The sequence below is a fragment of the Melanerpes formicivorus genome, unplaced genomic scaffold (assembly GCF_026170545.1).
Source record: "Melanerpes formicivorus ecotype bairdi unplaced genomic scaffold, bMelFor1.0.p_v2 SCAF_77, whole genome shotgun sequence".
NCBI classification, from domain to species: Eukaryota; Metazoa; Chordata; class Aves; order Piciformes; family Picidae; genus Melanerpes; species Melanerpes formicivorus.
In genome coordinates, this window is record NW_027142429.1 from 153,195 (window position 1) to 221,848 (window position 68,654).

At 53.1% G+C, this 68,654-nt stretch overlaps 3 protein-coding genes across 4 annotated transcripts; 1 reads left to right on the forward strand and 2 right to left on the reverse strand.

The window, feature by feature from the left end:
* Positions 1-3,586: 3,586 nt before the first annotated feature.
* Positions 3,587-25,059, forward strand: DPP7 (dipeptidyl peptidase 7). The gene is made up of 13 exons (XM_068164257.1): positions 3,587-3,756; positions 3,986-4,099; positions 7,781-7,920; positions 8,611-8,774; positions 10,565-10,700; positions 11,833-11,914; positions 13,263-13,429; positions 15,077-15,137; positions 22,728-22,846; positions 22,927-23,083; positions 23,359-23,423; positions 24,122-24,192; positions 24,677-25,059. The coding sequence occupies exons 1-13, from the start codon at positions 3,627-3,629 to the stop codon at positions 24,849-24,851; spliced, it is 1,581 nt and encodes a 526-aa protein (XP_068020358.1). The 5' UTR covers positions 3,587-3,626; the 3' UTR covers positions 24,852-25,059.
* On the reverse strand, positions 15,393-22,124 carry LOC137454241 (kelch-like protein 13). Of its 2 annotated transcripts, none has more exons than XM_068164255.1 (4): positions 20,812-22,124; positions 19,387-19,639; positions 17,337-17,497; positions 15,393-16,283 (listed from the first exon to the last, which is right to left on the reverse strand). In XM_068164255.1, the coding sequence occupies exons 1-4, from the start codon at positions 21,868-21,870 to the stop codon at positions 15,894-15,896; spliced, it is 1,863 nt and encodes a 620-aa protein (XP_068020356.1). In that variant the 5' UTR covers positions 21,871-22,124; the 3' UTR covers positions 15,393-15,893. The 2 variants fall into 2 exon arrangements, with proteins under 2 accessions (XP_068020356.1, XP_068020357.1); XM_068164256.1 differs by having other exon boundaries at positions 16,218-16,799.
* A 647-nt stretch (positions 25,060-25,706) lies between the features above and the next one.
* On the reverse strand, positions 25,707-55,327 carry MAN1B1 (mannosidase alpha class 1B member 1). The gene is made up of 13 exons (XM_068164254.1): positions 55,184-55,327; positions 52,501-52,609; positions 51,789-51,925; positions 50,333-50,493; positions 47,119-47,228; positions 43,323-43,508; positions 39,971-40,119; positions 39,209-39,397; positions 37,393-37,583; positions 35,910-36,030; positions 33,315-33,512; positions 32,462-32,593; positions 25,707-31,008 (listed from the first exon to the last, which is right to left on the reverse strand). The coding sequence occupies exons 1-13, from the start codon at positions 55,310-55,312 to the stop codon at positions 30,805-30,807; spliced, it is 2,016 nt and encodes a 671-aa protein (XP_068020355.1). The 5' UTR covers positions 55,313-55,327; the 3' UTR covers positions 25,707-30,804.
* Positions 55,328-68,654: the final 13,327 nt, after the last annotated feature.

Below are 68,654 nucleotides of genomic sequence, written 5' to 3' on the forward strand. Positions count from 1 at the left end.
TCATATGGACTCATCTGTTATCTCACCAGTTTGCTATCATTTTACACACCTAGAGGGAAAATCAACATTCATCATAACACAACATGCATTTTCATTTCCGGCTGAAACAACAACAAACAAATAAAAAGAATAAAGGGGGGGGGGGGGGAGGGGGGGGGGAGGGGGGGGGGGGAAGAGAGAATCCCTTATAGCCAAAAAGAAGTTTTTTTTAATGGTACCAATAAGAGATCAAAATCACTAGGATGAGCAAAACCACATTATTCTATGTAATTTTATATTGGACAAAGCAATGAAGCTCTTTTTGCTCTTGCTGTTTGCCTGCAAGTTTTCTGTCTGTGAAGCTAGAGCCTGGCCAGATCTACTTTTACAGATTAAAGAAACCTTGCTACCATTAAACAATTCATGATTTTTTACCATCCTAGAGAAAATAAAGATGCAACATAACCCTAAACCAGATTGTAAAAGACAGTGCTAAGGATTGCATTCGTGCCTCAATCTCTGTGTGCAATGCGTTCAGGCATAATCAAGTCTTCTCTGTCAATAAGAGGAGTGAAATGTAAAGATCAGAACTATGAAGAGCTAAGTTCTTCTTTACAATGTTTGGTATCTTTGACCATGTATTATGCCAGCTCTGTTAGAACATTCTAACTAGTTCAACTTAAGCGCCGTGCCTTGTATGGGTAACATGGCCCAACACGACAGGCAATAGTGAGTTTTGTTTGAGCTTACAGACTGTGGGTGAACCTTTTCAGATGTGTTTAATAAGGATACCCACATTTGATGTAAATATGTTTGTTAATTATAGTAGTAATAATTGTAGTAACGAGAGAGAAGTAGCAAACTGTAGTGCATTAAGGGACTGACTCAGCAGTTACCGTATGATCCTGAAGAACTGCGGCTGTTGAGCTCACAACAAGTTGGTAATGCATCAGCTAACCATAGTCACACATGTATGATATTCAGAGCAAAGTTTCAAGGACAGCAGGGCTTTTGAGCAAGTGTTGGCACAATGGGGTACAATACCGTTTGAGATTACAAATAATTCTGAAGGATGTTACCACCCAGGTGTTGGAAGAGCTATGGGTAGATCAAAACCCATTGAAACATGCATTACTGCAAAATCGTGCTGCAATTGATTTTTGTTGTTAGCTCAAGGGCATGGATGTGAAGATTCTGATGAAATGTGTTGTTTTAACCTGTCAGATCATAGAGTGTCGATGCATGCTGAGATTAGGTGGCTAAAGAATCATATGCACGCTGATACAATTGTAAAAAGTCCCTTGGATGATTGGTTAAGATCAATACTTGGGGATGTGCCAGAGTGAGTCATACAAATGATAAAAGAAGCTTTAAGATTTTTAGGTATTATTGTACTAATTTTGAATATTATTAAACTTGTCTATAATTGTATCATGAAAAGTGTTCAAAGGATAACCTCCAAGGCCTTACTTGCACAAAAGTAAAAGGGGGGAATTGTTGAGGATTGGCTTAGGGAGAAGGGGACATGGGTCCCAGGAACACCTGTGCAATTCGGGCCATGAAGGACTTTCTGTTGAAAATATAGCCATGGAGTAGGAGCTGTGGAAAAGTGCTGATTGCTTGGTATGCTGAGGTCAAGCTGCCCCTGAGAAGAGGCAAACAAGGAGGAGGCGAGATCTGGGGAAAAGAGCAATTAGACTGAGCAGAAAAAAACACAGAGTAGTGAAAATAATGATGTAACCTTTTAGAGAGAAACCAATAGTATGTGTTAAATTAGAATAGCATTAACTATGCATAAGACTATAACTAATGAAGCATGGAACAATAAAGCTGGATGATTTCTATCACTCATATTGAGTGCTGTCGTCCCTGTCTCCGTTCTTGTCACTTCTCTGCAAGGCTGCTTTCCATCACTTCCTCTCCCAGCCTGTATTAATAGTGAGGGTTGTTCTGGCCCAGGCCATAGGTATTGCTGAGCTTTGCTGAGCTTATTTACAGCCATACTAACAAGTACAGCCCTGCCCAGTTTGTAATGTGCCTTTGTCCACCCCCCTTTCCTTCAGGGCCACATCTACAGGGGCCTCTCTCTGGAACCAAAACCCTGGAGATCAATGATTAAACCCCTTCAGTGTTTGCATGCTGCTCCTGTTGTGCTCTCTGAGCAGCATAGGCTGTCTCCCCAGTATGCCAAATCAGAGGGACACTAATGTATTATCACCATGGGGACATGTCTGCCCTTGCCACACATTTACATTCTCCTGCCAAGAGCAAGTGGCATCCTCCAGACTTCCTCTCTGCTGCTCCTTCACCTGAGAGGTGCACACAGGCAATAAACCAATAAACCCCACCATGGATTCTCACCCCGATTCCCACCTCCACTGGATACTGAGCTGACCTGCCATGGCCCCTGGGTGCTGGCTGGACTGGGCTTTCACTCCTACCCAGCTCTTCCTTCTCACCCGAACACATCATGGAGGGTGCCACCACTTGCTCTTGCAGCACCAGTTCAGCACCAGGAGACAAATGCTGCAGAGGTTTGAAGAGCAGAAGCCATCTGCGAGACCCAAAGCCCTGCCCAGCAGCTGCCCCAGATCTGCAGGGGCGGTGCAGTAGCCTGAAGTCTGGCTAGATTCCACCCTGCTCACCTGGGTGCTTGAGACCAGAGCTGTTGTGTCACTTACTCTGCATGCAACAGGCAGTGCAAAGAGCAGAGGGACTATGATTTGTCTGACATTTGTGCCTAGCCATGAGCTGGCATGCAACAGAGCCAGCTCAGCCTGATTCCAGAGGGTGATGGGCTTATGCAAGCCTGGTTTACTGAGCCCTCCTAACTACACCTACTTGTTGTCTACTTTTTGATTGGTTTACCTCCGCTTAAGCAACAGGATCTACAACACTAGTAGCACACTAGGAGATGGGGGGTCTCGGAGGCAAGGGGGGGGTCTCGGAGGCAAGGGGGGGTCTTGGAGGCAAGGGGGGGTCTTGGAGGCAAGAGGCTTCTCGGCTCAAGGGTGTTTTAGTATCATAAGATGCTAAGGAATGAAGCTCAGTCATTTGAAATGTAAGTTGTGACAGTTTCACATCTTGGGGGTTTGCCACCTTCTGTTGACAACAGGTTCTTGTTTCATTAGGTCTTGATGTCGTTTTGCTTCTAGGAGCCAGGCACCACCAGTATTCTGGCTCCTCTTCAAGGCTGCAGGCCCCAGCGAGGAAGTAACTAACCTTACACCATCCAGCCCCTGACTGAGGAGCCTCCTTGAGGCCCAGTGCAGCGTGTTTAGCCCTAACTTAAAGTCTCACTGTACCCTGGGCGTTCGCTCCGACGCCTTCCCTTAGCTAACGCCGTGAAGGCAGCACAGCAAACCTGCGGCCTGCGAGAGCCGAGAGGAGGAACCGAAACCAGGAGCTGAAACGAGGAGCTGCGAGGCACTGCCGAGCCCCGCCCCCAGCCCCCGCCCCCAGCCCCCGCCCCCAGCCCCCGCCCCCAGCCCCGCGCGCCCCCAGCCCCCGCCCCCAGCCCCCGCCCCCAGCCCCCGCCCCAGCCCCCGCCCCCTGCCGGCAGCAGCGCCACAGCCGGCGCGCGGCCTGCGCGGTCACGCGGGGCAGGCCGCCAGCTGGGGGTCACGTGGCCGCTGCCCGGCGGTGCCATGCGGACAATGCTGCCCCTGCCGCCGCTCCTGCCCCTGCCGCCGCTCCTGCCCCTGCTCCTGCCCCTGCCGCCGCTCCTGCTGCCGCTCCTGCTGTTGTGTTCGCCGACGACGACTCCAGCCGCTCCCGGTGGGTGCCCTGGGTTGGAGCCCTGTCTGCTTACTGGTCCGTAGAACCGATCATCCCCGGGTGGACCCCTCCCCACTGCCAACCGTTTACCCTGCCCCCCCGCGCCGGCACGGGGTGCGCAGGACAAGTGTCCTGAGTTCCTCTGGGCCCGTGACCAGGACTGACCTGGGCTGTACCGGGTGGCAAGGCCAGCTGCGGGTTTCCCTGGCGCTGACGGTTGCCCCTCCAGCTGTCCGCGCAGCGGGACCTGGCCTGGAGGAGCGGCTTTTCCAGCAGGTGCGGGACCACTTCAGCTTCGAGCCCTGCGGGAATGAAACCTTTCCGCAGCGGTACCTGATCTCGGGTAAGTCCTAGAAGCATGCTGTGGCCGAGCTGCCCCCAGCCCTGGCAGAGCCTTGCAATGGCTCAGCGTTGGATTTTTATCTGCTTTAATTGCTCCCGTGCCTCACTGGTTGGTGCTTGGAGAGCTGCGCTGAGCAGACAGGGATCAGAAAGGAAACTGGTGACATGGTCACCTGTGATGAGGAAAAGGCTGAGGTACTTAATAACTTCTTTACTTCAGTCTTCACTGCAAGGGCCTCCAGCCACACTCCTGATGTTATGGAAGTCAAAGCCAGGGACGGGGAGGAAGAACTGCCCATTGTAAGTGCAGATCAGGTTGGTGATCATCTGAAGAACCTGGAAGTGTTCAAGTCCATGGGACCCGACGGGTTACACCCAGGGGTGCTGAGAGAACTGGCAGAGGAGGTTGCTAAACCCCTCTCTATTATATTTCAAAAGTCCTGGCAGTCTGGGGCAGTCCCCACAGACTGGAAAAGGGGAAACATTGCCCCCATCTTCAAAAAGGGTAAGAAGGAGGAACCAGGGAACTGCAGGCCAGTCAGTCTCACCTCTGTGCCTGGAAAGATCATGGAGCAGATCTTCCTGGAGGCACTACTGGCTCAAAAGAATAGTGAAGAGGTGATTGGGAACAGTCAGCATGGCTTCAGCAAGGGCAAATCCTGCCTGACCAACCTGGTGGCCTTCTATGAGCAGGTGACAACATCAATAGCTGAGGGGAGAGCAGCTGATGTCGTTTGCCTGGAGCTGAGCAAAGCCTTTGACACTGTCCCACACCACATCCTGGTCTCCAAACTGGTGACACATGGGTGTGATGGGTGACCACCAGATGGATAAGGAACTGGCTTGATGGCTGCACCCAAAGAGTGGCTGTCCATGGCTCCAGGGCCCAGGGGAGGCCAGGGACAAGCAGAGTCCCTCAGGGATCAGTCCTGGGACCTGTCTTATTCAACATCTTTGTGGGGGACATGGACAGTGGCATTGAGTGCACCCTCAGCAAGTTTGCTGATGACACCAAGCTGTGTGGTGCAGCAGACAGCTGGAGGGAAGGGAGGCCATCCAGAGGGACCTGGACAGGCTGGAGAAGTGGGCACAAGCCAACCTCATGAAGTTCAATAAGAGCAAGGGCAGGGTCCTGCATCTGGGTCGAGGCAATCCCAGGCACAAATACAGGCTGGGCAGGGAGTGGCTGGAAAGTAGCCCTGAAGAGAGAGACTTGGGGGTGCTGGTGGACAAAAAGCTCAACATGAGCTCTCAATGTGCACTTGCAGCCCGCAAAGCCAATCAGGTCCTGGGCTGCATCAGGAGAAGTGTGGCCAGCAGGTCGAGGGAGGTGATCCTCCCCCTCTACTCAGCCCTGGTCAGACCCCACCTGGAGTACTGTGTCCAGTTCTGGAGCCCCTATTACAAGAGGGATGTGGAGGTGCTGGAAGGTGTCCAGAGAAGGGCCACAAGGATGATCAGAGGGCTGGAGCACCTCTCTTATGAGGACAGACTGAAGGAGTTGGGGCTGTTCAGTCTGGAGAAGAGAAGGCTCCGAGGTGACCTAATTGTGGCCTTCCAGTATCTGAAGGGGGCCTACAGGAAGGCTGGGGAAGGACTTCTCAGGATATCAGGTAGTGATAGGACTAGGGGGAATGGAATGAAGCTGGAGGTGGGGAGATTCAGGCTGGATGTGAGGAGGAGGTTCTTCACCATGAGAGTGGTGAAACCCTGGAATGGGTTGTCCAGGGAGGTGGTCGAGGCCCCGTCCCTGGGGGTGTTTAAGAGCAGGCTGGATGAGGCTCTGTCCAGCCTGATCTAGTGTGGGGTGTCCCTGCCCATGGCAGGGGGGTTGGAACTAGATGATCCTTGTGGTCCCTTCCAACCCTGAATGAAACTATGAAACTATGAAACTATCAGTGTGAGCTGAGAGCCTGCCCTGCATATGCCAGACCTTCCCCTGCCTTTGTCTGCACCCTCCACACCTCCCCTTTGATTTGTGGTCTGGCTGTGGGGTGCAGGTGTGGGGATTGGCCTTGATGCAGCAAGAGCAGCCTAGAAGCTGCAGCTGCATTAGGCTTGCCCCAGGGCTATCTCTGTACACGGTGTCTTCAGCTGGCCAAAGCATCTCTTAAAAGTGCAGCTCAGTGTACTGAACCTATCAGGAAAAACAAGCAGTGACCTAAACCTTGCACTCTGTACCTGTTGCTGTTAGGATGAAAGTGACTCCTCTTGGGTCAGTGTTTTCACAGGATCACAGAATGGCAGGGGCTGGAAGAGACCTCGAAAGATCATCCAGCCCAAGCCCCTGCCAGAGCAGGGCACCCAGGGCAGCTCACCCAGGCACACAGCCAGGCAGGCTCTGAATGTCTCCAGAGCAGACTCCACAGCCTCTCTGGGCAGCCTGCTCCAGGCTCCAGCAGCCTCACAGGGACAAAGTTTCCCCTCCTGTTCCCCTGGCAGCTGCTCTGCTCCAGCTGGTCCCCAGTGCCCCTTGTGCTGTGCTTGGCAAGCCCTGAGCAGAGCCTGGCTCCAGCCCTGCACATCTTTATCCCCAGCACTGAGGGCAGCCCTCAGGCTGCTCTGCTCCAAGCCCCAGGTGCCTCAGGCTGTGCTCACAGGGAGATGTTCCACTGCCTGCAGCAGCTCTGTGCCTCTGGCCTGGACTCTCTCAAGCAGTTCCCTGAGGTCCTTCTTCACCTGAGGGGCCCAGAACTGACCACAATATTCCAGATATGACTTTGCCAGAGCGGGAAGAAAACCTCTCTTGACCTACCACCACAGCCCTTGTTTATAGACCCCAGGATGCCATTGGCCTTCTGTGTTATTTATAACCCTGCAACTTTAGCTGGTTGCTATGCTGGGCAATTAGGGCTCACAGCAAGCAGTCAGTAATGTCTTCTTTTCTAGCCACATCAAGAGCTGTGCAACAGACAGTACGAGAAGAGGCTGTTCTGAACAGTGTGACTGTAAACACATCAATCTGAGTAACCAGGGGCATCCATCCTGCCTGCTTGGAGGATTTGCCAGGAGGTGGGGCTGTGACTAGCAGCACTCCGAGTGCTGCCCAGTCTGGTGCCTGCCTGTGTGTGCGGCTTTGTATGCAGCCCTCAGCTGCTGCTCTGCAGGCTGTTCAGCATTTGCACTCAGTCCCATTCATGAGCTCAGGGATCAGATCAGCCCAAAGACAGGGGAACAGGAGTGAGTGTTGATAGCACACCCAAGGCTGACATTTGACTCTAAGTGGCCCTGTTTGACCAGAACCTATGCCCCAATTCAGGTCTTAGGGATAAGTCTGTTCATAGAATCAATAAGGTTGGAAAAGACCTCAGAGATCATCAAATCCAACCTATTACCTAACACCTCCTGCCAACTAATCCATGGCTCCAAGTGCCACATCCAGTCCCCTCTTGAACACCTCCAGGGATGGGGACTCCACCACCTCCCTGGGCAGCACATTCCCATGGCCAATCTCTCTTGCTGGGGAGAACTTTCTCCTCACCTCCAGCCTCAACTTCCCCTGGCACAGCTTGAACAATTCTTCCTTGTTGAGCTCCTGCTTAACACCAAAAGCAGGGCAAGTCTATGCTCATGTGTTGCTCTTTGGGTTTGTGTATTTGTTTATTTGGGGGGGGGGGGGGGGGGGGGCTGGTTTGTTTGGGGATTTTCTGTTTAACTTGCTTCTGTCAATTGCCTCATTCAGCAAAGTTCTGGAAGAAAGGATCTGGACCCATCTTTTTCTATACTGGCAATGAAGGTGACATCTGGACTTTTGCTCAGAACTCTGACTTTATATTTGAATTAGCAGAGGAACAGCAAGCACTTGTCATTTTTGCTGAGCATGTGAGTAGTTTAGGCAGCATGCACACTGCAGAGCCAGCTTTGTTCAGTATCACCCAATTCAGCTGTCCACAGGTCCAGAGCAATAGTCACATCTCTTATGAAGCTGAGGCATTCCTGATGCCAGCTTTCTCCTCCTGGTAGCAGCTCTGTTTACTTAGCCATGGCTTCTGGTTCTGTTTGCTATGATGCCTACCAGCAGCCCAGGATGCAGGCTACTGATCCAGTAAAACCTGTGCTGTGGTGTCATTTGCTTCCTAGCAGTGCTCCTGTAAGCAGTTCCCATGGGCCTTCAATTCCACACTAAATTAGAGAATTCCTTTGTTTGGATATTATTTAATCTCTAGTTTGGGAAGTCCCCAGCCAGCCTCTCCCTCACCACTCTATACTAACCCATGAGGTCTACATCCAGAGATGCCTCTGGTCCCTTTTCTACTTGGGGATTTCAGGGCAGACACATGCTAGGGTGTCCACTGAAGCAGCTTCTCATGGACCGCATCCTCTGCAGCCCACGTCCTGAAGGTCTGTGTTTACCAGATGCAGGAGCCAAGGTCCTTCCTCAGCTAGTACCAAAGTAGAGGACACTGCTCTGCTCCTGCTGCCCTTTGTGCACACTTAGCCCAGTTCTGTGGTGAGAAGAGAGAAGCCCCAGAGCTTGACATCAGCATTTCCACAGCTTCTCTTTCCTTGCAGAGGTACTATGGGAAGTCTCTTCCATTTGGACTTGAGTCAAGACAGCTGAGGAAGACTCACCTGCTTACTGTGGAGCAAGCCCTGGCTGACTATGCAGTGCTGATTACTGAGCTTAAGCAGCAGTATGGTGCTGCAGCCTGCCCTGTCATAGCCTTTGGAGGCAGGTAAAGGTTGTGTGTGCTCCCCTGTGTCCACGCCCAGCCCCACTCCTGATGTTCTCTTACACCTGTTTGGCTCTTCAGCACATTCTAAAGGCAGAGCTTTAACCTATCTGACAAAGAGCAGATGTGCCTGTGCCTGAGCTCCCAAGAGCTCATCACCCATCCCAGTCAGCTCTCCCAGCAAGAATTAGTCCCAGTTTGTGATTGCTGTGGAGAAGCACCACTGCCAGGATGGCTCTAGGCATCTTTACTGTGCAAGTCAGCCAGACCTGCAGAACACAGGGAATTGTTCCTGCAGGACAGGAGCATTTCACACTGGAAATACAGAAAACTAAGAACTGGTAGAAGATTCTTTCCAGGGACCACTCAGCTTTTTCCTGACCACAGCCTGTCTGACAACATCCAGCCCTTCTCTTCTAGGTTCCTTTAAAACTCTGCTCTGCAACCTGGGGCTTGCTGACTCCTGGCTTCCCAGCAGCAGTTATTCCCCACAGTGTGAGCTGCTGCTGCAGCAGCTCAGAGCTGGGTTGAGGCAATGTTCTTGTCTCCTGACTGGGTCCCCAGGCTTATGGTGGAGGGAAGCTTCCCTTTAAAAGGCTTCCACCAAGGCCTTCCAATGCAGTCACAGTGAGCCAAGAGTTGTTGATTGTTACCATTAAACTTCCAGCTTACTGTGGTGGTTACTGGACTGTTGATGTTAGGGAGGTTTGTAAAGTGACTGTCAGGCCAGCAGCTGGTGTAAAAGGGGCCAGGAGCTGTGCTGAAGTGGGAGAGGGATTCAACACAATCTGCTGGCTGGGTTGCACACTGGACCACAGCTCCATTTGTGTAAGTCAAAGTTGAGTCTGCAGCAGCCCTGAGCAGCACTGCACCCATGTGAGGAGCACTGAAACAGGGCAGTGCTGGAGCAGCTCAGCATTTCCCATTGTAGAATAAAACCCTCTTCTATTACTTAGAACTTTGCCAAACTTCAAGCTGAAATTGCTTGTGGGCAGATCTCAGCTGATTCCTGTTCCCAAAGCCAGGGCTAGGGAGCTGCCCCTGGCCTAACACAGGTGATGTGGGAAAGGTTATCTGCTGCAACCACCTGAGGGGATGGGGAGGGAGCCCTCAGAACCTGCAAGCCTGGGGTCAGACCTGGTGTTATTTGTATTTAGGGGGTTGTCATTTTCCACCCCCAGGAGTGGCCTCAGAGTAACTCCACAAGATACTTCTGTCACCCTGGTTTTATCTAGCACCTATTGATCCAGTTGCAGATTGTGGCCCTGGCACTGAAGCTACCAAAGTGGGTTTGAGTTTTATTGTGGCATTTGTTAATGCTTCCCCTTGCCCGTGTCTGTGCTGACATCCATGCTCAGGAAGAACACTCTCCACTTGCAGCACTAGAGAGGCTGTCCCTGAGCACTGTCCTTGCAGCGTTCAGGGACACCCTTTGCTAAGAGCCCAGCCAGTCTTTAACATCCCACATGCAAAATGTGTCTCCTTCCCCCCACTGAACAGTGACAGCCTCACTTGGGCCCCCTCTTAGCTCTGCTTCAGCTGTCAGGACACACTCAGGATGTTACAGAATTAAATCTGAGGCAGGGTTTACATTTGGCTGCAGAAGCAAAGGAGGCTGATGTGTTCCCACTGGGGTCAGTGTGAGGCCAGTAGGAGCACATTGTGTGCTGTCCTGGACTCATGAGGATAGCATCTAGCAGGTATCCATCAGCTTCTTGTAGCCTTGGGTGAGGTGAGCCTGTGAATGCTGCCCTGACCTCTTGAGTTAAACTCTCCTGTCTCTGCCATGGCAGCTATGGGGGAATGCTGAGTGCCTACATGAGGATGAAATATCCAAACATTGTGGATGGAGCATTGGCTGCCAGTGCTCCTCTGCTGTCTGTGGCTGGCCTCGGAGACCCCACCCAGTTCTTCAGAGATGTAACAGCAGTAAGTAGCATCTCTTTTCAGGAGCACTCTTTTCTCCCTCTAGGAACACTGGGGGGTTTCTTTTTACATCTGTTTAACCAGACATCTGTCTCCACAGCATCAGTTCTGGGCAAGGATTGCAATTAAATGGGAGCCTGCAAGGAGAAGCAGCAGCTGCCCATGTGATGGCTGAGCACTGCCTCAGCTGGGGTAGCTCAGGGCCCAAAGGTGCTGCTGTGAGGAGCACCTTCAGTTCCTTTAGTACCATTAAGGATTTAGCACCATTAAGGTGCAGTCTGAAGTTTTCCTTTGTGCCTGGCTGAACCTCCTTTAACTAACTGATTCTTCAGGTGCTCTCCCCAGGTGTATTTTGGAGTGTCAGCGATTCACAGCAGCTCCTCAGTCTCAAGATGGTTCCATTTCAAGGAAGAGCTTGGCAATCTTTCACTAACTTAAAACATGCAGAGTGTCCTGGCTCAACATTTAAACTCAACATTTGAGTGTGGCTTTCACATTTTGAGGACACAGGATCATAGAATCCTAGAATGGTTTGGGTTGGATGGCCCTTAAAGATTATCCAGTTCCAACACTCTGTCATGGGCAGGGACACCTCCTGCTAGCCCAGGTGGCTCAAGACCTCATGCAGCCTGATTTCAAACACTGTCAGGGTTGGAGCCTCCACAGGTTCTCTGGGCAACCTGTTCCCATGCCTCACCACTCTTCCTGGGGAAGAATTTCTTCCTAATGTCAGTTTGGGGTACTGGAGCCTGCAGTGTCAGTAACAACCTGCTCCACCAGTACAACCAGCCACGTGCCTTCAGGTTCTTCTTCAGCAGCAGTACTGCTTTCCCCAAGACACAGGACATGGTGGCCTTGATCCCCTGGCAGATTACTGGTGGGCTTAAGAAGAAAAGCAGCTCCTGGTTTCCAGAGCAGTGCTCTGCCCCCCTTGCACAACTGACTGCTCCATGGCTCCCTCTCCTAAAGCACAGGTGGAAGAAATCTATGTTGGGGTTTCAAATAAATGCAACCCACTCCTGAAGATGCAGAAGAGGCTCTAAGCAGTGGGCCAGTAACCCCTGTCACCTGCTGGTACAGTTCTTCCAGTGCAGGCTCCACATCTGTCTCCCCTCTGTCTTTTCTGTCCCTTCAGGATTTCCACAGGTCCAGCCCAGGCTGCAGCGCTGCTGTCCGCAGAGCCTTCCAGCAGATAAAGGATCTGTGCCTGAGTGGAGGTAAGGACAGAGAGCCCTACAGGGCTTCTGAGGGGTAGCCAAGAGGCAGTCCCAGCCATGGGGATTGCACAATGGACTTCTGAATGAATGAAGCTTTGGTTAGTGTTTAAATGAGTATGAGGACAGGTTGGGAGAGCTGGGGCTGTTCAGCCTGGAGAAGAGAAGGCTCCAGGCAGACCTCAGAGCAGCCTTCCAGAACCTGAAGGGCTCCAGGAGAGCTGGGGAGGGACTCTGGACAAGGGCTGGGAGTGCCAGGACGAGGGACAATGGCTTTGAGCTGGGAGAGGGAAGAAGACTGAGACTGGAGAGGAGGAAGGAATTGTTGAGAGTGAGGCTGGGGAGACTCTGGCACAGGCTGCCCAGGGAGGCTGTGGCTGCCTCCTGCCTGGAGGTGTTGAAGGCCAGGCTGGATGAGGCCTTGAGCAAGCTGGGGCTGGTGGGAGGTGTCCCTGCCCATGGCAGGGGTTGGGACTGGATGATCTTTAAGGTCCTTTCCAACCCAAACCGTTCCATGATTATTTGAAAGCAGCATCTCCTGGGAGTCCTGCATGGTGCTGGAACAGCTGTAGTAGGTTGCTGATCTGTGTCAGGGCTTGCCTGGTCTGTGCTGCTGGTTGTCTCTCTGGTGACTGCTGCAGGGGCTGGCCCTGGAGCTGTCCAGAGGAGTTGGTATCCAAAGCCTGGTAATGTTTGTCCTGCTGGGTGACAGCAGGACAAACATTACCAGTGAACAGGGAAGGTGTGCCTGGTGTCAGGTTTCCTGCAGCAGGGTGGGCAGGTCTCAGGCTTAGGAGGGTGAAAATGAAAGGGAGCAGCTCTCTGCAGCAGAAACAAAAAGGTCTGCGAGTGCCTCTTGAAGGAATCTCTGCAGAGATGGATTTCCTGACTCCAGGTGACCTCTGCATCATGCTGACCTTTGGAGGTATGTTTCAGGAGTCCTCTGACAACTCTTCTCACTTGGTAATTCTGCTCCTGGTAATTCTGACACAGCTCCTGCCAGTTCTTGCAGCTGTGCCCTCTGTGCTGTGCCCTGCTCTCCTGTATGACAGCTTGCCTGTGGAGACTGCCCTGCAGCACCTGGCAGGCCCCAGGGAGCCTACGGGGGCAAGGAGGAAGCAGCGTTGGAGGCTCCATGAAGGACAGGCTGTGGGTCATGGGCTGTGCAGGCTCACAAAGCTGCCCAGGGAGGCTGTGCTTGTGTCTACATTTGGATGCAATGTGTCCTTCCCTCTGCAAACCCAATTTGTCTGCCCAGCCTCTCCTTAGCCCTGAGCCAAGCAAGGTGCTGAAGCCTGCCATCATTTTCCTCTGTCCAAGTTTGTGTCTTTCATTTTCCTTCCTTCTGCAGCTTACGAGGAAATCAGCAGGAAAATGGCCACGTGCCAGAAGCTGTCTGGCAAGCAGGATGTTTACCAGCTCTATGGCTTTGCTAGAAATGCCTTCACTATGATGGCCATGATGGACTACCCCTACAAAACAGACTTCATGGGACACCTCCCTGCCAATCCAGTGAAGGTGAGTGCCTGGAGCGCCTGGCACTGCCAGGCACCCACCAGTGGTGGCAGAGACAGGAAGAGGCAGTGATGGAGGTTGCAGCCCTTCCACTCAGTAACTCTGCACCTTCTGAGCCTCTGTGATGGTGACTGCTGTCAGACTCATCAGGGAGCACTTGCTGCAGCCACTCCTACTCTGCCCTGCCTTAAGACACAAAGCTGCAAGCTTGTGGGCTTCAGCTTTGAAACTCTAAAAGCAGCTTTGTTGTAGCCTGTCTCAGTGGGCTTTCAGAGATGGTTTTGTTTGGTGAGCAGGGATGGAGATCCACAAATCAGCCTCCTTTCGAAGTGTCACCCAGGCAGATGGGATTGAAATATAAAGCAGGGAAAGGTCTCCTGCTGTGGGGACTGGAAGGCTGTGAGAGCTCCGAGAGAGTCAGAGATGGCAAGTGTGGGAAGGGTCCTGAGCCTTGGCAGGGAGGGGTTACAAAGACTGCTCAGCTGACTGCTGCGTGTGGGAGCTCCCAGCCTTGGCCCCAGATCTCCAGCTGCTGTTGCAGTTCATTTCTTCTGGTGTGCTGTGGCCACCGTGCCGGCGCACCGCGACAGCACATCATGCCGGCACACCGTGCCAGCGCACCGTGCCAGCACATCATGCCAGCGTGCCAGGCCAGCGCACTGTGCCAGCACATCATGCCAGCGTGCCAGGCCAGCGCACTGTGCCAGCACATCATGCCAGCGTGCCAGGCCAGCGCACCGTGCCAGCACATCATGCCAGCGTGCCAGGCCAGCGCACTGTGCCAGCACATCATGCCAGCGTGCCAGGCCAGCGCACCATGCCAGCACATCGTGCCAGCGTGCCAGGCCAGCGCACCGTGCCAGCACATCGTGCCAGCGTGCCAGGCCAGCGCACCGTGCCAGCACATCTTGCCGGCGCGCCAGGCCAGCGCACTGTGCCAGCACATCGTGCCGGCGCGCCAGGCCAGCGCACTGTGCCAGCACATCATGCCGGCGTGCCAGGCCAGCGCACTGTGCCAGCACATCGTGCCGGCGCGCCAGGCCAGCGCACTGTGCCAGCACATCATGCCGGCGTGCCAGGCCAGCGCACTGTGCCAGCACATCATGCCGGCGTGCCAGGCCAGCGCACTGTGCCAGCACATCGTGCCAGCGTGCCAGGCCAGCGCACTGTGCCAGCACATCATGCCGGCGTGCCAGGCCAGCGCACTGTGCCAGCACATCGTGCCGGCGCGCCAGGCCAGCGCACCGTGCCAGCACAACTTTCTTTGCCTCTGGCCTCGTAGCATGTATGGTTTGAGCCCTACCTGGAGCAAAATGCAGGAAGCTATACAGGCTATGCTGCCCTGGGACTCGAGATGCTGTCTGTAGCCCCACTGGGCATCCAGCTCCTTTCTGGGCTCTGTTTACAACCTGTAAACTGCCCTCTGGAGAAGGGCATTAAAATACTCTGTAGGGGGAGGGAACTGCTGTGTGGCACTGTGGCTTCTGCAGAGCTGTTGAAGTTGGTGAAGAGACTTTGTCTCAGTGCTGCCTCCTCTTTCTGTGCATAATGTTGCTAGAAGGGAGGAGAAGATCCCCTGCATCCCCCTTCTGCGGAGCAGAGGCTCTTACATACCGTGTCTACAGTTTGCTTGTCATGTATCTTCTCCAGGTTGGCTGTGAACAAATCCTTGCCCACACAGACCCAGTTGAAGGCCTGGCTGCTCTGGTTGGTGAGTTCCTGGCACCAGCTTGGTCTTTTGGGGCCCTGCAAGCAGAGCTGCTGCATTGTTGTGTGGGTCCTGCATCACAGGAACTGCTGTGACCATCCCCCCCTCTCCCGCTGGGTGGTTGTGCCCCGTACTGGCTTTGCCAGGGTGGGCCTCTCCCCATTCCAAACCTATCCTTCTCAGATTACTCAGCAGCCCTTTAGCCTCCTGAAGATACCTGGTTCTCTTCTAAAGCTTTACTGTGCTCTGCCCCAGGAAGTTGTACATTCAGTGAAGGAGCTTTCCAGGTTCAGGACAAGGTTGTCAGCACTGTGCCCTGTGCTCTGTCACGGTGGCAATGCCACCTCACCTACATCAGCCACATCTGTCTCTGTCAGTGCCTCATCTGTCTCTGTCAGTGCCTCATCTGTCAGCCAGGAGTATTTGCAAGGAAAATATTGGAGCTCTTTGAAAGATTTTGTGAGAAGTCTTCCAGTTTGCTCACTAAAAACAAGTTCTGCCTTGGTCATAGTTCAGAGAAACAGGTTCTGAATGTCAGAAAACTGACTGAAGGAATTCCTTCAGGTTTCATGCAGCTCAGCAGGGTTGGCAACGACTGTTTTATTTTCTTTCACACATTGTGCATGTTGCCAGGATGGCTCCAAGTCAGAACTGTCCCAGTTCCACCTCACTGGTACAGACACTTGCCTGGCAGCTGTAAAAAGTTAAAATGCTAACTCGTTGGCAAACCCTGTCAGCCCTCCTTGATGTCTTCACACCCTACTTCTCTTCTGAGGCAGAGTGGGGCTCTTGTCCTTTTGTGATCAGGCAGCTGAGGGTGGATTTCTTCTCCCCTGCCCGCAGAAGGTCCTTCGTGTCCCTGCCCAGCTTGCCACCTGTGCTCACAGTGATCATGCAAGAGACGTGATCCACCAGAGCTGTGGGCAGGGGAGTGGCCTTTGTCCATACCTGTGCCTCAGTGTTGTAGAGGAGGACGCTGTCCTCCTTCTGCATGTGCTGCAGCGAGCCCCCTCCCACCAGGTAGAGCGTGCTGCCATGGGCTGTGAGGCTGAACTGGCAGCAGCTGAGCGGGGACAGCGTCAGCGTGGTCCACTGGTTGCTGGCAGGGCAGTACCGCTCCGTCTGGTTCACCTGAACCCATTCCCCCACCTGCAAAGAGCCACAGCACCAACTCCCCCACTGTCTCATGCTGTGGGTGGGCATCGCTGTCACAGCGAGTTTCTGATAAACCAAAGTCCCAGCACTCACCACCAGGCTTAAGGTGCTGGATTCTCAACCCACAGTTAGCAAGCAGGGACCAGAACAGATTCAACTCTTGCTGTGGCAGGGCTTTAAGGGAGCTTTCTCCTTGGAAACCCAGAGCAGGGTGCCAGAGGGACTGGCACAGCCCAAGTCCTGCCTGCTCTGCACACTTCCAACACGTTACAAGGAATGTTATCTAAGCAGGTCTATACTGCACCCAGTTGTGGACACTGAGTTTGTGTCATCTGGAGGAACTGGGTGTGCAGGTTTCCTTTAGAGATCTCTGTCCCTTCCCCAGTGAGCAATTAAGTACCCTGAGACTTACAAAGAAACTGCCCATCGTGGCAGAATCAGACCAGGCCCTGAGTCTTTAGGCTTTCACATGGAAATGATTCATAGCTTGGAAGGATGATCCAGTCCAGCCTGTCAGGGTAAGGTCATAGCTGAAATGAGATGGGCCTCCCTTGGGAGTTTATGCCAATGTCTAAGAGTTTGAATAGTGACAAAATTTTTCTGGCATCCCTTCTGAATCTCCCCAGTAGCAATTTGTCCCTATCACCCCTGGTCTCTACTGTGGGACTGTACAAACAGTCTCCCTCCTGATGATCTTTGCAAGCTCCCCCATGCCCCTCTGCACAAGGACATGCAGGTGCTGGGGATGTCTGTGGCAGGTCTGGGACTGGTTTTACACTCAGGTTGCCCTGTGTTAGGCTGATCTCACCAGAGGAGCCCCCAGGAGCCTCTGTTCTCTGGCAGATGCAGTGGCAGAGGGCAGCTCCCAGCACACCTGGCTGCAGTGGCAGCCACAGTGTTGCAGGCTTGCTGGCCTGGCCCCGACTGTGCCAGCCCACTAGGAGCCCCAGAGTTATGGGGGCTGACAGTTATGGTCAGCCTGCTGGAGTAGAGGTCAGAGCCCAGCAAGGGGGTCAGACTGGGGATTCTAAGAGCCAGTGAACTTACTCTTTTGAGCGTCCTTCCCCCAATGCAGAAGAGGCTGTCCCCAGCTGCAGCCATGCCGTGGTCACAGCGGGTGAAGGCCATGGCACTGTTGCCAACCCAGCGGCGCAGGCCAGGGAGGAAGCTGTAAGTGTCCCGCAAGGTTTTACCTCCAGAGAAGCCCCCTGGGAATGAAGCAGAGGTCTTAAAAGTCTCTCCAGCATCCTCTCTGACACCCAGCAAACCTGCTGCAAACACCAGCTGACTTTTGATTTAAAGCACCTGCGGAGCTCAGGTTTCAAACTGCTGTGCAGGGCTGAGGACTGTGCACAGGCAAAAGTCAAACAAATTTACACAGAGTGACAAAACTGCAAAGGTAAAAGCCAGACCAAAGGCCAGGATCCTGCTGACATTTCTGCTCTCTTCGTGCTGCAACAGCTTGGGTGCATTTGAAACCATATCCCAATGTTTCCATACAAGTTACAATCTGACAGACAGGTTGGTTTGCTGGGGAGAAGGAAAGGAGGCTCCTGGTGACTGCTTTCCGTGAGCTCCTCAGGTGTTTGAAACTGAAACCTTGAGCTTCTCAGGTGATTTACTGAGGAAAACACAAATCAGTTTCAGCTCTTTCTGTAAATGGTTTTCCACAAAAGACTTTTGGGGTGCTCCAGGTGTAACCAGGAACAGCTTTAATGAGGGAATCTGCTTCCAGCACATGCCATCAGGAATGGAGATTTGAAAGGAAAGCCTTCAAAAGTGCTTAAATTTGAGTCTTTGAAGGCCAGAGCCAATCTGCCAATGCTGCTGTCACCTTACTAGGCATTCCCTTCTGTAGTCAGGGGTGCATTATAAAGAGCTCCTTCCTGGCAGGGTAAATGCCTCCAGCTGCCTGCCTGCTGAGCCTCTTTGCAAACCAGGAAGGTGCTGTTTCAGGTTGGCCATAAGCCCCAGCCTGCCTGGGTATGGACTCTGGCTGCATGGAGCTTGTATTTCAAACTCACTCTGAAGTAATGCTCTCAAGTTCTCAGCTTGGGTAGAGCTGCAGGCTGGCCCAGTCACAGCTGCAGTTCCCTCACTGGTTTAGACTGAAATGAAAGCTGCAGGCAGGTAAAGGTCTCACAGCCAGAGGGGAGAACATGCTCCAGCCCAGCTCACCATGCTGGGGGTGGAGCTTGGTGAGGCAATTCCCTCCTTGCTCTCTGGTGAGAATCAGGACCAGTAGAAGTGCCTGTGGCACTGGGGCCACCTGTGTCAGAGAGGGACCTGAGCCTTGGTCTCAGCCATTCCCCCAGCCGAAGCACTGCCCACCTCTGCTGCCAGTGCAGGAGCCCTGCTGGCACTGGGGTACATGTCTGGAGAGAACAGCCTGGGTGCTGCCTTCCCTACCCCTGGGGCCTTGAGGCCATCACATCATTCCAGGTGTGCCACTGACATTAACCTGGGCTAGATCCATACAGCGGTCCCAGCTGGCCATAACTGTTTCTTGAAGTAGGGAGCTGGCAACAACAGCAGACTGGCCCAGACCATCCCACACCAGCACAGTGCTTCTCCTAGGGCAAGCCCAAATCAGTAGCTGTAAAAGCTAAACCTCCTACAAGAATTTCCTGCTGCTTTATTGCTAAGCATCCTGCAGCATCTACCACAGATCCCTGCAGCCGAGGAACTCTTGTACAGCAAGAGCTGTCCAGGCTCAGAGACTAAGAGCCTGCACTACCTTTCTTACTGCACCACAGCAGGGGCAGGCCCACATCTTCCATTCTCATTCACACCAGGCTTTAATCCCATCCCTAGCACCATAGCAGCCTGCTCTTGTTTCATGTTTCCAAAGAGCAAAGCTTTGGGGCTTAGCCAGGACTGCAAGGTCGAAGAGGACCCTGGGCTGGGGCTGCAAGCACATGATGTCACCTTTAATGGCTTGGACATAAAATAATTCCTGCTGTTCAGGAGGGCAGTGAGGCTGTGGTAACATAGCAGAAAAGGGCCACTGGAGGTGTGGGTGTCAGTGGCAGGGGTGCAGGTTTAAGCTGTGATACTGAGATGGCAGCAAAAATCCCCAGAGCTGCTCTGCTGTCACCTGAAATGTAGAGGATTCCCTTGTGGGTAGTGCCTGCGTGATCAGCAATAGGCATGGGGAACGGAGCTGTGAACTCCCACTGGTTGGCAGCAGGCTGGTAGAGTTCCACGGTGCAGGTGAGGGTCCCCAGCAGTGTCCCACCACCCACAGCAAGGATGCAGTCAGCCAGGGCAGCGGCATGGAAGCGCGTCCGCCGCTGCAGCAGGCTGGCCACCTGCAGCCAGCAGGAGTGCCGCGGGTCGAAGCGGAACACCTGGGAGGGCAGCAGAGAGGTGAGGGTTAGCAGAGGGCAAGTGGCTGGCATCTCATTTGGCTTCAGGAGCTGATAAACATTTAACCTGGACTGAGGAGATGTTTATGTTCGGACCTGGAGAGGCTCAGCTGCCAGTGCAGCTGGGAGCAGAGCTGTGGCCTGGCTGCAGCGCTGGGCAGGGGTGGGGACAGGTTCTGCTTTGTGCAGGTAGTAAGCAGGAGGTGAAACATTGGCTTCATGAAACGGCTTTGTGTCAAACACCAGCTAGCAAGTGGCAGCTGACAACTTCCAGTGAGGTTTAAACAAGCACATTTAGCACTTCTGCAGCTGCAGAGCTTTGCCCACTGCTCCCACCTAGGAGAAGGTGTGAGTGGCATCTTCTCCCCTCACATCACCCCAGGGACACAGACCCTCTGCCACAGTGAGCTTCCACTCACATCTGAGGCAAAAGTAAATATGTGCCCAAGCTGCTTGTGGCACCCTGGTTAGAAAGCTCAGGTCACTGAACCGAGGCAGTATCTGCAGAACCACACAGGCTGAGTGCTGGGCTTGGGCTGTAGCTCTGCAGCCAGTGCCATGGCCCTGCTGCTTTAGCCTCCTCTCCTCTATTGCTACTGAGCTGCCTCCTGCCTTCCAGGCAGGGGAAGAGAGCTGCTGTTTGCAGTGGCTCTGCGGAACTGAGCACAATGCTGGGCTAAGCCCCCTGGAAGTGTGGGGAAGGAAATCTTGCTGCTTTTTCTAGCAAGCTCATTGAAGCTGTCTACAAAAAAAAACCTGCCCAAGGCTTCTCCAGGCAGCAGGGGAAGGTCTTGGGAGCTAAAGCAGATTTACCTTCCTGGAGCACAACCAAGGAATGAGCCAAGCTCCAGGCTTTAACTGCTGCCTCCCAGGCACAAGTCCCATGGAGAGCATCCATGGGGGTGTTTGATCACCTGACCTGGAGCTAGCTGAACCTGCCCTGTGGAAGTTGTGTACAGCTCAGGGTGACAATTTGCAGTAGGAGCAAGGTGGGAACAGGGCAGAACAGGGCAGAGTTTGGAAGCTGTATTCCCAAGGGCTTTCTGTGCTGCACAGAGCACTGCGAGGTACCTAAAGGCAGGAGGTCTGTGGTGGGCCAGAGGAGTGACTCCCTCACCCAGGCAGTGTTCCAAGGGGAAGTTCTTGTGCCTTACCTTGTTTGAGGGCTGCTTTCCTGTGGGATCAAATTTGCTCTGTCCCCCAATGACAAACAGGAAGTCATTGATGACAACAATGCAGTGGTTGTACACCGGCACACAGAGGTCCCCCACCTTGTGCCAGGCACTGCATCTCTGGTCTGCAGCCCACATCTCCCTGCACACAGAGTTGTCAGCAGTTCTGCCACCAGCAACCAGCAGCACAGCAGAGCCGGAGCGGAGCCTTGTGCGCTGTGTCTGCAGCACTGGCTGAGCATACAGCTGGCAGTGGTAGCTCAGAGCCTCCTCTAGGTACCTGTGGCAGCCCAAATCCAGCCTTGTAAGAGGCGTATCCTGGACATACCTCTGCAGGTCCCACAGAGGGATGAGAGGGAATCTGATGCGCCCCAAAACATCCGCAGCGTCCTTCAGCCGCGCGCGGTCGTGCTGCAGCCAGCTCAGGGCGGCTCGGAGCAGCTCCAGCTCGCTGCACCCCTCAGTGTCAGTCCTGTCTAAAATTTGACAGAGAGTTCCTCGATCCAGATCTTTCAAGCACTGAGGATCAGCCAAGATCTGTTTGTAGTGCTGCCCCACGTAGCACATGGCTCTCTGCCTCAGCTCTGCGGGGCCCAGCCTCTTGGCAATGGTAAGGATGTCCCTGCAGTTCTCAGGGTTCAAGCAGCCCTCAAGAAAGCCAAAGCACAGCTTGATCACCTCCCGAACCAGGAGGGCTTCTGCAGCTTTGAAGGTCTCCTCAATATTCCCTAAGGAGAGGTCTAGTTTGTTGGAGTAGATGAAGTTGAGAACGTTCCTCAGTCCAGCAGCACTGACAGCTTTCAGTTGGATGTTACCAGCTGGGCTCCCCGCTCTTGTCGAGTCTCCAGCAAACAGGACCTTGCAGTAACTGCTTGCCGCTGCTAAAAGCACCTTGTGGGCAGGAAAGCAAACCCCTTCTGCCTCCAGCGTCACATCGCACAGAGCGCGCTGCGAGCGGAGGCTGCCGAGCCCCTCCAGGAGCCTTGCCGGGTAGGTGTCTGACGTGAGCCTCCCTGTGCCAGCCTGGGAGTCCAGCAGCATTTCTGAAGGGTAGCCCCGGAGCAGCCCTGCCACTCCTCACTGCACTTAGGGCAGCTCCTGGGCAGGCTTCTGCAACTGCAGCAGTGGTTTTATGCCTCAAGGGAGCTGAGACCAGAGAGCCATGCAGAGCAGCAGCAGCTGTGTCAGCTTCCCTCCGCGTGCCCTGTGCCTCACAGCAGTGTGGGGCTGTTTGCAAGGGGAGCTGCTGGTGCTGCTCGCCACACACAGCCCAGAGTGTTTGTAGGCTTTGCCTGTGGGTGGTGACTGGCAGCAGTAGGTGGCCCCCAGCATAGCCACATTCCAGCGGCTGGCTGGCACCTGCCCCTCACAAAGAGCTGTTCCTGCTTCAGCAGCCCCCCCGCTGTGCTCTGCAGGGCTGCCTGGGCAGGTGCTCTTTCATCCGGGCAAGCCTGCACACGCTGTGCTTCCCTTCCTGAGCAACCGGCAAACACAGGCCTGGCTGCAACATGCCAGCCATGGCCCTCTGCCCAAATTTGATGCATTCAGCTGAGAGCTAGAGGAGGTGGGAGGGTCCCAGCAGTTGTGTCCCCCATTCAGTGACCATCCCATACAGCACAGGCTGCCCCAGGGACTTGGGCTAGGGCTCTCGCAAGGGTGCTTCTGGCATGAGCAGAGATGGCACCTAGGAACCTTTTCCTCCCTCTGTACACAGCAAAGCCTGGCCTGCATCCAGGCTTGAGCCCAGGTGAAAGCTTTGGGATCACAGCCTAAGGCTGGGGCAGACCCTGCTAGCTCTCCCCTAGCCTTACTCACCCAACAGGGACAGCTACTCTGCAGGAGGCGTGAGGCACAGAGGTACTGAGGGGTTGGCTTTGTGCTGTGCTCCCCCCCGGCAGGGGTGTTCTACAACTCCTCGGGCTCGGCACAGTGCTTCGACATTTACCACCTGTACCAGGCCTGCGCGGATCCCACCGGCTGCGGCACCGGCGCCGACGCAGAAGCCTGGGACTACCAGGTGAGGTCCTGGGCACACCAGCAGGGTTCATCTGCTGCCATAGTTAGCTCCTGGCCTCATGAAGTCCTTGTACCTCCCAGGTCTGCACAGAGATCAACTTAACGTTCGACAGCAACAACGTGACCGACATGTTCCCTGCCATGCCCTTCACGGAGGCCATGCGGCAGCGCTACTGCCAGGGCCGCTGGCACGTGCGGCCGCGCCCGGGCTGGCTAAGCACCAATTTCTGGGGAGCAGGTGAGGGGTGCCACCTGCCTGGCCTTCTGCAGTCCCCTGTAGCTGTCTGCCTGTGCCCCTCTGCCCAGCTGAGCTCTGTGAGCACAGCCATACTGCACTCAGCCTTGTGCTCACCTCAGCCCAGCGCTTTCCTGTGCCCCTTGAGACAGAAGTGGGAAACCTAAAACCTGCCAAGAATTTGTTCTGTTCCCCGAGGTTGTGTTTTCTATTCTTGGCCATGTTTGGGTGACTGGGCAGGAAGGAGGCCTCTCAAATGTCATCTCTCTGACTTTCAGATTTGAGAAGTGCAAGCAACATCATTTTTTCAAATGGAGACTTGGACCCCTGGGCTGGAGGTGGGGTAAGCATCTGCACTCCTGCACTCTGAGCAGAGCACTGCTCAGGTGAAGCTTTCCTCCCCTTTTCAGAGCAGGCCTGGCAATTAATCTTGATCCCACGTGAGTTTCTGGAAGCAGCTGTTCTACACTGAACCATCCAGGGCCCCCGTGACATTTCCTGGTGGTCCATCAGCAAGGATGCAGCAAAAGAATCCCCCCTAGTGCAGAGCAAGAGCTTCCTTACCCAGCCTCTGGCCTCCCACCCACAACCCATCACGTACGTGTGTCCAGACCTGGGCTCAGTGCTGACAGCTGAGTCCTCCCTGCTCTCTTCAGCCCCAGCACATTTTGTGACACCACAAGGCTGCTCTAAGCAGCAGCTCAAACCAGGACACGTTTTGGCTGAAGTTCAACAAAACCACAGTGATGGCAGAATTTAAAACCCAGAGCCACCCAGAACTGGACTTTGAGTCGGTTGAGCTCCTGGTTGTAGTACAGAAGCTCCTTGGATTAGGCTGGCTTGGTAGTCCCAGGCTGCTTAGGGTGCATAGGCTCAGCTACTGCAAAGTGCGTGTGACAGTTTCCATCACCTCTAGGACAGATGAATGGGCCCACTGGGCCTGCTGGCCATACACACAGCAGCAGCTGTACTGAGGACCTCTTTGGGTGCTATTCCTCAGTCCTGCCCAGCTTGCCTGGCCACTGCTCCTTCTCCTTGCAGATAAACAGCAGCCTGAGTCCTTCCCTCATTGCCTTGACCATCAAAGGAGGTGCTCATCACCTGGATCTCCGGTAAGCACTGCACTCTCCTTTCACTGACAACATCCTGCAGCCCTGGATGTTGAATCTTAGCTAACCACAACCTAAAGAACCAGGGGATGAACTTCAAGGGCACTAGGTACCAGGCTGTGGCAGCCTAACTGCAGATGAGAATCCTTTACCCAGGACAGGGCTCAGGAGTCTGCCAGGGAAGCTGTGTGGAACTCTGCACTAAGCTCACAAACTTCCCTCTCTTGCACAAGGACTGGCACAGGTGTGTGGTGGCCTGATCAGTCACATCAAGTGGTCCAGCATCTCTGGGCATCAGCCTTCAGGTGTGGAGCAGAAGGCAGCAGCTGCCAACACAAGGGAGAGCTCAGGGCTCTCAAGCCTGCCTCCCAGCCTCCTGGTTTTCCAGGGCACAGAGCGCACAGGGGATCAGTGCCCTGGCTTGGGTTTTGCTGTACAAGGGGCAGGGCTGCTCCCCACCGAGTGTCTGACGCTGCTCTTTCTCCAGGGGACACAACCCTGCTGACCCCCCGGCCGTCACCGAGGCACGCCGGCTGGAGGCCAGCATCATCGGCAGCTGGGTGCAGGCCGCAGCCGCGCGCAGGGCACGGGCGGCTGGCACAGCACACCCAGCACAGGCTGCCAGGCTGCCACCAGGGCATGGGCACGCAGCAGCCTGCTGAGCTCTGCCTGTGCTGTCTCCTCTTCCACAGCAGTGGGGATTTGCCTCTCAAGTATCCCACCTGCCCCTAATAAAAGCAAGAGACCCTGATCACTGAGGTGAAGCCAGCCCATATTGTGTTTGGGCTTCCTGCTCACCTGCTTGGAACGCAGAGGCATTACTAAGGGTGGAAATAATAAAGGCTTGCTTGTGATGCCCGTTTCAAGCCAGGCTGAAGTTGCTTACCTTAGCAAAGGTGGTCTCAGGAGGAGCAGCTGAGGAAGCTGTGCTGGTGGCTGTCTGTCTTAAGAGCATCCCGGAAGAACTGCTTCTGGGGGAGCCTGAGTGAGGATGCAAGGTCAGAAAGTCCCAAGACACTGCACCTGCATCCCTGAGGATTAACATTGTTCAGCCATGTCAGCAGTTCCCCCAAACCAGTGTCCTGATGTTGAGCTTTCTGCACAAACACCTGCAGTGAGTGCCATCCAGGGGGTGCCAGCTCTGTGGCACTGCCACCCACCTGGACTAGAGCGAGTGCCTCAATCTGCACCAAGGCTGGGTCAGTGATCCAGACTTGGTACCACACCTGGAAGGCCCCAAAATCACCACTGCCCTGAACACCATGGTTGCAGGAGCAGCCTTAAATGAAGCTAAATGATTTTTAGACAAAAAGCAAACACTGGAGGGCAGGTGGGAAAGCAAAAGGGTGGTCAGGCTCTGCCAGCCTCAGCCTGGGCAGTGAGTTTGGGCTTTTTTAGCTTTCACTTGCTCTAAAGATACCCAGGTGCTGAGCTTGAGATGTCCACAGTGTCATCCTGGTGTACTGCTGTCACTCAAGAGATGCATGTCAGTAAAGCACACTTCCACTTGAGACAGCTTCAGAGCTTCTGAAAATAAATTACAAGTTTATTAAAGTGTGGGACAGAATTCCATGGCTTGGTAGTGTAACAAAGGAGTAGAAAAAGGAGCCTGCTCAGCATCCTCAGCTTTGCACAGACAGGGGGATTCTGACCTACTGCAATTACTATGCACCAATACATATTAGCTTAATTGCAAATTACTAAACCTTGGGAATCAATTGGATGCCTCAGCTGATCGTTTGCAGTGATTTTATGTTAGTGGAGAAGCTTCCTGGCTCATCAAAGGCTTAAGTTCCTTGGACAGTCACAGCATTACTGCAGCCTGCTGCTGTGCTCAGACTCCAGGCTTTGTGTGCACTGTTGACACTGCTGGGGCCTCCATTCCCAGAGCTACTGCCAGGCACTGCTCTATCTCACAAGATTGGGGTGCTGACAAAAGGGCTCTCTGCCTGTGAGCCACTTGCCTCTGCCCTGGCCTTAAGTACAAAAGGTTCAAACTTCTGCTCCCCCCCCCCCCCCCCTTTACCCCCTGCTGAGGAGCACAGCTGGACAGGGACAGAGCAGGAACAGACGAAGTCCATTTCCAAGATCTTTCTCTAGACCTCTGCAAAGAGCTCTGGGTGTCCTGCTTGCTCAGACTGAAGCCAGGCTTCAAGTTTGCTGCTGACAAGATGGTTTGTAACAATGCTGCCACTTCCAGACTTGCTGAGATGTTAGCCCCTGCTGCAGGGCAGCTCACAGCACCACCTCCCCACCCCCCCCAAGCTTTTCTTAATTTCCCAGATCCCAGCAAGTATTCATGAAAAGAAAGCAGCCAGCAGTGGATGTGTCTGCAGGCAGAGACCTCTTTGTATTACCTACCTACCAGCATCCCTGGCTCCCAGTAAGCAGGTACCCTAATGAAACCTACCCAGCACCAAGCCCAGTCTGTGCCTCCTGGAAAGTCAAAAAGCCACCAAGCCACCATCTTTGTTTGGGCCTTGGGGTGAACAGAGGCCCAGGTATCTTCTGACCTGCAGGAGGATGAGTTCTTAATGTCCTAATGGCTGCTTACTTGAGAATCTCCTGTTGCCCCAAAGGGCTCCCCAGAGCCTGAGGGGCACAAACAGTCTGATGGAAGCAGAAACTGAAGGCTTCTAGGTGCTCTGGCACAGGGATGAACAAGATCTGCACAGACAAAAGCAATTATAAGAAAAGGCTTCAGGATCTGTGGCAGGAGTCTGAGTGCCACAAACATCCACATTTTGAGGGCACCATGGGGCCTGGAGGGGTGTAGGGAAGAGCCCAGCAGCAGCAGCCAGCTCTCCTGCACGCTGCAGGCACACTGCTAGTGGCTGAACTTCAAGGAATCCAACAGGAAAAGGAGTGCCAGCAAAGTGGCCCAGAGCACTGTCCCTAGGGCCATGTGGTTGAAGACCTGCAGTAGTGAGGGTGTAGAGCAAAAGCTGATTCAGCCTCTCATCAGGGACCAGCATGAGAGTAACCAACAGGACCACTGCACACAACAGTAAGAGCTTCTGCTTTACTGGTCAGAGCAAAGCAGCAGCTTCTCCTGGCAAGCACAAAGCATCCAGTTCTGAAGAACTCAGGCCTGGCTTTTAGTGGAAGCCGAGGCCTGCAGATTGGAAAGCTGAGTTCCAGCAACACTTGAGAGTGCTGCCACAGACCATGCAAAACTGCCAGTGGTTGGCCCCCAAAAGTCCTGAGGCTAGATGCTGCCTGTGGCCCCATCCACCTACTGCATCTGGTAGCAGCCAAGAGGAATCTCGCTGAGCTGTGGATTACAGCCCAGAGCATGAGACCTCAAGCGCCCCAGCTGGGCAGCCCTCCCTGGCTGTGCCCATCAGCTCTGTTGTTCCTCAGTATAGGCAGCTGCCTGGGGCTGGGCTTTTCTTCCTTTGTTTGATTTTAATGAGGAAGGCACTCAAGCTCTTGGGGAGAAACCAAGGCAGCTCTTTGTGCAGAAGGACAAAACCCCTGGCTGAGAAGATGGCCTTTCTGCAACAGCCAACTGCAGAACCACCAGAGCAGTGCACACAGACAACAAGGAGGTCCCAGACCCTGCAGCTAAGGCTTTGGATGGTAAGGATGGTAAGGAAGGGAGAATACACCAGGAATGTAGAGGGGCCTTTGCAAAAGGTCAGGAGCAAACAGATGAGCTTCTCTCAGATTATTTAGACTGGAGTCTAAAGCAAGCAGCAGTTCTCTAAGGCAGAGAGGGATGAAAAATCTGAACTCCAGCTTTAAAGGCTGAGAGCAGCAAAGCCACACCCTGCAGGGATGCAGCTCCCAGGCAGAATTCCACACAAAATGTATCAGCTGGACCAAGAGGTTCAGCAAAGAGAGGAGAAGTGTGCTTGGGACTGATGATTTGCTTTGCTCTCCAACTCCTTATCAAATGCATTGTCACTCTCAAGCCAATCATGAGGCAAACCCACTTACAACACTGGCAGTTCAGGCTGGGTGCCTCCTGTTACTGCCACAGAAGTTACACCTCCAGTGTCCAGGGTGCCCAGCCCAGCAGATGGGCACAGGAAACAGCCTACTTCATACCCATAATATCCTGCACCCTATAAATCCATCTGCACTGTCTTTGGATTCCTCTTCTCCAGTGGGAGCTGCTCCCTGTGGGGTAACGCTGGGGGAGTAGCTCAAGGTCTCCCCGGCCTGGCCAGGCCTAATGCCAGGAGGAGAGGGGAGGCAGTCTCAGGCCTGGCCAGCCTGAGACCAGCCTAGCAGGGAGGGGGGCAGAGAGAGCCCTTGGGGGTTTGGGTATACCCTCAGGTGGGGAGAAGGGAAGTGTTGGGAGGCTTTGGGTGTGCTGTAGGGGACTCTGTGTGCTTTGGGATCCATCACTGTGCTTGCAGCTCCTGTACAACACTTGCTGCTTTTCCACTTAAACTTTCCCTCACTTCTGCAACCCAGTTGTGTGATCAGTGTTATTCTTTCGCCCCTCTCAGGGGCACGAGAGGATCTGCCTGGCCTCAAACCAGGACAAAGAGAGTCTCCCAGAGTTCCACTGGTAAAGCTGAGCACATTAAGACTTAAGAACAGAAGGTTTTTGGTGAACTCTGTCCACTCTCTAAGCACTCTCCTGCTTTCCTCAAGAAGCCTGGGAGATGCAAGGCCAAATTCTGCAAGTTTAGCAATCCAGAGCAGTCATTACTTCAGGGTTCAAAATTAGCTTCCTCTGAAGGCAGGAGGCCAAAGCAACACAGGGCCAGGGAGGGTCTCACTGAATCTATCTCTTGGTTGTTTTTTTTTTCCTATAATCTCCAGTTTTAAGCCTTCAGCTTTCAGCCAAAGCTGAAGAGGAGCACAAACCTGCTCCACAAACAGAAACACTGAAGCTGTTTTCTCCCACATTTCAACAGCCTTTTCCTCTTCACCCTTATGTCAAAGTCTCAGGAGCAAAACAGTTCTGCAAAGGCTACAGCTGCTGGCTTCCACTGCACACAAGTGAGACACTCATCTCCAGGGGCACTGGTGAACAAAGAGCATCAACGCTCTGCACAACCTTCTTGTGCCTTGCAAATCCCCAGGGCCATTGGATGCCAGAGGAAGCTGCATTTCACTAACCTTCCCCATTCCCACATGCCATCATCAGCCCATGGAATGAGAAATACTCCTGGAAAAGACTTCAGTAGTGGTCCCAAGGGTAGGGTCTGGCTCTAGCAAACAGAATTGGTCACCATAAACCAGCCCCAGATTTAGAGATTCACAGGGGGCTGCACCTTGCTGCCACCACCACACCTGCAGGCTTCCCACCACTGCCAGGGGTGTGACAGGAAGGGACCTCTTCACAAGAGGCTCTTCAAGAAGCATGAACAAGCACGGTTCTGCTGATTCAGCTATGAACACCACACTGCTCAAGCAGCTACAGAACCAGAAGGAAAAACTCTATAGAAAGCTGATTCCCAAATTCATGGCATAAAATCTATTTGAACATCAAGAAATGAAAGCTCCCAGGGCTCCCAGAAGGCTCAGCCCAGACCTATTTGGTCCTCAAGCAACTGACCAGATTTCACTGGGAGCAGGAACTCCCTGCTTTTAATCCCACTAGTGAAAAATACCTCTACCCAAAGTACTCCTAAGGAGGACAAAACTCCAGAGATCAGCACTATGCTTTTCCCCCAGTTTAACCAATTCTGAGTAAGAAGTTTGCTGTGCATTCTAAGCCTGTCTTGAGTCAAGACCTCACAATGCAGCATCTGGACAGGATGGGACAGAAAGGCTGATGCCAGAATTGCACCTCATGTGCTGCCAAGCTTCCCCAGTGCCCAGCTTTCAGTCAGAGTACCTGAGTCTAACTGATGTAAAGAACATCTGAAATGCAGGTGGAGTTCCTTGTGTTTCACATTATCTCCTGCATTCCTGCAGGTCAGCTGCAAAACTGCAACATCTCAACCACTTTGAGCCAAACCAGCAGCAAATTCTCTCCCATCATTCATTTCAGCCACAGCTTGAAGAGGTTGTTCAAAGTGCTCTAGAAAACTTAAGACACTGTACAACAGAAGCTTTGCTGCCACTTCCTTCTCCTCAGCTGCTGCAGCACAGCTGGGTAGTTTGGAATGAGTGCAGAGTACCGCTGGCAATGCCGAGAGTTTTCTTCTTCCTGGGACACTGTCACAGTTCTTTGTTGATTCCCCTGACCACCTGAAACAGCAGCTGAAGCACCAGGCTCTTAGGAAGGGATGGTGCTGTTCACTGGTGTTAGGTGAGTCCAGAATAAACCAGAGACCTGCAGGTTTATTCCTCTTCTGCAGGGCCAATCCTGGCCTGGACAACACCAAGCTGAGCTCCTGGTATTTAATGAGCATTTAGTAAGATGGACAGAAGTGAGGCCTGCTCCACCAGAGCTCTGGGAATGTAATGGTCACACCACAATTCTCTGAACCTCATCATCAATACCAGGAAACAGGCTTAGCATGGCACAGCTTGGCCATCCCAGAAGCAGGGATTAGCTTTAAGACTGACGTGACTCGTCCAAAGCAGAGATGCTTCCCTAAAGGTTTTGCCTGTTTGAAACCAAACAGTGCAGCATCTCTCCTCAAACCCTGAAAAGTAAAGTGACTTGAAGATAAAAATGCCACCCCTGGAAGGTCTGCTGACAGTCTATGCAGGCCCCCAGATAGGGAGTGGATGAGCTTCTGTGTTGAACACAAACTTGTCGAGGTTGATCAAGTCAATGTCATCCGAGAAGAGCAGGAACAGGTACTTGAGCGTCTCCCCGAGGAAGAAGCTCTCCATCTTATCCCTTGGCTCTGGATTGCTGGGGCTCTGCACATTGTTAATGGAAGTGTAACCACCTGTGGGGACCTGTGCCAAAAGAAAAGCAGAGACTGTGTTCAGATAATCTAAAACCCATTCTTTCTACTTCCTAATATCCAGATGCACTTGGAGCAAACAAGTGCCGAGGAGCAGCTGGGCATGGGCCCCCCCCCCACGGCCTCAGCCCACACTGGCTCCTGCCTTGCTGCAGCCACTGGGAAAAGCCTCCTTGCATTTTAAAGGAAACCACAAGGATAAAATGAAGCAAAATGCCTACTGATGGCTAATTTACAAAGGTATTGCAAGAACAAGTTCTGCCTCAGGAGGATGCTGGGACACAGCAACAGGCTGCCCAGGGAGGTGGCTGGGGCCCCATCCCTGGAGATGTTCAAGGTGAGGCTGGACAGGGCTCTGGGCAACCAGTGGAGGATGTCCCTGCTGCCTGCAGGGGGTTGGACTGGATGAGCTCCCTTCTAACCCAGAGCAGTCTGTGATCCTATGATCTCCTTCAAGTTTCTGGATGAACGTGCAAAAGGTGCAACTTTTGCATTGGAGGTGGCCAAAGAACCACATCAGACCATGGATGCATGGTGACCACTGCCATCTAGGCCCCACTTCCACAGCATCTCAGAGCAGTAGCTGCAGGAGCACTGCTGGCAGCAGGAGAACTCCTCTCTGGTAAGGCCTCCAGCAGGCACACTGCTAGTGTCCAGCTTCCAGCAGGACAGAGACACTTTGGCAGCCTGCACACAGCCTCTGCACGTTGTCACTGATGTCATGCAAGCTCTTTCCCTGAGTGTACTGAGCAGCACTTCACCCTGCAAGGCACTGCATGAACTGGGCATCCTGGAGTGCATCATGAGGAGTGTGGCCAGCAGGTTGAGGCAGGTTCTGCTTCTCCTCTACTCTGCTGATGAGGCCTCACCTGGGGTACTGTATGCAGTTCTGGGTGCCCCAGTTCAAGAAGGGCAAAGAACTGCTGGAGAGAGTCCAGCACAGGGCCACTGAGGGCACTGGAACATCTCTCATCTGAGAAGAGGCTGAAAGCTGGGGCTGGTGAGCTTGCAGAAGAGAAGGCTGAGGGGGGATCAGATCAATGCTTACAAATATCTAAGGGGTGGGTGGCAGGAGGCTGGGACCAGACTCTTCCCAGTAGTCCCCAGTGACAGGACAAGAGGTAATGGCCATGTACATGGACACAGAATTTCCATCTGAACACGAGGAGGAACTTCTTTGCTGTGAGAGTGCAGAGCCCTGGAGCAGGCTACACAGAGAGGCTGTGGAGGCTCCTTGTCTGCAGACATTCCAAACCCACCTGGCTGTGTTCCTGTGTGAGCTGCCCTGGGTGACCCTGCTCTGGCAGGGAGCTTGGATTGGATGATCTCCAGAGGTCCCTTCCAGCCCCTGCCACGCTGTGATTCTGTGCCCTGAAGTCCACCTTGTGACCAATTTCCCCACAGGTGATTTCCCCAAGCCCCAGGTGGCTCTGAGCTGCCCTTACACGTGTGTACTTGTTGAAGCTCTGCAGGATCTCCCAGCCCCAGTCCTGGTACTTCTTGTCCCCAGTGAATCTGTACAGGTAAAAAAGGCTTTCCACAGTTTCAGGTCGCAGCAAGTTGTGCCTGTCTGCAGGCTGCAAGAGGGAGAGAAGGCAAAATAATTCAGACAGGGAATTTCCTCAAGGACTGCAGGGAGCAAACCAGCAATTCCCATCTCCTCCTGCTCTCAAGGGTTTGTTGTGCATAACTCAGTATCTGGGTTTAGAGGGAGGCAGATTTGCTCTTTTACCCCTTCCAAAAAGGGTCAAAGAAAACCCCAGCAAGGAAACTGGCAATGGAAAGGCTATCCACACCTACATGAAACAGCACAAAGCATACCACAGAAACCCACAGGCCACAGCCCTCCTTAGGCCAAAGCTTCACACAAACCTCCCTCTAAATCAGGCCAACAAACCCATGCCTTCACCCCCCCCATACCAAACCCTTGTGATGCAGCCAATATTCAGCTTGGCCCAATTAGGCTGCTCCAGGCCTCCCCTGTAAGACATAACAGCCTGTGCATCCTCCTCTCTGGGAGGAGGGAGGGAGGGAGAAGTGACTGCAGCCAGTTTTGTAGGGATGCAGGACTTAGGGGAAGGAAATACACTTTCTGGTTCACCTCCAGGAGGTGCCCCGAACCATCACACAAAGCCTCTCAATACACTGCAGGGCAATTAAAAACAAGGACCAGGGTGCAGCAAGAAGCCAGGCAGCAGAAGAACATCTGCTCCACACCAGCACATCACCAACACCAGCTGGGAGGTCCAGGAGCAGAAGGAATCACTGAATTCCAGCTGGAGCCAGCCCCCTGCTCACCTTGATCTCCACATCTTTGTGGCCCTTTTGTGCATGCAGGTTGAAGTGTACAATCTCTGGGCTCAGGCCTGTCTCCACTTGAGCATACATCTGGTAACAGGTTTCTATGAGGGCTTCAGCCAGTTTCATATGGTCAGCAGTGAGGCCATTGTGAGCTCCCAGGGCCAGAGTGCCAGGCAGAAAGCAAACCAAGTGATCCTGCAAGACAAGACAACTCTGACTGCAGCAGAGGGGGCTGGGGGGTGCCTGTGAGTGCAGCTGCCTCTCTGCTTCCCTGCCCAGCTGCCTCTTTTATCTTCTTTCTCTTCTTCAAAACTCATTTCAGGCACTAAGTACTTGAAGGTAACTTTTTAACATGCTGTGAGGCAGCAGAAAGCAGGCAGCATTATTACAGAAGGCATCACTCAGCTGCAAAATGTCCAGAGCAGGACTCCAGATCTAGGTGAAGTTTCTGGAAAAGATAATCCAAGGTTTCTGGTCAGGGCAAGGGGGAGGAGAATGCCTCTGGTTTACCAGAGGTACAGACTTGATACCAGCTTAGGAGGGCAGGGGGGTACAACCACCTGAAGGTTTCTCAACAGAGATACCTAAAGGGATAACAGAAATTCAGATGATCAGTTTGCTCCTTAGCTTTTAACATAAAGACAAGAGCCAGCCACAGAAAATAAAGCTTTAGAGAGGAGGGAGAGATCAGCTGCAGGAGACTTCCCTCATTCACAGTATCCCAGGATAGCTCAGGTTGGAAGGCTCCAATGCCCCTGCCAGAGACACCTCTTAACTAGACTCAGCTGCTCAAGGCCTCATCCAGCCTGGCCTTGAACACCTCCAGGCAGGAGGCATCCAGAACCTCCCTGGACAACTGTTCCAGAGTCTCACCACTGAAGTTCGCATGAAAAACTTCTTCCTCAGCTCCGGTCTAACCCTGCTCTGCCTCAGCTTCCAACCATTCCCCCTGGGCCTGTCTCTAGACACCCTCAGGAAAAGTCCCTCTGCAGCCTTCCAGTAGGACGCTTTCAGCTATTGGAAGGCATCTCTAAGGTCCCCTGGAGTCTGAACACCCCCAGCTGCCTCAGCCTGTCCTCACAGAAGACTTGCTCCAGCCCTTGGATCATCTTTGTGACCTCCTCTGGACTCTCTCCCATGGCTCTGTGTCCTCCTGCTGGGGACACCGGAACTGGAGGCAGAATTGGAGGTGGGGTCTCAGCAGAGCAGAGTCAAGGGGCAGAATCCCCTCTCCTGCCCTTCTGCCACACTTCTTAGCATTGCCTGCAGAGCTCACCAGACCCAACAAGAAAGCTTTCAAGTACACCTCTGCCTCAGCACCTGCCCGTTCCTGGCAGCTTTGCTCCTTGGAGCAGTAAAAAGCTGCTACCTCTGGTGTCTGTGAAGCAGCACAGGAAAGCTGGGACACAGCTGGCTCCCAGCACCAGCTCTCCTGAACTTGCTTACAGCCAGCCAAATGCCACAGATACTGAGCACCTTGGGCTCTTCATGCAGCCAGGGAAGAGGGGCACCTGAGGATGGTCATGTGAAAAAGGCAAAGCTGCAGCAATGAAATGGCTGCAGGGACATTGATTTCTTAGCTGCTACTTAGCACAACACACCCAGCACCTGCAAGATCCTACAATGCTTGTTAAAGGGTAGGGATGCACAAACCAGGAGCAGAGGGACAACATCAATCCCTGCTCCCTGCAGCAAAAACCATCCTGGCTTGACACAATAGAACAAATGTCAGGAATGGGCAGAAAGCCTCCCCAGTGAGCAGACTCCTCTCACCCAGTAACACAAAGTTGGATCGCCTGCTGCTTCTGGGGGCAAAGTGTCCACAAGGCAGGTGTGCAAAGTGTCCAGAGCCTGCAGTTACGGAAGGGAATGCATAAACCAGGCACTGCCTCAGCACCTGCAGACACTGAACTTTGTGAGCAAAGGAAAAAACAACACAAAGGGAAATTTGACTCCAGCACCAAAATGTTCAGTTGACAGGAGTGTGTGAGAGGAGGGCCTGGGAGGAGGGCCTGGGAGGGGGCTGTGTGCTGGGCTGCAGCCAGAGGAGTCTGGCCAGCAGGGCAGGAGAAGGGATTCTGCCCTTTGACATTGCTCTGCTCAGACCTCACTTCCAATCCTGCCTCCAGTTCTGGTGTCTCCAGCAGAAGGACAGAGAGCTGCTGGAGCACCTCTGCTCTGGGAACAGGCTGAGGGAACTGGAGATGTTTAGCCTGAAGAGGAGAAGCCTCTGGGGGGACCTTAGAGCTGCAGAGGGTTGGAGTAGATGAGCTCTGAGGTCTCTTTCCAGCTAAGCCATTCTGTGACTTGAGTAACTCAAAGAGAACCAGGCTCCTGCTTTGCACAGGTGAGTACTGTCTGCAGGGCTGCCACTCAGTACTTGCCACCACACTACACACTCTTGACTGTCTTGTGGGCTACTTTTTCCAGTTGGTTTGTTTGTTGTTTCTTTTTCCCTTGGGGGGAGGAGGGGAGAAAGACAGCAGAGAGCCTCTGCATTTGCCTGTCCTTAAGGGGTTTGGTGGTGGTGTTCCTGCTTTCTTTTGCTGTTGTTGGTTGGTTTGGGTTGTTAAATGCAGTTGTAGTTCTTACCATCTTGGCACTGAAGTGGCCATGAGCAAGCTCCCCTACAAATATCAGCTTCTTGGGTTGTGACCTCTGAAGAAGATGCTTCTTCACTCCTTCTATGGCTCTCATGTAGTCTTCCAACAGCCTGTGAATTACAACCATTCCCACCTGACTCACATTTAATCACAGGTAACATTCAGCACAGTCCTTTGCAGGCTGCTGTATCAGTCTGAAGAGCAATATTGGACTAAACGTAAGACCTGACAAACACCCCTGCAAGTCCCCATGCCTGAGTGACCACCACCATGGAGCAGGGCCCAGTTTCCCTTCCAAGTAAACCCCAGGCTGAAAGAGGAAAGGAAATCCCCCCCGGCCCTGAGCCCACAGCAAGCAGCTTTCATCTCAGGAACCCGCAGAAGTACAGCAAATTAAAACCACAACAAAACCAGGCTGCTAAGGACCTCTTGGAGGGCTCCAGCCCTTTGCTCTGAAGCAGATTCAATCAAATCAGGTTTGCCCTCAGGCTCGTCTGAGTCATTTCTTTAGCTCTCCAGCCACAGATGGATATTTAGTGACTCTGAGCAATCTGCCCCAGCCTTTGTCCCCCCCCTCCCCCAGGACTTAATCTGAGCAATCTGCCCCAGCCTTTGTCCCCTCCCCTCTCCCAGGACTTAATCTGCATTTCCCTTGTTTCAAAATACTTCTAAGTGGCAAGAAATCCTGCAGAGTATTTCCACTGGGAGTTCACAGCCTGCCATGGCTCCTGGTCCCCAAGACAGTGGCTCTCCAGTTCCAGGAAGGGTAGCTTAGTAAAGGCAATGCTGCAAGCTTCCTTTGTAGTGATGTCCAAAAGTGGCGCCCCAGAGAGGCAGGATGCCTGCTGCAGGCATCCAGCCCCCTGGCACAAACAAGCCCAGCAGGCACAACTGGCCTCAGCAGGTAGAACCTCCTGGCAGTTTGTGTCTTTCCCAAGATCCATTTTCATCCACTTAGTGTGAGTAGCAGAAATGTGAGACCCAAAGCAAAGTTTACAGAGACTCCAAACTTCATCTGCTCCTTAAGGATTAAAATTCCCACCTCCATGAATCTGCAGAATTCACCTAAACAACCCCACAGGAAAAAGCCAGCACTGGTGAAATGAAGCCTCAGCAGTAGTTTGGAGAGGTCTAATTCTGCTCCACCTCTACTGCAAAGAAGTCACCACCCTCACCTGGCCGCTCCTCACACCCCATGCACTGAGGAAGAAAACCTCTCTGAGGAACAGAACTTTTCAGACCAAACCTAACTCTGATGCTGTTCTTGCATCAAGTCATAGAACGGTCTGGGTTGGAAAGGACCTCCAAGGGCCACCCAGTCCAGCCCCAGTCACCACAGGTCTCCTGCTTGCTTAGCACAGCGGTCCAGGCAGCACTCCTTGCGGCCGACTGCTGGGCTCAGACAGCTTTAAGCAGCAAACTTCCCAGCTCACACAACTCCCTCACCAGGAAGGGAAAAGGAAGGGACTTACTCATTTTCTTTCTTCCCCCCCTGAATCCATTGCTTGAGCAGATACTCGTAGTAGCTGTCAGCTCTGGCTCCCAGAGTGTAGACGCCCAGGTGTGTGAACTGCCCACTGTTGGTGCTAATGAACATGGGCACCAGCCCGTCCTTCTTCCCCGCCAGGCCGTGGACGTGCTTCGTCACCGCATCCACCGCCCTCTGCAGACACAGCACAGCAGGACACAGACACCTGTCAGCCAGGCACAGAAGCCTGCCCAACAGCTTCAGCCTCAGAGCTCTTCTGCCTCAAATCAGCAGCAGGGGCACAAGCTCAGTTCAGGCAATGCTTCACCTTTCAAAGGCTCCAGGGGGACCTTGGAGCTGCCTCCCAGGACCTGAAGGGTTCCTACAGGAAGGCTGCAGGGGCCAGGCCAAGGGGGAACGGTTTGAAGCTGAGGCAGAGCAGGGTCAGACTGGAGTTGAGGAAGAAGTTCTTCAGTAGGAGGGTGGTGAGACTCTGGCATAGGCTGCCCAGGGAGGTTGTGGCTGCCTCCTCCTTGGGGTGTTCAAGGCCATGTTGGATGAGGCCTTGAGCAGCTGAGGCTAGTTGAGAGGTGTCCTTGCCCATGGCTGGGGGGTTGGAGCAGATGATCTCAGAGGTCACTTCCAGCCTGAGCCATTCTAGGATGCTATGCAATAGGAATTAGGGCTTTGTGACTCCCAGAATACAATGTTCTGGGGACATTTAAGTACTCTGAAACAATTCAAATTATCTCCTTTCAAGTATGGTCACTCAAAACCTAAAACCATGGCACAGGAGATGATCTGAGTTACTCCTATGTGCAAAGTAGAAGCCCAGCTACAACTCCTCCTCAATCATGCAGTGGCTAACACTGGTCCAAATAAATGCCCTCCTCAAAAGCCAAGCTGTGTACACAGCTCAAACCAATAAAACACCACTGACAAACCCAGAGAAGAGGGGAAAAGATTCTTTTCTCTGCAGCTATTGCTATTTCCACTGATTTCTTACACTATGAGCTGCTCTCAGACCCTCATCCAGTGAGCCACATTTCAGTTCCACAGATAACAACACTGGGTTCCACTCTTGATGCTCTGTCCAGGGCAACAGCATCAAGAAACCACATAGAGAATGTTGCAGCAGGAGAGCAAGGCACAGCTCCACAGCCCCCTCCTCAGGTCGATGCTTTCTCCAAATCTGGCAATCTGGTGTCCAACAAAAATGTCAGGGACAGTGTGGGGGGCTGGGGGGGTCTTTTGGTTTTGAGTTTGCTGCTTGGCTTGGGTTGTCTGGGGTTTTTACCTGCAAGCTGGTAATTACTTCCACAACTCCCTGCAGGTATTGAAAAAGTAATTGGAAGTACTTTGTTTGTTTTCTTCCCCTGGTCTAGAGTTTCACAGCTCCTTTAGCTTCACATTACAGACTACAGAGACCACATCTGGTGGAGTAGTCACAGAATCCTAGAAAGGGCTGGGTTGGAAGGGACCTTAAAGATCATCCAGTTCCAAACCCCTGCCATGGGCAGGGACACCTCCCACCAGCACAGCTTGCTCAAGGCCTCATCCAGCCTGGCCCTGAACACCTCCAGGGAGGGGGCAGCCACAGCTTCCCTGGGCAACCTGTGCCAGTGTCTCCCCAGCCTCACTCAAGAATTTCCCCCTCATCTCCAGTCTCATTCTGCCCTCCTCAAGCTTCCACAGATTTAGCTTCTCACAGACAGGTGGTTTTTACAGCCTGTAACACCCAGCTCTCACTGAAGGTGAGGGGCTGAAAGAGCTGCAGAGAAGTGGGAAAAGAAAACAACCATGGAGTGCTTCTTCCATACCTGGAATTTCTCATCCCCAGTGAGACGAGAGAGCTCCCTGAACTCCAGCTGAATGCTGGTGACCTCGGCCACGGTGCTGTCGGAGGTCCAGCGGGGCGGGTGCGCGCTGCCCCGCCCGAGGTTTACATCCGAGTAGGGGATCTTGGAGGGGGTCCTGAAGGCTGGCATCAGCCTGTTCCCAATGTCTTTCTAGAGAGAAGCCAAGAGCACAGCACAGGCCAGCAAATCAACACCTGCACACAGCTACAGCACTCTGCACTGCCTTGCACCAAGCAGACAGGAAAAGAGAGGAGTGGCTCAGCTTCAGATGGTGCCAGAGAGCCAAGAACTAGGGAAGGGTCAAGGATTTATTCCCAGGAATGGTTACAGAGCTCCTGCCTGGCTCCTGTTGTTGCAGTCTCATTGCAGTCTGCAGTCCCTATGCAGTTCTGAGGTCACTGACTGCACTCAGCCAGGTGGCTGATCCTGCTGAGATTCACACAAAGGGCACCACCCAGCACTTCCTTCCTTTGCTGTTTCATGAACTCTCTGAGGGTCAGTTCCTCACCAAGAGAGGAGCAGGCAGGTAAGAATGGCAGCTCAAACACAGCAGTGCTCTGAGCTCAGCCAGACAGCTGACAAGCACAGTGAAGGAGATTAAAGGTCCCTTTCCCACCACTTCAAACATGAAGCTGTGGAACATTTCCCTTTCTGATGGACCTTCCCTCAGCTCTGTCCCTCCTGGGCTGCACGATGCAGCTCCTGTGTGACCTGGGCACTCACTGCTTTCTCCAGGAAGAGGCTATCCCCAGAGAGGTGGTAGGTGCTCAGCAAGCCCCCCAGGATACGAATGGTGCTCTCAAAGAGGTTCACATCCACGTTTTTATCAAACACTAAATCATTTGCTACCCATTTTCTTGCTTCTTCAAACTCTGCAAAACATAAAAGGTGATTTGGTTATGAACTTCTGGCATGTTCCAGGCAGGCCAGAGACATCAGTACCCCACATACCCACAGTGCCATGGGCCTGCCTACAGACAGCACTCATTTAGGTAGAAACTGAAATGATCAGCACATGCCAGGAGAAATTCCACTACTGCTGGCTTAAATTAAAAGTTCCTAATAGTGTAAATCAAAAAGCAGTTGAGGAATTATTTATAAAGCAGACCAGAAATTGAGATCTTGGCTTGCCAGGCAATCAGTCACACTTCCACAAGAGCCCTCTGAGCTTTTGATTCCCCTGTCTTTAAACCAGAGCTGTCATCTCCCCAGATAACCAAGACAACATTTCCAGCTAACAGCTCTTAACAATCACCAGCACCATCTATCCAGCAGCCCCCTGGGCAGCCTGCCTGAACCCCTCAAATTACACAATCACCCAGGAAACATCTGCTTAGAAGAGCTAAATGAGCCAAGCTCATCCAACCCTTGACCCAGCAAGGTCAGCTGGGTCAGCAGGCCAGAAGGCTCGGCACCAAACCATGGCCCTGAGCACCAGGCCCACAGCTGCTGGAACACCCCCAGGGATGGGCACTGCAGCACTGCCCTGGGCAGCCTCTGCCAATGGCTGAGATCCCTTCCAGGGCAGAAATCTTTCCTGAGCTCCAGCCTGAGCCTCCCCTGGGGCAGCTTGGAACCATTGCCTCTGCTCTTGGCCCTTGGCACTAAGGAGCAGAGACTGCCCCCTCCTCACTCCAACCTCCCTGCAGGGAGCTGTAGAGAGCAGTGAGGTCTCCCTCAGCCTCCTCTTCTCCAGCCTGAACACCTCCAGCTCCCTCAGCCCTCCTCTAGCCCAGGGCCTCCAGGCCCTTCTCCAGCCTGGCTGCCCTGCTCTGGACAGGCTCCAGCCCCTCAATGTCCTTCCCGCAGGGAGGGCCCAGAGCTGAGCACAGCACTCCAGCTGTGGCCTCAAATCCTGGTGGCCTGCAATGCTTTCTCCAGAACCAGAAGTGAGTGTTTCTCACACTGCTGTTTCAAACTAAATGTAAAATAAGAATAATAAAATCCATTTTGGATTCAACAGCTTAGCAGCTCCAGGACTGCTCTTGCACAGGGTCTGGCTTCATGGGACCTGTGAATTAGCTCAGCCTTCACAGGCAGAGGCAAGAGTGACCCCAAGCTACCTCCCAGCTGCTTGTGAGCAGGTGCAGAACAACAGGAAAGGAAGTCATTCCATGGGAGATTAAAGCAAAGGGACACTTCAGTGTCCTCATGAACATCTTGGATGCTGGGTAGGCTGAGAAGAACCAGAGAAACCTCAGTACTCTCTGGCAGTACAAGAGCAAAGGGAGGGTCCTCCTGCACAGAAGCCTCAGCATTCCCAGAATCACTGAATGTCAGGGGCTGGAAGGGACCCCCAGAGATCACCCAGTCCAACCCCCCTGAGAGCAGGGTCAGCCAGCGCAGGTCACACAGGAACACAGCCAGGTGGGTTTTGAATATCTCCAGAGCAGGAGATTCCACAGCCTCTCTGGGCAGCCTGCTCCAAGCCTCCAGCAGCCTCACACCAAAGAATTTTCAAAGCAAGCCTGGTAACCTCCAACAGAACTTTCATTTGGTATCCAGAAGAAACCCCAGCAGCTTTCTAAGGCAATCAGAAGTGCTATAAAATATGAGACAGCCTGCACTGAGAGCCCATTTTCACCATGTCTGAGTAATAATTGATGTGAAAAGCTCCCTGAAGGTCACAATGCATTGCTTCTGTATAAAAAAGCAGGGCACTGTCAGCTGGATGACAATTCAGGACAGCCTGAGCAGGCCTAGAGCTGCAGACACATTATTTAATCTTTCATACAAGCTTCAAAGGCAGATGAGAACCTTACAAGATTTTCATTGCCCCCTTACAAACAGCTCTCTTCTTCCCACCTTGACCCAGGAAATTGGGCAAGCTGCAAAGGGAGCTGCGCTCCAGCTTCAGAGATACAGCCCCACACCTTTTAAATGCTTAAACAACAACCCAGCTCCCTAGCAGACCCCAGCAAAACCACCCCAAAAAGCAGACAGCAACCAAACCTTAGCACTGATGAAGCAGCTTTGGGGGTTTTCACAACAGAACTGCAGAGATCTGTTGGGAAGGTTTCTGACCTGGTGGCTTCCAGAATAACTTAGAAAAATTACAGAGCAGAACACTGGAAGGGATCAGATCCTCTGCTGAGAGCACAGGCTGAGGGAGCTGGAGTTGTTCAGCCTGGAGAGAAGATTCCAGGGGTGCTCAGAGCTGCCTTCCAGTACCTGAAAGGATCCTGCAGGAAGGCTGCAGAGAGACTTTTCCTGAGGGTGTCAGGAGAACAGGGAATGGTTTGGAGCTGAGGCAGAGCAGGGTTAGAGTGGAGCTGAAGAAGTTCTTCAGTGTGAGGGCGATGAGACTCTGGCACAGGCTGCCCAGGGAGGCTGTGGATGCTTTCTGCCTGGGGGTGTTCAAGGCCAGGTTGGATGAGGCTCTGAACAACCAGGTTTAGTCGAGAGGTATCCCTGCCCACGGCAGGAGGTTGGAATAGATGACCTCCGAGGTCCCTTCCAACCCAGGCCATTCTGTGAAGCTATGAATCTAATGAAGATTGCCCTGCTCCATCCATTGACTCCTTACAGAAACAACCTTCAGTCCAGATGGGAAATCCTGATGTTGGGTGCGGTAAAACACAGCCTAGAAGCTTACAGGCCAGCTGCCCAAGCCTGCTGAGGAGAAAGCAAGGCTGCAGCGGCAGACACAAAGAGTACTAGGGGTTTGGCACAGGTACAACACACCAGGAGACTCATCCTTATCTTCCTCAGGTCCCAGCAGATACATCTGTTCTTACATGCAACACAAGAGGGTTTTCTCCTGGGTAAAAGTTCTATTCCAAGAGGAATTCTGTCCTTTAACAGAACACTGCTGGAGCACTGCAGCAGGCTGCCCAGGGAGGTGGTTGAGGTCCCATCCCTGGAGGTGTTCAAGGTGAGGCTGAACAGGGCTCTGGGCAACCTGATCCAGTGGAGGATGTCCCTGCTGAGTGCAGGGGGTTGGACTGGATGAGCTCTGGAGCTCCCTTCCAGCCCAACCATGCTGTGGTTCTGTGACATGTTCCCCGCAAAGAGCTCTGCACAGACACCAAGGCACTGCAGGGAGAGCAAAGAGCAGGGGAAACCCCAAAGTTACCTTCTTTTAAGCCCAGAATCCAGAGGGTATCCAAGGCGTCGACCAAGGTGAGCCCAAGGCCAAACCACTCACTGTAGGACTTGGACAAAGGCTTCAGCTCATCGTGGCCCCAGGCAAAGGCCTTGTAGCCCCTCCAGGCGTGGCGGAAGGCCTCGATGACGGCCAGCTGGCGCTGGTTGATGGGCACTGCCAAGGACAAGAGCCGGCTCAGCACCGCTGCGGGGGGGGGGGGCCGGCTCAGCACCGCCCGGCTCAGCACCGCTGCGGGGAGCCGGCTCAGCACCACCCGGCTCAGCACCGCTGCGGGGGGGATCGGCTCAGCACCACCCGGCTCAGCACCGCCGCGGGGGGGGACGGCTCAGCACCACCCGGCTCAGCACCGCCACGGGGGGGCCGGCTCAGCACCACCCGGCTCAGCACCGCCGCGGGGGGGGGGGCCAGCTCAGCACCACCCGGCTCAGCACCGCCACGGGGGGGCCGGCTCAGCACCACCCGGCTCAGCACCGCCGCGGGGGGCTGGCTCAGCACCACCCGGCTCAGCACCACCCGGCTCAGCACCGCCGCGGGGGGGGGGGCCGGCTCAGCACCACCCGGCTCAGCACCACCCGGCTCAGCACCGCTGCGGGGGAGGCCGGCTCAGCACCACCCGGCTCAGCACCGCCGCGGGGGGGGCCGGCTCAGCACCACCCGGCTCAGCACCGCCGCGGGGGGGATCGGCTCAGCACCACCCGGCTCAGCACCGCCGCGGGGGGGGCCGGCTCAGCACCACCCGGCTCAGCACCGCCACAGGGGGGGGCCAGCTCAGCACCACCCGGCTCAGCACCGCCGCGGGGGGGATCGGCTCAGCACCACCCGGCTCAGCACCGCCGCGGGGGGGGCCAGCTCAGCACCACCCGGCTCAGCACCGCCGCGGGGGGGGGCCAGCTCAGCACCACCCGGCTCAGCACCGCCGCGGGGGGGGCCAGCTCAGCACCACCCGGCTCAGCACCGCCGCGGGGGGGGCTGGCTCAGCACCACCCGGCTCAGCACCGCCGCGGGGGGGGCCAGCTCAGCACCACCCGGCTCAGCACCACCCGGCTCAGCACCACCCGGCTCAGCACCGCCGCGGGGGGCCGGCTCAGCACCACCCGGCTCAGCACCGCCGCGGGGGGGGGCCAGCTCAGCACCACCCGGCTCAGCACCGCCGCGGGGGGCCGGCTCAGCACCACCCGGCTCAGCACCACCCGGCTCAGCACCGCTGCATGGGGGGGCCGGCTCAGCACCACCCGGCTCAGCACCGCCGCGGGGGGGGCCAGCTCAGCACCACCCGGCTCAGCACTGCCACAGGGGGCCGGCTCAGCACCACCCGGCTCAGCACCACCCGGCTCAGCACCGCCGCAGGGGGGGCCAGCTCAGCACCACCTGGCTCAGCACTGCTGCATGGGGGGCCGGCTCAGCACCACCCGGCTCAGCACCGCCCGGCTCAGCACCGCCCGGCTCAGCACTGCCACGGGGGGGGCTGGCTCAGCATCACCCGGCTCAGCACCGCCCGGCTCAGCACCGCCCGGCTCAGCACCGCCCGGCTCAGCACCGCCGCGGGGGGGGCCGGCTCAGCACCACCCGGCTCAGCACCACCCGGCTCAGCACCGCCCCGGGGGGGTCCGGCTCAGCACCACCCGGCTCAGCACCAGCCGGCTCAGCACCGCCGCGGGGGGGGGCCGGCTCACCAACTCCCAGCCACATTTTGCTGCCTTCCACCCAAAATCAAATTTCTCCTGCACTGCTGATCAGTGCTGTGGCCAACACCTCCTCAGAGCATCCCTCCCTTCCTCTGCAGAACAAGCAGCCGGTGCTTCTGGTCAGCAATCCGGGCAGGTGGAAGCCAGGAAGCCTGGAGCAGCAGCTTGGAAGGGACCCCAGTGATCATCTGGTTCAACCTTCCTGGGTCACAGCAGAGTCAAAAGGAGCTGGCCCAGCACCCTGGCAAGCTGAGTTTTAAACTGTCCATCGTGGGGGACTCCACTGCTTCCCTTGGGAGGTTATTCCAATCTCCAACTGTTCCCATGGGCACACATTTTTTCTGGAGCCCAAGAGGAATCTCCCCAGCAGGCGTTTGTCCCCATCAGCTCTTGTCTTCTCAGGCCACTGGCTGTAAAAAGATCTCTCTCTGGTAAAAGAAAAAGTCCCTTCTGCAAATCAAACACTGCTGCAGTCACAGGCACGGCTGTGGGGAGAGCATCACTGGAACTCAAAGACTTGCAAGTCAGGAAATACCAGGGTCAGGATTGCTTCAACCTGCTGCAGTCCAGCTGCTGAACTCACAACCCTCCACTCAGCTACCACCTGCCAGTTTTCCTTTATCTCCCCTGCCTTACTCTCTGCCTCCTGCTGAATTTAAAGTCAGTAACATAAAATGATTGCTCTTGAACTTTTCAGTGAATACAGAAAAGGAACCAAGTCTGCATGTCCCATTCCAAGCAAAGCCAGGGCTGTTTCCTGGCTCTGCTGACACCTCTGACTGCATTCTGCCCTGAAGCTGAGCCTCTGTGAGAAACCCAACGGCAACGACACCAAACCTCCCAGCTGTGAGGCTGAGAAACGACAACCAAGCTCTCTGCAGAGGGAAACACCAAGCAGCACTGACTGCCCCCACACACAGCAAGAGCCCAAGAGAGGGCACTGCAGTGTGCCACACTCAGCGCATCAGAGCTGCCTCGTGAACCCAGGGCAACAGCTGCTGTGCTGAGGGCAGCACCTGCACAAACAACTCCCACAGCAGCGCTGGGAGCCTCACGAGCAGCTCAGTTTCATCAGGAAGTCACTTGGCTGTTCCTGTAAACAAGAGTGCTGAAAAAAGCCTTCCAGGCCCTGTCTCTGTGCACTGTCACAGAGCCACAGAATGGCAGGGACCAGAAGGGACTTCTGGAGATCATCCACTCCCAGCCCCTGCCAGAGCAGGGCACCCAGGGCAGGGCACCCAGGCACACAGCCAGGCAGGCTCTGAATGTCTCCAGAGCAGACTCCACAGCCTCTCTGGGCAGCCTGCTCCAGGCTCCAGCAGCCTCACAGGGACAAAGTTTCCCCTCCTGTTCCCCTGGCAGCTGCTCTGCTCCAGCTGCCCCCAGTGCCCCTTGTGCTGTGCTTGGCCAGCCCTGAGCAGAGCCTGGCTCCAGCCCTGCACATCTTTATCCCAGCACTGAGGGCAGCCCTCAAGCTCCTCTGCTCCAAGCCCCAAGCCCCAGCTGCCTCAGGCTGTGCCCACAGGGAGATGTTCCACTGCCTGCAGCAGTTCTGTGTCTCTGGGCTGGACTCCTTTAAGCAGGACCCTGAGGTCCTTCTTAAGCTAAAGGGGCTCAGAACTGAACACAACTTTCTAGATGTGGCCTCACAGGGCAGAGGAGAGGGGCAGGAGAACCTCTCTCACCTACTCACCACAGCCCTTCTAATCCACCCCAGGCCACAAGGGCACATTGCTGGCTCACGGTCATCTAGTTGTCCAGCAGGACCCCCAGGGCCCTCTCCTCTGTGCTGCTCTCCAAGCTACACTGTCCTTTCCTGGAGGAAAGATGGGACAGGCTGCTGCCTCCCAGAGCTTGTGCTTCACAGATCTGACACCAACATTTTCACATTCTGAAACCCAATAAACTTGAAGGCTGCTGAGGTGGAGCAGACAGAGAGAGGCTTGGATGTTCTAGGTAAGTAATCTTGCCTACACTTTTAGCGTCCTTAAACTGATAATGAAATGGATGGGGGAGGGAAAGTGCACAACTTCAACCATGAGAGTGAACAGAAAGGGATCATTGACTCTCCTACTCACCTGGTTCCTTTTGCTCTTCAGCTTCCACAGATGAAGGTTTTTCTGCTTCTTTCATTTTACTAGATGGAGGTTCAGGGCTTTGGTCAGGTTCTATTACTGCTCCTCTCCAGCTGCAAACACAAGGGACTGTAATTAAGACTTAATGTGAGGACACAAAGTTATGCAAATGAAGGAGAGCTCTCTGCACTGCACTGATTTCATGATCCTTGGCTAAACAGGAGCTTGGTTCTGCACTGAGGCTCAAAATGCCTCTGCTAATTTTTCTGTTCAGAGAAAGCAATTTGCTGCCAAGAAACAGGCCTTGACTGAGAAAGGCTGCAATGGCAAGGGTGTGCCAGGGAAGAGCCTGGCAATGGAATTTCAGAGAAAGCTTCTAAACTAACTAAAACCCTTCAGAATGCTGCATCAGAAGCATTTTGTTATCTAGCAGTTCTGAAAGCATCGTGGGAGCCACCAACACCTCACACCACCAGACAAGTTATGGTCACCCAAATCCCAGGAGCAAGCACATGGGAGGAGCTGCCTCAAGTAGCTGCTTTACTCCAAGGGCTCACAAAAGCCTTCTCTGCTACCACAGATGCATGGAGTTCAACAAGGCCAAGGTCTGGGCAACCCCAAGCACAGATCCAGGCTGGGCAAGGAGTGACTGAGAGCAGCCTGGGGGAGAAGGCCTTGGGGGTGTCCCTGGCAGCCCAGAGCCAGCTGAGACCTGAGCTGCAGCCAGAGCAGGGAGAGCAGCAGCACAGGGAGGGGATTCTGCCCCTCTGCTCTGCTCTGCTCAGCCCCCACCTGCAGCACTGCCTCCAGCTCTGGGGCCCCCAGCACAGGAAGGACCTGGAGCTGCTGGAGAGGCTCCAGAGGAGGCCACAGAGATGATCAGAGGCTGCAGACCCTCCCCTGTGGGGACAGGCTGGGAGAGCTGGGGCTGTGCAGCCTGGAGAAGAGAAGGCTCCAGGCAGACCTTAGAGCAGCCTTCCAGTACCTGAAGGGCTCCAGGAGAGCTGGGGAGGGACTCTGGCCAAGGGCTGGGAGTGCCAGGCTGAGGAACAATGGCTTTGAGCTGGGAGAGGGGAGACTGAGAGTGGAGAGGAGAGACTGAGAGTGGAGAGGAGGAAGAAATTGTTGTGAGGCTGGGGAGCCCCTGGCACAGGCTGCCCAGGGAGGCTGTGGCTGCCTCCTGCCTGGAGGTGTTTCAGGCCAGGCTGGATGAGGCCTTGAGCAAGCTGGGCTGGGGGGAGGTGTTCCTGCCCAGGGCAGGGGTTGGAGCTGGATGATCTCTGAGGTCCCTTCCACCCTGAACCATTCTGTCCTTATATGACTCCCTTTTTACAGGGTTTATGTTCAGAATCTCCTTCAGCACAGATTTCCAGTCAAGCCAAGCTCACACTAGGATCAGTTAATCTTGACCATGCTGTTTAACACAGACACCCTGCCTTTGAGTTCAAGATTCACCTCCCAAGGGAAGAAGACTTCCAGGACATTCAGAGTTGTCTGCAGCCAGGATACCTCATGGCTCCCAGAGAAGCCATCACCCAGTCTTTGCATTTGTACTAGTCCAGGTTTCCTCTGCTCCCCTGAGCTTTCCTGCTGCCACAGCTTAACTCTACAGTTTCAGTATGAGCAGAGGCACAGACTGAAACCCTCAAGTCATTCTGAGAGATTTCAGGGAACACCAACAGCTCAGATGCTGCAGACCCAGCTCTGCCTCTGATCAGTTCAGCTGTGCTGCTGCTGAGGAGGACACCAACATTTTCAAACCCAGCTCAAGTGTCCTGCAGCCTAAGAACCTCTCTTGCACTCCCAGGAGATGTTTGGATATCCAAATCACACCACTTCAGCTACTCCCAAATCAAAAGATTGCAGTCACTGCTCTCTTGGGTAATCACTTAGCACCAACACCCCCACAGCAGCACAGAGCCTCTGCAGATCTTGCCACACCTCCCCAAGGCTCTCTGATCAGTCTGCTGCAAGCAAGGAGTAAGCTACAGGCCCACAACTGCACACACATCTACAGCCTCTGCCAGGTCAGCCTGGGCTTACTGACTCCAGGGGCATCACCCCCAGGCAACAATGATACTGCTGCCAGTGCCCCAGTCTGGCCAAGGCAGAGGTGACTGCAGCACTGTACTGAGAGTGAACTACAGAAGGGGTTGGGTTGGAAGGGAGCTCCAGAGTGCACCCAGTCCAATGCCCTACACCCAGCAGGGACATCCTCCACCAGCTCAGGTTGCCCAGAGCCCTGTCCAGCCTCACCTTGAGTATCTCCAGGGATGGAGCCTCAGCCACCTCCCTGGGCAACCTGCTGCAGTGTTCCAGCAGCCTCCTGGGGCAGAACTTGTTCCTCACATCCAATCTCAGTCTGCTCTGCTCTCATTTCAAACCCTTGCACCTGGGCCTGGCCCTGCAGGCCTTTGGGAGCAGTCCCTCTGCAGCCTTCCTGGAGCCCCTTCAGGTACTGGAAGGCTGCTCCAAGGTCACCCCCCCACACAGTGAACAAGCTCAGCTCTCTCAGCCTGTCCTCACACGAGGTGCTCCAGTCCCCTGATCATCTTTGTGGCCTTCTCTGTATTTGCTGGTGGTGCCACAAAGTTTACTCACTGCAGTGAGCTTCCAGTTCTCTTTCAAAGTGTTTTGATAAAACTTTGGACTCTGAATTCCACTGGCACATGGAGCTCCCAGTAGGGCACCCCACTCTTGCAGTGGCAGCTCTTGCTCCCCTTCTCCTTGAGCAGCCTCCTGTTTGCTTATTACTTGTCACCCAGACTGGCAGGAGCTGGGGAAACCCTTCATCTTCCCCGAAGTCCTGTGTGCTTCAGTGGCTCTTACACTCTACAACCACTCTACCAGCAGAGGACCAAAGCAGGAGAAGCTGCAGGACAGACAAGGGGATTCTGCCCCTCTACCCTGGTACAAACCCAAGGCAGAAACCCAGAGACACTGAGAGCTCTCCTGAGCATCTGTCTCAGCACATTCAAAATGGGACAGCTGCAGAGGGCTCCCAACCCTCTGCTGTCCTAGGATGCAAACAGTGAAAGCAGGACAGGTGCACATGCATCACAATTAAACAAACAGTCCTGGCCACATCAACAGCTGCCAGGCCTGCCCTGAGAACAAGCCAAGAAATCAACTTAGGCACAGACATCAAAAAGATCCTAGGGTGGATCCTGAGAGGGGCAAGGAGGGGAGCACTGCAACTCCCTGGCAATACTTCTACCTGATCACAGACTTCTCTGCCTTCTCTTCTTTCTCAGCCTGGACTGGCCCTTCCACAGCCTTGCTGGTGTCATGTTGGGTCTTCAGCCTCATGTTCCTTTGTGGTGGCTTGAGCTGAAGACTGGGAGGCCCACGGCGAGCATGAGGCAGCTTTGGTGGCTTCTGAGACAACAAAGAACAGCCAAAGGTCCTCAGCATGCTGCAGAGAGGGCAAAACTGCCAACCACACATCAGCAGCATTCCAGTGCTAAACAGCTTCAGACAGAGCTGATTCTGCTCTCACATCCTCATGCAAGCTCTGCCCTGAAGAGAAGGCACACCAAGACCTTGGCTTTCTGCTTGATTTTAACCTTCTGCTGGAGTGACCTGGTTCGACTCCCAGGGCTAAACCAAACTCCTCTGCTGCTACCAGCTAAGCCACTGAACACCAGGCACTGCCCAGAGATGGCAAAGCTAAGTCCATTCCATTTTACTAGGCACAGCTAATTTTTAGGAGAATTGGCAAAAAGCATAAAGAAAGAATCCAAGCACCCAGAGAGAAGCTGAGAGAATGGCAGCACCAGGCAACAGCCAGTGCTGCAGGGGTGCCTGAGCACCAGGAGGGTTTTGTACTCCTTAGCTGGAAGCCCCCAGACTCAGGGGGCAAATACAGCAGAGCACCACAGTGTCCACACAGGTGGTTGGTTCATGTTTCCTCTCACATCCCCACAGGTGGCACCTGCTGCCTTCAACACCCATCTGCTGGCTGCTGCTGCTTTTCAAGCCAGCAGAAGAGCTACTCCAGCTCAGTGTGACACTGGCTGTATCCTGGGTCTCATTTCAGCCAGGACTGCTTGGGCTCCTCATAACAGTGATGCCCAGAGCAGTCCCAGAGCAGCCCCAGCCCGTATCAGTCAAGGCAGGAAAGTCAAGCCTGAAATATGAGGTGACTCCAACCCAAGGTCCTGGCACTGCCAGGCACCAGTGGGCAGAAACAGCACTCTGAGGGGAGAGGCAAGGAACACTCTACCGAAGTTCTGCTGAGTGGAAAGCATTCCTCCTAGAGCAGGCCTGAGTGCAAGAAAGCTGGGGAGGGACTCTGGCCAAGGGCTGGGAGTGCCAGGCTGAGGAACAATGGCTTTGAGGTGGGAGAGGGGAGACTGAGAGTGGAGAGGAGGAAGCAATTGTTGAGAGCGAGGCTGGGGAGAGCCTGACACAGGCTGCCCAGGGAGGCTGTGGCTGCCTCCTGCCTGGAGGTGTTTCAGGCCAGGCTGGATGAGGCCTTGAGCAAGCTGGGCTGGTGGGAGGGGTCCCTGCCCATGGCAGGGGTTTGGAACTGGATGAGCTTTAAGGCCCCTTCCAACCCAAACCGTGCTATGGATCCCTGAGAGCTGTAGCTCCCTTCTCCCTGACAACTGTGGAAACCAAGCACTGCCTGCAGCTTTCATAAACCCTTTGGCAGCTTCCTCTTGTAGTACCTGTGGTGAAAGCTGTGGGTAGTCTCCAAGGTTGCCATCTGCTTTCTGGGGTGCTGGTAGAACAGCTGGATTTGCCAGTTTCAATCCAGGAATGTCTGGTTCTGCTCTCTGATCATCCAGTGGTTTGTTGGCTAAGCCTACACACAGGAAAGTGCTCAGCACAAGGAATTAACAGCAAGGCATTTCTGACAGGCTGCTGCACTCAGGTGTTAGCTGCAGCTCCATTCCCAAAGCACTGAGAAGCACACACCCACTGTCAGACACTCTCCCCAGGACACAGAGAGGCTGCTAAGAGGCACAGGCTTCTCTGGAACTTGCTGCCCTGTTAGCTCCTCAGCACAGTCAGCAAGGTAACACCAAGGGCAAATGGACCTCCAGATGGCAGAAAAGCTTGGAGTATCTGATGGACAGCCACACCCAAGAGAGAATGACCTCATCCCAGTGGGTAGGATTGGCTTACAGATATCTACAAACACTATTTAAAAACCTTCCAGTCTCAAATTTCATTAACTGAACCAAAATGTTACTCAAGTGCAGACAGCAGTGAGAAATATTGCTGAGTCAGCCACAAAGGCCACTTGAAGCCACCCCACAACTGCACTTCATGGCTGAACCCAGGAGCTCCCAGTCACAATTAAACCAGTTGTAGGAACTCAAAAGCTCCTCAACACAGCCCACAGGGCAGTGACTCTGAGCTTCCCTGGGCTCTTACCTTTCCAGGGCTCCCCCATGCTGGTGTAGGAAATGACTCCACAGACAGCCAGGGCAGCAAACAGGAAGAGGATGACACTGCGCTGCAGACGAGAGAGCTGCTTCCATTTCTGCAGAGAGAAGAGAGGTGTGAGGAGGAGCACTGAGCAACACAGGGGGGGTCACAGATAACCTCACTGCCTCAGTCAGAGCTAGAAACTCAAAGGGGTGCAGTGTCCCAGCTGCAGACATCCACTGCTTGTTCTGTGACAGGGAAATGCCAGCATGGGGCGCAGCAGGCTCGAGGAAACATCAGAGCTACCTGCCTCAGGAACCTCAGAGACTGCCAAACACCAAGGACTCCAGAAGGCATCACCCATGGTGCTGATTCTCAGCACAGCCTTCCCTGGCTGACCTGCATATGCCCACAGGTCAGCTGGGAAATCAGCCCAAAGCCTCTTTGCTCCCTTCTGGCTGAAACATGCTGCAGAACACATAGGCAAAGCAAGAAGCACAGGATGACAGGGGGTGGAAGGGACCTCTGGAGAGGAGTCCATCCCCACTGCTAGTGCAGGTACACCGAGAGCAGGCTACACAGGAACACCTCCAGGTGGGTTTTGAAAGTCTCCACAGCAGGAGACTCCACAGCCTCTCTGGGCAGCCTGCTCCAGGCCTCCAGCACCCTCCCACCAAAGAAGTTTCTCCTTAAGTCCAAGTGAAAAAGAAGAAAGTGGTAGGAAAACTTAAAATGCTACAGCAGCAAATAAGAGAGGTTCAAAAGAAGGGAAGCAGCCATCAGCAGCCAGGAAAACCCAGGCATCCTGCCTCCACAGGCACGTGGGACTGTGACACTGAACAGCTCCCCTCACAAAGGCAGGGAGGAGGGAACACAACAGAACCAGGCAAACCCACACCACTTCCCATTCCAGTCCTGGGCAAAGATGTGGTTTTAGAACTGAGGTGCACACAGCAACATCACTGAGTCAGGAAGGACATGCTGCAGGAAGCTGAGAGCAGATTCCTGCATGGAGAGAGGGAGCAGGTGGAGTTAAACATTAACTGCTAAGTGACCACCTGGGCAGTGCCCCAACAGCCCTATCACAACTCACCACAGCAGCACCTTGCTTCCAAGTGCTGGTTCTTGCAGACAGAGAGGTGTTCCAATGCCAGTGCTACAACTGGGAACAGCCTGCAGCTCCTACAAACCCTTCTGTCCCCTACAGCAGGTCCCACAGTCCTCATGCCCTGAACAACCACCAGCAGCTGCCGACACTCGAGGGTAGAGCTGCCCCTGCCCGCAGCGCCACGTCCCACCGCCCACATCTCCTGCTCCCCTCCCCCAGCGACAGCACAGTGGCTCTGTCCACCCTTCCCTGTGCACACAGGATGCTGATCCCACTCCTTCACCTTTGGCTCTACCTGTATGGTGAATCATGTTATCATCTCCCAGCTGCTGCATCACAGAACGTCAGGGAGGCATCTCTGGAGATCATCCATTGCAACAGCCCGGCCAGAGCAGGGTCACCCAGGGCAGCTCACCAGGAACACCTCCAGGCAGGCTCTGAATGTCTCCAGACATCTTGGGACCTATTCCCACACTGCCTAGCTGCTAGAGGCTGTCTGCTGCATCCCTAACCAAGCTCTCCACACACTTCACCTAAGCTGTCTGATGCCTCCATAGGGGGCTATACTTCATCCCCCACCTGCAACCAGCATTGTTTTGTCCCTTTGACTCACACTTTCCCGCCCCATTCCCATTAACGCTCCCTGCCCACTCCCTGTACCCAAGGAGGCTACTTCCACACAGCTCTGCCCTTCTCACGCCCTGCCTGCCCACAGGAAGGGGAACCACTCCCTTTACTCTCCTAGGACTCAGGACAGGCCTTTCCCTTCAAGCCCTAAAATAAAGGCCAAAGGCACCAAGACCAACTCTCCCCTCCCGCTCCAGAGCGTCGCCCTGGCAGATGCCACTGGCAGCGGGCCGGTTCCCCGGCTCCCGCACCGCCTTCCCCGGCTCCCGCACCGCCTTCCGCGGCTCCCGCACCGCCTTCCCCGGCTCCCGCACCGCCTCCCCCGGCTCCCGCACCGCCTTCCGCGGCTCCCGCACCGCCTTCCGCGGCTCCCGCACCGCCTTCCGCGGCTCCCGCACCGCCTTCCCCGGCTCCCGCTCCGCCTTCCCCGGCTCCCGCACCGCCTCCCCCGGCTCCCGCACCGCCTTCCGCGGTTCCCGCACCGCCTTCCCTCGGCTCCCGCACCGCCTTCCGCGGTTCCCGCACCGCCTTCCCTCGGCTCCCGCACCGCCTTCCCCGGCTCCCGCGTTCCACACAAACACTGAACGGATCTGGAGCGCACTCGGCAAGTGCCTGCCAGGCGGTGATCTGCCACCCGAGCGCTGCTAAGACCAGCACGCCAGCCTGGCGCCAGCGCTGCCCAGAGCCCAGGGCACCCCAGGGCACCCCAGGGCACCCCCAGCACCCCAGCGTCAGGAGACCGCTCGGGCACCGTCCGCAGCGCGGCAGGGGAGGCCCCAGGCCAGGGTCGCAGCGCAGCTGCACCCGAGAGCGGAGGCAGCCCGCAGGGGCCCCTCCCTCCCGGCCCAGCCAGGCCTTTCCCTTCGCCGGGCGTCCCCAGCAGCCGGCACGGAGGCACCCGGCGCTACCCTACCGCGCGCCCGGCTACCCTCCCGGCCCGGCGCCCGCCCTCACCCGCCAGCAGGAGCGCCGCCTCCAGGCCTTGCTGTTGTTGTAGCTGCCGGGCCCCAGCCCTTCCGCAGGGCTGAGGGTGACGGAGATGAAGTCCCGGCGCGGCGGCGAGGCGGCGGCACTCGAGTACATGGCGGCGCCTCAGGGGCCGCGGCCCGGCCGCGCGCAGCCCGCCATGCCCCCGCGCGCCAGCGCCGAGCAGCGCCCAGCTGCCGCTTCCGGGTGCCGCTTCCGGGTGCCGCTCTAGCCGCGCCCCGCGCGCGCCCGCAGCTCTACGGCGGCCCCGGCGCCAGGGGACGCAAGGAAGCTCTCAGCACGCAGCGAGGCCGGGAGCGCTGCGCCCGCCCCAGGAGGCAGCTCCTGGAGGCTCAGGGGCAGCTGAGCCGTGCGCCGGCAGCGCAGCCGCACTCAGCCTGGGTGGGCGAGCGGCTCATGAATGAATTACAGGAAAAAAAGAGGTGGAAACCCTCTGGGAGAAAAGGGAGCCAACCATGAGATGTTTAAGGATGCTGCCAGGTCATGTGGGAAAGATACTAGAGAGGCAAAAGCCCACTGAGAGCTTAGCCTGGCACTGCTGTGACCGACAACGAAAAATGCTTTTAGAACTATCTTAAAGGCAAAGGGGGCAGGGACAGCCTCCGCTGGAGGGGAACACTGCAACTAGAGATGAGGACAAGGCTGAGGTACTAAATACCTTCTTTGCCTCCATCTTCAACAGTAAGGCAGCAGGGCTTCAGGACAAGTGGCTCCTGAGCTGCCAGCTGGGGTCAGGGAGCAGTGCAGTTCCCCTGAAACCCAGGAGGAAGAAGTCAGAGACCTGCTAAGCCACTTAGATCCCCACAAGTGTCAATGGGATGGGATAGGATCCAGCCTAGGGTGCTGAGGGAGAATAGAATAGAATAGAATAGAATAGAATAGAATAGAATAGAATAGAATAGAATAGAATAGAATAGAATAGAATAGAATAGAATAGAATAGACCAGACCAGACCAGACCAGACCAGACCAGACCAGGTTGGAAGAGACCTTCAAGATCATTGCGTTCAACCTATCATCCAACACCACCTAATCAACTAACCCATGGCACCAAGCACCCTGTCAAGTCTCCTCCTGAACACCTCCAGTGACGGTGACTCCACCACCTCCCCAGCCAGCCCATTCCAATGGGCAATCACTCTCTCTGTGTAAAACTTCCTCCTGATCTCCAGCCTGAACTTCCCCTGGTGCAGCCTGAGACTGTGTCCTCTTGTTCCGGTGCTGGCTGCCTGGGAGAAGAGACCAATCTCTGCCTGTTTACAACCCCCCTTCAGGTAGTTGTAGTTGTAGTAGTTGTAGAGAGCAAGAAGGTCACCCCTGAGTCTCCTCCTCTCCAGGCTAAGCAGCCCCAGCTCCCTCAGCCTCTCGTCATAGGGCTTGTGTTCCAAGCTCCTCACCAACTTCGATGCCCTTCTCTGGACTCGTTCCAGCAAGTCAACGCCCCCCCCAGCCCCCTCTGGCAGCGCACAGCAGACCTGCATATCACCTTTTGAATCCACAAAGCGTTGTCGAGTTTAACTGGCATGGTCTTTTGGGTCACAGACCCTGTGCTCTGTTAATTGGCAGATTGTCTACCTCTAGACAGGGCATCCTTATAATTCCTGGTTCAATACATTCTGATTATGACTGGGCTATGAAAATTATGCTCTATACCATTGCCTCTCCTGTTGGCACTCTTGTTGGGACAGAAATTGCTCAGCTAATACCATCTGAGTCCCGAGTGCCTAAAACTTATAACAGAATCCAAGGGCAAGAAGGCTCAGGTTCCACTGATATGCCTAATACCTTATTAGCCCTAGAAATCCAAAAGGGAAAACTGGAACAGATTTTATCTGTCAGACACCCTTGTGGACAAATTATACAATTTTCAATTATTGTGGATACTGGAGACGATGTCCTCATCATACCTAGTCATAAATGGAATGGTCACTAGCCATTGCTCATGGCAAATGTTGAAGTCATGTGTTTAAAAGGTATCCAAACAACCTGGGTTAGCAAAGAGCCAGTGCAATTAGCTTTTAACTACAGCAAATCAATCACTGTAAGACCGTACATGTTAATCCTTCCAGTTGCTCTGTTGGGTTGAGAAACCTTAAGTCAGCTAGGTGCAAAACTTGTTACCGTTCCTTCTCTGTAGTGGCTACTAGTCAGCAACCAACCCTCAAATTAAAATGGAAAACACATAATCCAGTATGGGTGGAGCAATGGTCGTTCAGACACGATAGGCTGCAAGTCGTTAAGACCCTAATACAGAAACAATAGCAACTAGGTCACACCTTGCTAGCCACCCACCCCTACCCCCACCCCAAAAAAGGGAGGTTTTTCTGGTAGGACTCTTGCCAACCAAAGCTCTGCTCTGATTTAAAGCTATAGTGCTAATTTCTTCATTTCTGATTGCAATGTCCTTAAGAGATTTGTTATTTAGAGTTTTAGCTAAGTTTTCCTGGTAAGCATAATGAATGGTAAGCATTTGGTATCTACAGGTACCTAGTACGTAGTAATTGCAGTAAGGTGTAAGTACTCAGTAATGAGTTCACATTGTAAGATTTCTTTTGGCTTGAACCTTCTTAGTTGGAATCAGTAAGGTTGGAAAAGACCTCAGAGATCATCAAGTCCAACCTAATACCTAACACCTCAGACTAAACCATGGCTCCAAGTGCCACATCCAATCCTTCTTTGAACACCTCCAGGGACAGGGACTCCACCACCTCCCTGGGCAGCACAACCCAATGGCCAATTACTCTCTATGGGAAGAATTTTTCAGTATTCAGTATTCCTAAGGTTGGAAGGGACCTCAAAGATCATCGAGTCCAACTTGTCACCACAGACCTCATGACTAGAGTAGGGAGGACACTACTGCCCACTGCATGCTTGCACTCACAACCTTCCCATTAAGGGTCTGATGCGCTACCAACTGAGCCACCTGAGTTGTTCCCAAAGGGAAATGTGCCCAACGTGGGGCTTGAACCCACGACCCTGGGATTAAGAGTCCCATGCTCTACCATGTGTGCCATGGCATCTCAAAGGAGCTCCATGTAATATAGTTAAGATTTGTAGTAAATAGGTGTTCATTTTAAAAAGTATTCCTTAGCTCAGGTAATGCCTTTATATTTCCGTCTTAGACATAGACTAGAACAAATACCAAAAATGCAAGAAAAAAATGGCAAGCAATGACAATGGTAAACAAACAAAAAAAAAGGTAACATGTGCAAAGAAAAAATTTAAACATAGAAATAGAATAGGATAGGATAGGATAGGATAGGATAGGATAGGATAGGATAGGATAGGATAGGATAGAATACAATAGGATAGGATAGGATAGAATACAATAGGATAGGATAGAATAGGATAGGATAGGATAGAATAGAATAGGATAGAATAGAATAGAATAGAATAGAATAGAATAGAATAGAATAGAATAGAATAGAATAGAATAGAATAGAATAGAATAGGATAGATTAGGATAGGATAGGATAGGATAGGATAGGATAGGATAGGATAGGATAGGATAGGATAGGATAGGATAGAATAGAATAGGATAGGATAGAATAGGATAGGATAGGATAAGATAGGATAGGATAGGATAGGATAGGATAGAATAGAATAGGATAGAATAGGATAGGATAGGATAGGATAGAATAGAATAGAATAGAATAGAATAGAATAGAATAGAATAGAATAGAATAGAATAGAATAGAATAGAATAGACCAGGTTGGAACAGACCTTCAAGATCATTGTGTCCAACCTATCATCCAGCACCACCTAATCAACTAACCCATGGCACCAAGCACCCTGTCAAGTCTCCTCCTGAACACCTCCAGTGATGGTGACTCCACCACCTCCCCGGGCAGCCCATCCCAATGGGCAATCACTCTCTCTGTAACAAAAAGTACAAAAACTCTGGATACAAAACACAGAGTATTAAATAACAGAATAGTAATAAAAAAGAGCAACACTAAAAAGAAAATATTAAAAACAAATACGACACACTGAAAAGTCATAAGGATTGCTAACCCAGAATAGCTATTAACAGAAAACATAAGAATTGTCAGCAAAAGATAAAAATAAGGATTATCAAGACTGCTAGATTAAAACAAACAAAAAAATTATACAAGGAAGAAAAATCAAGAAAATTAAAAGGAAAAATGATAATAAAAAAAGAATTGATAGAAAAGAAGAAGGTTAAAAAATACAATAAAAAAAATGAAAATAGAAAATAGATTGAATAAAACAAACATGCAACATAAATAACAATTACAATAAAGAATATAAGATTAAAAAATGAAAGATGAAACACTAGACAAAAAGAAAAAATAGAAATTAACAAAAAATGAATTGAAAATAAAAGATTAGAACAACAAATTAAAATACAGATTAAAAAATTACGATAACAAACTGAAAATGACAATAAAGAAGCAAAAATGAAATAAATTTTTAACATGACAAAAAGTAAGTTAATAATAATAATACAAATTTAAAGAACAAAGAAAATTAAACTACAAAATAACAAAAAATAATTGAATAAAATATATATATATGCTACAGGTATATGAATGGGAAGAAGAAGCCTAGGGAAGGTGTGGGCCCCCTCAGAAAGGAAACTGCTGACATGGTCACAAGTGATGAGGAAAAGGCTGAGGTACTTAATAACTTCTTTACCTCAGTCTTCACTGCAAGGGCCTCCAGCCACACTCCTGATGTTATGGAAGTCAAAGCCAGGGGCGGGGAGGAAGAACTGCCCATTGCAAGTGAGGATCAGGTTGGTGATCACCTGAAGAACCTGAAAGTGTTCAAGTCCATGGGACCCCACGGGATACACCCAGGGGTGCTGAGAGAACTGGCAGAGGAGGTTGCTCAACCCCTCTCTAGTCTATTCCAAAAGTCCTGGCAGTCTGGGGCAGTCCCCACAGACTGGAAAAGGGGAAACATCACCCCCATCTGCAAAAAGGGTAAGAAGGAGGAACCAGGGAACTGCAGGCCAGGCAGCCTCACCTCTGTGCCCAGAAAGATCATGGAGCAGATCCTCCTGGAGGCACTACTGGCTCAGAAGAATAGTGAAGAGGTGATTGGGAGCAGTCAGCATGGCTTCAGCAAGGGCAAATCCTGCCTGACCAACCTGGTGGCCTTCTATGAACAGGTGACAACATCAATAGCTGAGGGGAGAGCAGCTGATGTCGTTTGCCTGGAGCTGAGCAAAGCCTTTGACACTGTCCCACACCACATCCTGGTCTCCAAACTGGTGACACATGGGTTTGATGGGTGACCACTAGATGGATAAGGAACTGGCTTGATGGCTGCACCCAAAGAGTGGCTGTCAAAGGCTCCAGGGCCCAGTGGAGGCCAGGGACAAGCAGAGTCCCTCAGGGATCAGTCCTGGGACCTGTCTTGTTCAACATCTTTGTGGGTGCCATGGACAGTGGCACTGAGTGCACCCTCAGCAAGTTTGCTGATGACACCAAGCTGTGTGGTGCAGCAGACAGCTGGAGGGAAGAGAGGCCATCCAGAGGGACCTTGACAGGCTGGAGAGGTGGGTACAAGCCAACCTCAGGAGGTTCAATAAGACCAAGGGCAGGGTCCTGCAGCTGGGTCGAGGCAATCCCAGGCACAAATCCAGGCTGGGCAGGGACTGGCTGGAAAGCAGCCCTGAGGAGAGAGACTTGGGGGTGCTGGGGGAGGAGAAGCTCACCAGGAGCTCTCAGTGTGCACTTGCAGCCCGCAAAGCCAATCAGATCCTGGGCTGCAGCAGGAGAAGTGTGGCCAGCAGGGCAAGGGAGGTGATTCTCCCCCTCTGCTCAGCTCTGGGGAGACCCCACCTGGAGTCCTGCCTCCAGTTCTGGAGCCCCTATGGCAAGAGGGGTGTGGAGGTGCTGGAAGGTGTCCAGAGCAGGGCCAGGAGGATGAGCAGAGGGCTGGAGCTGCTCTGCTGTGAGGACAGACTGAAGGAGTTGGGGCTGTTCAGTCTGGAGAAGAGAAGGCTCCCAGATGACCTAATTGTGGCCTTCCAGGATCTGAAGGGGGCTACAGGAAGGCTGGGGAGGGACTGCTCAGGATCTCAGGGAGTGATAGGACTAGGGGGAATGGAATGAAGCTGGAGGTGGGGAGATTCAGGCTGGATGTGGGGAGGAGGAAGTTCTTCCCCATGAGAGTGGTGAAGCCCTGGAATGGGTTGTGCAGGGAGGTGGTTGGGGCCCTGTCCCTGGAGGTGTTTAAGCCCAGGCTGGATGAGGCTCTGGCCAGGCTGATCTAGTGTGGGGTGTCCCTGCCCATGGCAGGGGGGTTGGAACTAGATGATCCTTGTGGTCCCTTCCAACCCTGAATGCAACTATGAGACTATGAAACTATTCTGACATGAAACATTTGTACAGCATTTCAAAATGGCTGCCCAGGGAGGTGGTGGAGTCGCCATCACTGGAGGTGTTCAGGAGGAGACTTGACAGGGTGCTTGGTGCCATGGGTTAGTTGATGAGGTGGTGTTGGATGATAGGTTGGACGCGATGATCTTGAAGGTCTCTTCCAACCTGGTTTATTCTATTCTATTCTATTCTATTCTATTCTATTCTATTCTATTCTATTCTATTCCATTCCATTCCATTCCATTCTATTCTATTCTATATATAAAACTTAGATTAAAATTAACAAAACAAAAAAGTTACCAAAAAATAATTTAAAAAGTGCAGGCAAAAAAATATAATAAAATGCAATGAAGAAAAAAACCACAATAAAACAGTACAGAAATAATTTAAAAACAAAAATTAAAGTGAATTCAGGATTAAACAAAAGAACTAGATTAAAAGTAAAAATATTAAACATTTAAAAACAATAAATTCACGGTAGAAAATAATAACTCAAAATGAAAGAATATAACAAGAAGAAACAAAATAAATAATAAAAGAAATATATTCAAAATAAAATATGGAACAGCTCAAATTAGAATAAAAAGGAAAAAAAAAATAAAACAAATTTACAAAAATTAAATTGAAATTAAAAGAAGTTAAAAAAACAAAAACCAATTACAAACATGTAAAAATATATTAAAAAAATAATTTAGGGAAAAAAAAATATACATCCATATAATGAAATCAAACAAAAATGAAACAGATTTATTGAAAGTAGATTTGAAAATATTAAAGAAATGAAGCAAAAAAAATTAATTACAAATTTTAAAATAGCTGACATTAAAAACAAACAAAAAAACACTCAAAATTAGTTAGGAAATCTGTGGAATCATAGACTCGTGGAATGAGTCAGGGTTGGAAAGGACCACAAGGATCATTTAGTTCCAACCACTGCCATGGGCAGGGACGTCTCACACTGGATCAGGCAGGCTAGAGCCTCGTCCAGCCTGGTCTTAAACACCTCACAGTATCACACTATCACAGTATAACTTAGGTTGGAAAGGACCCCAAGGATCATCGAGTCCAACCTATCAACACAGACCCCATGCCTAGACCATGGCACCAAGTGCCACGTCCAATCTCCCCTTGAACACCTCCAGGGTCGATGACTCAACCACCTCCCTGGGCAACCTGTTCCAATGACGAACGACTCGCTCGGTGAAGAACTTCCTCCTCACCTCGAGTCTAAACCTCCCCTGGCACAGCTTAAGACTGTGTCCCCTTGTTCTGGTGCTGGTTGCCTGGGAGAAGAGGCCTCGAGCCTTCTTTTCTGCCAACTGCAATCATCGCAATAAACAACATTGGAAGAATCAAGACCACGAGGACACAGCATTTCCCATGCAGTCGAACATCGATCACAACAACTGCTATGATCAGCTGGGATCAAACTGCATCACTCAGAAGAATGTACCACAGCATCATGTGAATTAGGATTGAATATTGTGGTTGCTTGATAACTTTGTATTCTCTCTTGTTAACTAAGTGTGCGTCTGAATGTAGACATCCTAGAGGATGCAGTTTCATCTGTACAGGGGGAAAAGAGAGAATACCCCATAGCAAAAAATTAGCTCATGGCAACCCTAGAAACGCTGTAACCCCAGAAACATCAACCCTAGAAATGCTGTAACCCTAGGGACATCAACCCTAGAAATGCTGTAACCCTAGAAACATCAACCCTAGAAATGCTGTAACCCTAGAAACATCAACCCTAGAAATGCTGTAACCCCAGAAACATCAACCCTAGAAATGCTGTAACCCTAGAAACATCAACCCTAGAAATGCTGTAACCCCAGAAACATCAACCCTAGAAATGCTGTAACCCTAGAAACATCAACCCTAGAAATGTTGTAACCCCAGAGACATCAACCCTAGAAATGCTGTAACCCTAGAAACATCAACCCTAGAAATTCTGTAACCCTAGAAATGCTGTAACCCCAGAAATGCTGTAACCCCAGAAACATCAACCCTAGAAATGCTGTAACCCTAGAAACATCAACCCTAGAAATGCTGTAACCCTAGAAATATCAACCCTAGAAATGCTGTAACCCCAGAAACATCAACCCTAGAAATGCTGTAACCCTAGAAACATCAACCCTAGAAATTCTGTAACCCTAGAAATGCTGTAACCCCAGAAATGCTGTAACCCCAGAAACATCAACCCTAGAAATGCTGTAACCCCAGAAACATCAACCCCAGAAATGTTGTAACCCCAGAAACATCAACTTTGCAATGTGCTGTGACCCTCTCACCACAAGACAGCACGAACACAGCACAACTGTCATGAAAATGACAATCAGCAAACCTGCTTAGCACTGACCTCAACGACTGTCACGATAATCCAAGATGTCAACAGAAAGCATCTAACTTATAACTGAGTGTCGTGACTGCTTAACTGTTGTGTGAACGTTAAGAGATCAGAATCACTAGGATGAGCAAAACCACATTATTCAGTGTAATTTTATATTGGGCAATGCTATGAAGCTCTTTTTGCTCTTGCTGCTTGCCTGCAAGTTTTCTGTCTGTGAAGCTAGAGCCTGGCCAGATCTACCTTTACAGATTAAAGAAATCTTGCTACCATTAAACAATTCATGATTTTTGACCATCCTAGAGAAAATAAAGATGCAACATAATCCTAAAGCAGATCGCAAGAGACAGTGCTGAGGATTGCATTTGTGCCTCAATCTCTGTGTGCAATGCGTTCAGGCATAATTAAGTCTTCTCTGTCAATAAGAGGAGTGAAATGTAAAGATCGGAACTGTTAAGATCTAAGTTCTTCTTTACAATGTTTGTTATCTTTGACCATGTATTATGCCAGCTCTGTAGAGCATTGTAACTAGTTCAACTTAAGCTTTGTGCCTTGTGTGGGTTACATCAGTCTGTTAGACATGCTGCACTACAGAACTCTTGCTTTTGCTACACAGCTTAGCTTTACCTTGCTTGCTTCTGTGTTTGCAGTAGCATCTTGTATGGGATGAGAACAACTCCCATGACCAGATTGCTCACAAAAACAAAAAGGGGGATTTGTGGCAATGCCAGCGACGAGCAGTGTGAGCAATCTGGCAGTGCAGGCCTAGAGCCTGACATGGTGGTAGGCCATGCTCAGCATAAATGCAGAGCCAGCTAGCAGTGGAGCAAAACAGTGCTGTGCCTGCAGCATGGAACTAAAACAAGACACTGGTAGCTATAAACATGGACAGTTATCTTGGGACAACAGGACATGCACCTGCATCAACAACCTCGTTGTGTCATTAGTAGTTGGACCAATAATCTGTAATAGTGCAATGTGTGGTCACTCAGAGGGAACCAATGGAGCTATGCCAACAGGGCACTCCGAGTTTATATAAGTTGTAGCAGTTGCCTTGCTACGCACTTCTGCCTTTCCTGTCTCCTGTTTCTTCTTCACTTTACTGTGCTATACGTGCACTACAGGCCTGCTCCATAGGCCTGCAACACTGAACAATAAAGGAACAATACTCGATCACATTGGTCAGCCGTATTGATTCCTATCTCCGTTGCCCCCGATACCAGATGGCTGGAAGCTGGCAGTGTGATGCCCATCCACAGGCAGGACTGGAAGCTGGCAGTGTGATGCCCATCCACAGGCAGGACTGGAAGCTGGCAGTGTGATGCCCATCTACAGGCAGGACTGGAAGCTGACAGTGTGATGCCCATCCACAGGCAGGACTGGAAGCTGGCAGTGTGATGCCCATCTACAGGCAGGACTGGAAGCTGGCAGTGTGATGCCCATCCACAGGCAGGACTGGAAGCTGGCAGTGTGATGCCCATCCACAGGCAGGACTGGAAGCTGGCAGTGTGATGCCCATCCACAAGAAGGGCCAGAAGGGAGAGCCAGGGAATTCCAGTCCTGTCAGCCTGACCTCAGTGCCAGGCAAGATTATGGAGCAGATCATCCTGGGGGCAATCACAGCACACCTGCAGGGTGGCCAAGGGCTCAGGCCCAGCCAGCATGGGTTCAGGAAGGGCAGGTCCTGCCTCACCAACCTGATCTCCTTCCATGCCCAGGTGATGCCTGCTGGATGTGGGGCAGGCTGTGGATGTGGTCTGCCTGGACCTCAGCAAGGCCTTTGCCACCATCCCCCACAGCAAACTCCTGGCCAAGCTGTCAGCCCCTGGCTTGGATGGGAGCACACTGCACTGGGTTAGGAAGTGGCTGGAGGCTGAGCCCAGAGAGTGGTGGTGAATGGTGCCACAGCCAGCTGGCAGCCAGGCACCAGTGGTGTGCCCCAGGGACCAGTGCTGGGCCCCAGCCTGTTCAATATCTTTATTGATGATCTGGAGGAGGGGATGGAGGTCATCATCAGTAAGTTTGCAGATGACAGCAAGCTGGGGGCAGGAGTTGAGCTGTGACAGGGCAGAAGGGCTCTGCAGAGGGACCTTGCCAGGCTGGACAGATGGGCAGAGGCCAAGGGCAGGAGATTGAACACATCCAAGTGCCAGGGGCTGCACTTTGGCCACAACAACCCCAGGCAGTGCTACAGGCTGGGGGCAGAGTGGCTGAGAGCAGCCAGGCAGAGAGGGACCTGGGGATGCTGATTGACAGCTGCCTGAACATGAGCCAGCAGTGTGCCCAGGGGGCCAAGAAGCCCAATGGTATCCTGGCCTGCATCAGGAACAGTGTGGCCAGCAGGAGCAGGGAGGTCATTCTGCCCCTATACTCAGCACTGGTTAGGCCACACCTTGAGTCCTGTGTCCAGTTCTGGGCTCCTCAGGTTAGGAAGGAGGTTGAGCTGCTGGAAGGTGTCCAGAGAAGGGCAACAAAGCTGGGGAGGGGTCTGGAGCACAGCCCTCTGAGGAGAGGCTGAGGGAGCTGGGGTTGCTTAGCCTGGAGAGGAGGAGGCTCAGGGGAGACCTTCTTGCTCTCTGCAACTCCCTGCAGGGAGGTTGTAGCCAGGTGGGGGTTGGTCTCTTCTCCCAGGCACCGGAACAAGAGGCCACAGTCTCAAGCTGTGCCAGGGGAAGTTGAGGCTTGATCTTAGCAAGAAGTTCTTCACAAACAGAGAGATGTTGAACAAGACAGGTCCCAGGACTGATCCCTGAGGGACTCTGCTTGTCCCTGGCCTCCCCTGGGACATGGAGCCATGGACAGCCACTCTTTGGGTGCAGCCATCAAGCCATCTAGTGGATAAGGAACCATCACACCCAGGTGTCACCAGCCTGGAGACCAGGATGTGGTGTGGGACAGTGTCGAAGGCTTTGCTCAGCTCCAGGCAAACGACATCAGCTGCTCTCCCCTCAGCTATTGATGTTGTCACCTGCTCATAGAAGGCCACCAGGTTGGTCAGGCAGGATTTGCCCTTGCTGAAGCCATGCTGACTGTTCCCAATCACCTCTTCACTATTCATCTGAGCCAGCAGTGCCTCCAGGAGGATCTGCTCCATGTCTTTCCGGGCACAGAGGTGAGGCTGCCTGGCCTGCAGTTCCCTGGTTCCTCCTTCTTACCCTTTTTGCAGATGGGGTGATGTTTCCCCTTTTCCAGTTTGTGGGGACTGCCCCAGACTGCCAGGACCTTTGGAATAGACTAGAGAGGGGTTCAGCAACCTCCTCTGCCAGTTCTCTCAGCACCCCTGGGTGTATCCCGTCGGGTCCCATGGACTTGAACACTTTCAGGTTCTTCAGGTGATCACCAACCTGATCCTCACTTGCAATGGGCAGTTCTTCCTCCCCATCAGGTAGAGAGGGACCTGGGGGTACTGGTCGATGGTAGGCTGAACATGAGCCTGCAGTGTGCCCAGGCAGCCAAGAGGGCCAATGGCATCCTGGCCTGCATCAGGAACAGTGTGGCCAGCAGGAGCAGGGAGGTCATTCTGCCCCTGTACACTGCACTGCTGAGGCCACACCTTGAGTCCTGTGTCCAGTTCTGGGCTCCTCAGTTTAGGAAGGAGGTTGACTTGCTGGAACGAGTCCAGAGAAGGGCAAGAAAGCTGGGGAGGGGTCTGGAGCACAGCCCTGTGAGGAGAGGCTGAGGGAGCTGGGGTTGCTTAGCCTGGAGAAGAGGAGGCTCAGAGGAGACCTTCTTGCTCTCTCCAACTCCCTGCAGGGAGGTTGTAGCCAGGTGGGGGTTGGTCTCTTCTCCCAGGCAGCCAGCACCAGAACAAGAGGACACAGTCTCAGTCTGTGCCAGGGGAGGTTTAGGTTGGATGTTAGGAAGAAGTTCTACACAGAGGGAGGGATTGCCCCTTGGGATGTGCTGCCCAGGGAGGTGGTGGAGTGCCCATCCCTGGAGGTGTTCAGGAGGAGACTTGATGGGGTGATTGGTGCTATGGCTTAGTTGTTTAGGTGGCTTGGACTGGTTGATGGGTTGGTTGGACACAATGATCTTGAAGGTCTCTTCCAACCTGGTCTATTAATACTATTATTATCCCTGGCATTGTCTTCCATAACATCAGGAGTGTGGCTGGAGGCCCTTGCAGTGAAGACTGAGGTAAAGAAGTTATTGAGTACCTCAGCCTTTTCCTCATCACTTGTGGCCATGTCACCAGTTTCCTTTCTGAGGGGGCCCACACCTTCCCTGGTCTTCTTCTTCCCATTCATATACCTGTAGAAGTTCTTAGTGTTCCCTTTAACCTCCCTGGCTAGATTCAATTCAAACTCTGCTTTGCCTTTCCTAACCAGGACTCTTGCTGCTCAGGCAGCTTCCTTATCTCCCCCCTGTTCTACCTGTCCTTCTCTCCACTGCCTGTAGAGTTTCCTTTTAAGTAATAGTGTGTCCAGCAGCTCCTTGCCCATCCAGGCAGGCCTCCTAGCATTCTTACCTGCTTTTCTCTTTGTTGGTATACAGAGCTCCTGGACACAGAGGAGGTGGTCCTTGAATCCTGACCAGCTGTCCTGGGTCCCTCTTCCCTCCAGGGCTTTGTCCCAGGACACTTTGGCTAGCAGATCCCTGAAGCCATCAAAGTCTGCACACCTAAAGCCTGGGGTCGTGAGCTTGGAATACTTCCTCCTGATTGCCCTGAGGAGATTCAATTCAGCTGCTTCATGGTCACTGCAGCCAAGGCTGTCTCTGAGCCTCACATTGCTTACCA

Excerpts from the sequence above, each read along its gene's own strand:
- DPP7 (XM_068164257.1), top strand. The coding sequence starts at position 3,627 with ATGCGGACAATGCTGCCCCTGCCGCCGCTCCTGCCCCTGCCGCCGCTC. Across the intron at positions 3,757-3,985 it reads GACGACTCCAGCCGCTCCCG|CTGTCCGCGCAGCGGGACCT; the intron begins GTGGGTGCCCTG and ends TTGCCCCTCCAG. Across the intron at positions 4,100-7,780 it reads GCAGCGGTACCTGATCTCGG|CAAAGTTCTGGAAGAAAGGA; the intron begins GTAAGTCCTAGA and ends TGCCTCATTCAG.
- LOC137454241 (XM_068164255.1), bottom strand. The coding sequence starts at position 21,870 with ATGCTGCTGGACTCCCAGGCTGGCACAGGGAGGCTCACGTCAGACACC. Across the intron at positions 19,640-20,811 it reads GAAAGCAGCCCTCAAACAAG|GTGTTCCGCTTCGACCCGCG; the intron begins GTAAGGCACAAG and ends CTGCCCTCCCAG. Across the intron at positions 16,284-17,336 it reads GGGGAAGGACGCTCAAAAGA|GTGGGGGAATGGGTTCAGGT; the intron begins GTAAGTTCACTG and ends GGCTCTTTGCAG.
- MAN1B1 (XM_068164254.1), bottom strand. The coding sequence starts at position 55,312 with ATGTACTCGAGTGCCGCCGCCTCGCCGCCGCGCCGGGACTTCATCTCC. Across the intron at positions 51,926-52,500 it reads CATGGGGGAGCCCTGGAAAG|GCTTAGCCAACAAACCACTG; the intron begins GTAAGAGCCCAG and ends TCCTGTGTGTAG. Across the intron at positions 50,494-51,788 it reads ACCCACAGCTTTCACCACAG|AAGCCACCAAAGCTGCCTCA; the intron begins GTACTACAAGAG and ends TTGTTGTCTCAG.